Source organism: Rhinolophus ferrumequinum, chromosome 15, assembly GCF_004115265.2.
Source record: "Rhinolophus ferrumequinum isolate MPI-CBG mRhiFer1 chromosome 15, mRhiFer1_v1.p, whole genome shotgun sequence".
Lineage (NCBI taxonomy): Eukaryota > Metazoa > Chordata > Mammalia > Chiroptera > Rhinolophidae > Rhinolophus > Rhinolophus ferrumequinum.
The window spans coordinates 8,252,112-8,324,200 of NC_046298.1; the positions used below are offsets into that span (position 1 = coordinate 8,252,112).

General features: G+C 40.1%; 1 long non-coding RNA gene across 1 annotated transcript; it reads right to left on the bottom strand.

The window, feature by feature from the left end:
- Positions 1-46,555: 46,555 nt before the first annotated feature.
- On the bottom strand, positions 46,556-57,575 carry LOC117035473 (uncharacterized). The gene is made up of 3 exons (XR_004425197.1): positions 57,423-57,575; positions 48,427-48,681; positions 46,556-46,884 (listed from the first exon to the last, which is right to left on the bottom strand). It is a non-coding gene; the product is annotated as an uncharacterized LOC117035473 (long non-coding RNA).
- Positions 57,576-72,089: the final 14,514 nt, after the last annotated feature.

Here is a 72,089-nt window from a genome sequence, read left to right on the forward strand (position 1 = left end):
TAAACTACACTTCCTTCTAAAGGTTCAGGAAAACGAATTTTATATAAAAGCGAGCAATCGCTTTGTACCAAGGACAAATACCGTGTAAAGTTATTACAATAAAAAAAAGTACAGAGCAGCATTCCTGCAGACAACAAAAGCTTACCAGAAAAATATGTGTAAAAACTGACCAAAACGACAAACTTCTATTTTAAAATCAGCTAACAAACAATAAGAAAATATGCAGGACGCAAAAGAACAATATAAATCAGAATTTTAAAAACTTAGAGATGAAGCAATAAGAAGAATAGAAGCTAAAAAAATAATTTTTAGAAATAAAAATTAAACTAGAAGAAACACGAGCATGAATAAATATGACAGAATATGCCTTAAGATAAGTAGGAGCTCAAAACAAAATAATTAAAAATATACATGAAATTAAGAAAGAACCAAAAATGGTTTGAAATAAAGTGATAAATATTTAAGATAGACAAAGACTATCCAACATTGGCATAATAGGAATGCCTTTAAAAATAAAAGCCAAAACAAGGAAAGAGAACAAATACTAAACACTGTAATTCAGTAAATGTTTACCGGAGGAAAAAGATTTGAAACTATACATTGAAAGAGTACACTGTGTATCTGAGAATATTGATCTAAAGCTACCAACATTAAGACATACATGCTAGTAAAATGACTGAATGCAGAAAGAAAAAAGAAGGAAAGAAGGAAAAGAGGGAGGGAGAGAAGGAATGAGGGATGAAGACAGAGAAGAGAGGAAGGAAGGGAGGGAGGAAGGGAGGGAGGAAGAGAGGGAGGGAGAGAGGAAGGGAAAGAAGGAGGGAGGAAGGAAATCCTTTAGATAACTAGGAAAAAGAACAAGATTTATAAGGGAAGGAAAATCATACATCAGATATTTTCAAAGACCACACTTTATGTCTGAAGAAAATAAAATATTTAAGACATTCAAAGACAGAAAATGTGAGTCAAGAATTTTATATTTAATAAAACGAAAGTACAAAGGACAGAGACAAATGTTATCAACATACGTGAACTCAAGGAATATTGTTCCCATGAGCCCTTCTGAGGACGTTCCTAAAGCACAAGCTTCAGACAACCAACCCAAAGACTTGAAAGGCTTCAACAGTAGGAACGGTGGTCAGCTTCACACACAGTTACTTGTGGAGCTAAGACTGAAAGAGGGTGAAAAAGAAAAGAGGATAATGTGTAAGGGTTATGGGCACTGGGCGTTGTGGCTATAATGCAACCATAAAATCGGAGGGAGAATGAGGAGAGCACACACAAAGTTTTAAAAGACTTTTCTGGGTAATTCTGGGTGGTAGTCGTCCTAGTACTGTCCTGAAACTGTTGTGTAATTTGAGGTAAAGTAAATAAGTAACACGGGATGTTCTGATTTTTATCATTCCCTGTATCCTTGCGAACCAGGGTTCTCGGTGTGGGAAGAAGGAGATACAGACGTATTACAGGACAGGCTGAGTTTATTTCAAAAAACAAACAAACCAATAACCGTAGTCTTGAAGTTGAAGTGGAATCATATGAACTCATGAGGTTCACTGTGCAGTTCTAAAAATGACTGTCCCTAGCGTAAAGATTGTGATTTTCAAATACCATTTTCCACCAACAGAAGAAACTTTTCTTGTAGAAATGGCTGATTTTATGTCTGGGGCAGGAGTGTGAAAGATGAACCAGGGACGTCTTGTCCCAGCAGACATCCAGAAAACTTTCCAAGACTTGGGTCACGTGAGAAGAACTCAAGAGCCAACTCAGAAGAGGACAACCATGGGACAATTTCGGCTTCAAAAAATAAAATGTCAATTGGTTGACTCCCATCAAACAGGTTTAAACGATTGAGCTCGCAACGACGTTCTATAAGTAAACATTTCATTTTAGAATAATTTTATTTACAGGAAAATCGTGGCCATAGTGCAGTTCCCATATGCCTCTCATACCCACTTTCCCCTATTGCTCACATCTTATATTAGTATGACACATTTTTTACAATTGACCAATACTGATACATTATTTTAAAGTCCATTAACAGGAAATCTCTCTCCATTTACTTAGATCTTTTCTAATTTCTTTCATTAGTGCTTTGTAAAAGTTTTCCACGTAGGAATACTGCACATTTTATTAGATTTATACCTAAGTATTTCTTTTCTCTTTTCTTTCCTTTCATTTTCTTCCCCTTCCCTTCCTTTTCCTTCCTTCCTTCCTGTGCTCAATTTGTTTCTTTTCCTCTTTTATTGATGACAATCATAATGATAGTTTTAAAGACACCGATTGGTCACCTTTGGGATGATATGGAGCCAATTCATTCTCTTGAAAATTAGTAACTACAAGAAAAGAATTACACCTTTATCCAACCTTTGATGTATAAACAGTACCTCTGGACAACCAAATATAGATGAGAGCGTCTCTTTCTATATCCGTATTTCTATTAAATGAAAAAAAAACATACAGCAAAAATATTGCCATTTTACCAACTCAAACAAAAGGATGTAAGCATTGAATGCCTGCAACTGCTAATGTCACAAAAAAGATATACACACTCGTGTGCTTCCCAATGAAAAAACACACCTCCAACCATATGCTTCCTAAACAGATCAAATATGAGTCCAACCCAACCTCTGGGTCCCACTGCCGGAAAAAAGGCAGAGAGAGAACACTGAAGAGCAACCTGAATTTGCAATCAGTAAAATCCAGACTATGGGAAACTCTAGAGGTCTAAGTTCTAAGCTCTTCAACAGAAATAGTTAAGGAATAGAAAGAGACAGACAGCAAACCTATCGAGAGAAGTATTAAACACACAAAATGCCTTTAAAACGGGCAAGACTGTAGTGTCTAAGGATGCCCACTTAACTAATAAACCCATAAAGAAATGCAAGGAAGTGACACACAAATCAAGGTCATGGACAGGAAGGATGCCGTGACTGGCACAGGGCACATCAAAGGTATTCCGGGGTGACTAGCAGTCATATTTCTTGCTCTGGGTAGTGATTTGCAAGGATGTTTGTCTTACAGTGACTCTTTTAACTACACATTTTTGCGTGTGTGCTTTTTTCCTATCCTGCCTTATTTTATTTTAAAACAGTTAACCAAACATAAAGGAAGAAGAAAGAAAATGGAGCAGTCTCGTCCTCAAGAAAGCTCAAGTCAGTGATAAGTTACATACGCTTAGGAGTCACGAGTAGCTAGTTAAACATTTTCACTTCTCATAGGAGCCAACAATATTGGATGAGGCGTGTACAGCACTCTACAAAGTACACATATGCCATCGCTAGTCTGAGATCCTGAATGGACCCTTTGTTACACTTCATTGTAATAATTATTCAAAGAAATCAGCAAGTGGGGGGAAAAAGACAGAGAAAGAAATTAATGCAGAAAAATACCCCAAATTCAGCAGCCTTGCCTCCTGTTTTTGTCAAGATGACTGTGAGAGATTTTTCAAAAATCCGAGGAAATTGAAAGCGTCTCCAGAACAGATGATCAAAGCCCTTCCTATGGGATACCACTTCATAATTGAATCATGAAAACTGCTGGGAAGTTTATACCCAACCTACATTTTCTGTGATGTTAGCCTATTATCCCTGGCCCCCGTGTGTACTTATACTATTCTCAAAGATATCTGTAAATAGTCCCTTACCTTCCATCTTACCAAACAAACATGAACAGGAGAAGTTGAATGCATAAATAGTCTCTGCTCATATATTTGCAGTTCAAAAGACTGGCCCACAAAGGGGAAAAGGAGAGTTGAAATTTTCTCTTTAGAAGTGTTTAGACATTCACAGGAGCAGAGACAAAAACACTCATTGCTGAGGGAAGACATAGCAGCTTCACACATGCTATATGGGCAAAGACTACACTGTTGTTTTTTAAGGCTGGTCCTGTTTTATTAGATCTTACAGATGTAAGCTAGTTGGGATCTTTTCAGAGGTGGGAAAATTCATGTTCCAAATTCAGGTGTACGTTCATCTTCTGTTAAAGTGGATTAATCTCTTGGGTTTGGATTTAACCTAGAGCTTGCCCAATGCCTACCATTTTATAGATGGGGAAAACTGAGGCCTAGAAAAGTGAATAAATTCTCCCAAGGTCAAACAGCCAGACAGTCAGAATCAGGATTTGAATGCAGAGTTCTTGACTTGGCCTGTTTCTATAGCTTCTAAGCAAAGGTGAACTAAGAGACCTTTGTCAAGTTTCCTAGGACTGGGGCTAGGGGTGGTGAAACAGTTAAGGATTTTTCTAGCAGGGAGACATGGAAAACCCTGAGTATCAGAGACTGCAAAGAGGCAGCCTTGTAGGGCTCTCAGAAGGAGTGGGTGGGCTTAGGAAACACATGTGCAGAGGGATCCAAAGTCCACCTTCCAGGAATGGAGTCCCTTGGTAGTCGAGGACCACGGCTCCAATGGGAAACACAGACTCAGTGTAACCACGTGATGAAACAAGTAATGGCATGAAGACAGAGGAAGGAGCGGCTCTACCCTGGGTAAAAGTATAGTGCTGGGAGACGAATGGTGTCATAGCCAATTCCATTCTCAGGACCAGCCTGGGAAGAATTCTGATTTCCATAAGATCTTAGGTGGCTGTTGACAGAGCTTGGGGTCAGCCTGCTGCCAGCTGGAATTATCTGGATGACTAGAAGAGAGTATTTCACCAGTCTCCTCTGGTTGCTTAAGCAGTTTTTGGAAATATGTACTACATAATTATGACAGATTTCTGAGACCACGAACTAAAAAAATAATTCCACCTCTGTCAATATTGTATAATCTTCCTTCCAGTCCAGGATGTCCAGAAAGTAAAATGTTATCGGTGGGAAAATTGCACATATTAAAATCTTTCCAACTTTAATATTGTTCCAAAGGAAACGACATCATTTATTTCCCTGCACTTTGGAAGCAGCCAAAATCCCTGCAGGTCAGAACCAAACAGCTGCAATTAGCCAACTAAGTTGGACAAATGAGAGATGGTCTGTTTGCCCAAATTATCCACATAATTGGAACTTTGTAGACCTGGCCCCCCCAATGACATCGGCTCAAGTCTGAATCTTTGTGGTTATCCTACTAAAGGAAACAATATATTACACTATGTAATTTGGGGAGATGGCCTTTATTCTTATTTTTTGACATTGGATCGATCGGAAACCCGTGGCAGGAGAATTCCACATGGGTAAGGGAGAAAAAGATCCAATTAAGTAGGAAATGCTAACAAGCTGCCTGAGTGAGCTCTGAGGCATGCCGGGATATTACATGTCCATAAAGAAAATATTAATTTTAAGCTCAAAGAAAAAATAAAAATGGGAATTTAAGGGAGGGGAAGAATAAGAAAAAAGTGTCAGGATATTTATATAAACTGTCATTCCTGTGTTTTCATGAAGGCTCATGCCCTCTAAGCAGTCAATCAACACTCTCTCTGATCACAGACTTCGCTCTGATTGAGTGGGGAGATGTCAGCCAAGGAGAAAAACATGTGGAAAATCTGTTAACCATGTGTGTCATTCCTGATGTCAACATGTAAGGAAATATGGGAGCGGCCTCACATTTGTGCATTTCCACTCCAGCTCCAAGAATGGAAAAGAGCACTGTTGGCTTTTTAAAATATATAGTTTGTATAATTACCATTGTTGTTGATGACGACGACAGCGATGATGATGATGACGAAAATACACAGGATTTAGTGTTAGTCCAACACAAATACAACAAGACCAGCTGGGGCCTGAGGACAAATGTAACACCAGCAATGTGCGTGTAAATAACAGTTGGGGAGTTTAACTTGGTTTTTCTTGCCAATGGAGAGCTAAAGACAGGCTCTTTTCTGGAAACACTGGGAATTATTTTTTTCCTGGTCTTACCTTAAAACATCTTTCCTCACCGTGTATAGAATTTAAGACGGCTTCAGCCTAAGAAGTCAGTAAGAGTACCCATCGCAGTTCTGTTTAGGGGATCACGTGTTGGCAGGTGTGCTGGGGGTACCGGAGAGAACAGAGGGCTGGGCTCAGAGCTAAGGTCTGGTTGCAGCAGTATTACCATGTTTCCCTGAAAATAAGACCTAGCCAGACAATCAGCTCTAATGCATCTTTTGGAGCAAAAAAAAATATATAATTATATTATATTGTATTATATTATATTATGTTATATAAGTCTAATATAACATAATGTAATATAATATAATACTGGGTCTTAATTTTTGCTCCAAAAGCCGCATTAGAGCTGATTGTTCGGCTAGGTCTTATTTTGGGGAAATACGGTAGCCCTTAACCTTGGTGACATTGGAAAAGTCACTGGACTTCTTGGCCTTGGTTTTCCACAGAGTGAAAAGTTTGGCCTAGAACAGTACTTCTCTTACCATAATATGCATACAAATCACCCGGGGCTCTTGACAAAATGCAGATCTGTTTGGGGAGGTCTGCGAAGGGACCTGTGATTCTGCATTTCTAACAAGTTCCTGGGTGTGGCTGGTCCCTGGATCATTCTTTGAACAGAAAGGGCTAAGATGATGTTTACGGTGGACATCTGCTGCTTCTGCGTGCCCAGCATCCAAGGATTAGAGCACCTGTGTTTTCCAATAAGTCACCTGGTTTTCTTTTGGAGAATCACACTTCCTCCCTCTCGCTTAGGTCACTCAGGTGGGGCTGACGTTGACCCTAACCCCAAGCTCCAAGAATGGGCCTAACCAATTAGGGGGCTCCATCTCTGTGATTGGCTCATCCATGGAACCATGACCCATGGCAAGTTGATACAGCATGGGACTTTAGTAACTACTGTGAAAGTGACGCTCTCTGAGCTGGGGTTATTAAACTACAGACAGGATATTATTAGTCGGGGACTTTGAGAAGCCATTTTATCATATCATGGTAAACCCCGCCTGAAGATAATGGTGATAGAGAAGCAAAGATGAGAGATTCCACGACATCTTAGATAGCCACGCCTGAAGACGTATATTCCTGGCTTTTCTAGTAACACAAGCTAGTCAGTCACACATGCAGTGGCTACAGACTTGCTACACTTACAAATTGCAGCTGCATTATCAATAGTTTCCCCATACTTTTAAAATATAGACCAGAAAATGGCAACTTTTCTGTAAAGAGTCAGATAATAACTATTTCAGGCTTGCAGAACATACAGCCTCTTTAGGAACCACTGAATTCCGCTGCTGTAGCACAAAGCGGTCATAGATAATACGGTCATAGATAATACGTAAGCAAACGAGCATGGCTCTGTGCCAACAAACTTGATTTACTAAAGTAGGTACCCGGCCCATGGGCTGTAGTTGGCCACCCTTGGTCTAGACCAGGGGTGTCCAAACTGCGGCCTGCGGGCCAACTGCAGTCCTCAATCCATTGTTAATTGGCCCGCAGCAAATTCCAAAAATATATTTAGTTTACTTAAATAAACCAGGTGAGGCAATACGTACTTCACCTCGAGTGAGTGGCCCGGCTGTTTGTGTATTTTAGCGCATATGGCCCTTGGTGAAAACCGTTGAGAAAACTTTGGACACCCCTGGTCTAGACAATCCGCAAAGCACTGACCTGCAGTATTTGCCAATTCCTACAGTGTAGATACCTGCACCTTGGCTGACGCCCAGCTACCGATGCAATGTCTTGAGGGCAGAGCCGGGAAAACACAAGCACCGGGTCACCATCATAGCACTTTCGCATCGAGAAACAACAGAGGTAACCTCAACCACCTAGATGATGGTAAATGTAGTACAACACCTAGAAAGTGGTGACTTTTAAGCATCTCCTTTGTCTTGATATCATTTCTTTCATTGTAAATTGATAAAGTTTACTTTTGAATAACAGCAGCGCCGAAACCAGTTTAGAACATTTCTGAAAATTTAGCAGGCGGCTCTGTGAGGCCGCGCGAGCTGGGTCCAGTGCGCCATTGCGCCCTGTTACCATTTTCAAATAGTTCAAGAGGGAAACAGAGAAACCGGGATCCAAAGCTATCACCACAGTAGATCAAAGTTTGAAAAGGGATTAAGGGCATCTTCAGGAATTGCAGTTTAAAATTCCAATGTCTTAGACAAGTCCTTTTTGAAATGGTAATGCCTGGTACCTGAGTAGAAAAGACAATTAAGATAATGTGTTAATTTTCCCCTCGAATCTGACAGTAATATTTTGATCCTGTTAATTATCCGGGGAACAGAAGACGTATATACTGTGATAGCGCTGTGTGGAGCCGACATGCTCGCTGGCTGGTTAAGTAGGCACACTTATCCTATAATTAGCTGCTTGGAATGCAATTTCCATTCCTTCCTAAATACACCCACTAAAACATAAACCAACGCGGCGTTTCAGTGCTGCGCCAATCTGGTTTTCCCCCTGGGAGAGCAGCCAATGATTATTTACTAAAATTTAGCCTCCTTTCAAAACTAGCAGAAAATGGCGATCCCTTTGCTAAAGCTTTCTGGCAGGTGAGGGATAATCAATACCCTGAGAAGACAGGAAGGCCGATCAGGACAGACCCAGCACACTTGCCTTCTCCAAGGGATAAACTTATCGGTGTCACTAACTGAGCATTTTAATGAGAGTTCACTATAGAAAGGCGACCTTTTGGGTGGGTGAGCCAATCCACAAGGGGGAGAAATGTGGACCCCAAAATTATTTTCATAAACTGGCAAGCAGGGCTTTCTAGATAACATTATGAGGTTCAGATATCACTTTCTTCTTAATGAAAATTGTGGCTGGTTTAGTCATGCATTTTACATGTTTTATATTTACTCTTTTAAAACAACATACTCCAGAAAAGCTAGTGAAGGAGGCGGCTACTTTTGCTAGGATGATGGCATTAAGTCTGTTACCTAATCCTAATCTGTATCTACCCGTGGTATTTAATATGTTTTATAAAGCACGAAGTATTTCTAGCTTGTTTTATTTCTTTCGCATGTCTGCGTGTCTGATTGCCTCTGGTATCTTAAACAAGTGTGTTAGGGTAAAAATAACACTGCGCCTGTGATCAGAACATCCAGGTTGAGGTTCTTACGTTCTGTTTCTAATAGTGGGACTTTGAAAAAGGCTTGTCAGTTCTCTGGTCTTCAGGTGCCCGCATCTGTAAATAGGATCATTGGACCATCAAGGAGATACTTTCTACAACACTGTCCAAGAGGAAGGAATTCCTGTCTTTGCCTTTGGATCCCTCCATAGCGTGCCTCGTTAACAGATGCTCACAGATCTGCAGAATGAACGAAGGTATGAATGCGTGCATCCCTTCACTTACTAGTCCTCAGACTTCAGAAGAGGTTGTCTAGCACAGAACTTGAGCTCATGCACTCAGGGAAGCCTGGTGGCATGAGTTTGAATTCCAGTTCTGCTACTTACTTATTGGTGGTGTGATCTTGGGTGAAATTACTGAATCTATCGGTGCCTCAGTTCCTCGTCTGTAAAATGGGAGGGTGAGAGTTCCTCACTGGATTGTTATGAAGGTAAGATGAGTTGATATAAGTAAGTTTCTTGGAACAGGGCCGAGCACAGAGTTGGTGCTATGTAAGTATTAACTAGTATTACTTTCATGATGCTGCAGAATCTACCAAACAATATCCTACCTCCATGTTCCATATTCAGCTTTTAACATTTCACAGGCCTGTTTCTACCGGGAATTGCACTCATAAGAAAATGTAGTTTCTCCTTTGTTTTGATGGGAAGAAGCATCGTGCGTTGGAGAAACTGAAGGACAAAAACAGGAGTAGGGGGCGTGGGAGATGGGGCTGGAGAGGGTAGGGCCAAACCTTGCTGGTCATCTCAGGCCCCACTTAGGATGGGGGCTTCGTCCAAAGAGCCCTTGATAGGTGCACAGTCGGTCAAAGGAACATCAGAGGTCACTCTGGCTGCAGCAATTTCAAAAGCTCCGGGGTCAGTGAGGGGGCTTCTGCAGTGGTCCCGTCAATGACGACGAAGGTGCCTCTAGAGATAACGCCTGGCACATGGAGAGGCCTGAGGGAGGTGCGCTGTGGGCCTGTCACTGGGCTGCGCCTCCCGCTGGCAGCCTCTGCCCAGCTCAGTTACGCACCTTCCTGTCTTCTCGCACTGAAAGCAGGGACTGGGGCCTTTAAACCTAACAATGCTCCCTAGAGCCTGGTCCAGTGCCTGGCTTGGCCCTAAGGAGCTTCCCATCGAGAGGAGATAAAACACAGAAATGAAGCTGTTAGTGAAACTGCCCAAACAATGAATGAGACGATTGCTAGGTTAGTATAAATCTAAAGTGTGAGTGCTGAAAATCCATGGAGTAAAGACATGATTAAGAGGTGCTGGATTATTAACTGCAAACACAGGGACTTTTATAAGAGGCCATATAATCACCAGGAAGCAAACTGGTGTGTCCTAAGCCAGATGTGGCCCATAGGCTGTTTCGGTTAGGCCTGCATGGTGCTCACGAAAATAGTGATCTTTTTAAAATTTTAGAGTAGAATTAAATGCTAATTTTTTAAAAATAAAAATATTGAAAGATTTTGTATTAAAAATCTGCTTTTCCAAATTCTTTTGGGGTGGGGAGAACCAAGAGCTGTGCACCAGTATCTTACCCTAGCCCAGCGCGTGTTCTGTCCTTAGTGGAAAAATGAAAGCTAGACAGAGAGGGCAGTGTGTTCCAGCAAAACACAGAAGCAAGCAGGTTTCCATGGGAAAGTGAAGAGTATTTTTAAGTATTATTAATATGCAAGCAACATGTATCAGTCTTAGTTTTTTGGTTTCTGAACCCAGCATCTGGTTTTGGAGCTGCTGACTGAATCCAACGTATGGTGCTCACACGGTGCTCAGAGAGATGAAGCAACCTGCCAAAGGTCACACAGCGCTAGAAGGCAGGTAAGTGGAGGGTACAAATCAGCACATGGGAGGAGGATGGGGAAAAGGAAAATGACGGAGGTAGAAATAACAGAAGGAGCATCAAACAGAAGGGGATCAAGTGACTGAATTAGTGAGTAGGGGGACAGTAAAAGCTGGAAAGGAGAGATGAAAGTGAGGTTTCTCAAAAGCCTGGAATCCTAGGTTCTCTCTGGGGAAGTAAGACAATGGCCATGGAGAATGGTCAGTGTTACTTCGGCAGCAACGAGAGATCCAAGAGGCCTACCTCGGGTGCCGCTGCAGTAATCATGATACCAAACAGGGCGAACCTGCCTCCAGATGGCACTGACCAAAGCAGACCAGGGTAAGTAGACAGAGATGAGGAGAAAACTCCATACAGCCCAAGTCCAATGCACGTGGCATTGGAGGACCAGGCTCTGTGTCTTTTGCCTCTTTAAGGGTCAGCATTGGGACTTGAAGCCAATTAAGATTCCTCTATCTTTGTTTTGGTCAAGCAGGCTTCTAAGGAGTTCTTAAGAAATCTAAACACCAATGTTCCTTTTTAAAGAGCTACATGGTTGGAATAGCTTCCACGGTCATGCAAAATGTAACTTCCTTCTCTACCTGATTGATTTTTAAGAGGAGAGATGATCATAAGTTATTGCCTAATGGAAATAGGTGAATGTTTCTGCTGCTCCTAAGTTTTCCAGTTGAGTTATTACATTTAAAACTACAGAAAACTAAAACACAACTTAAGGGCAACAAACCAAAAGACTAATACATTGAAATCAGGGTCTTGAAAAGGTGTCTGCACCCCTATGTTCACAGCAGCATTATTCACAATAGCCAAGAAATGGAAGCAACCTAAGTGTCTATCTACAGGTGAATGCATAAAGAAAACGTGGTGTGCCACATACGACGGAATAGTTTTCAGCCTTGAGGAAGAAAGAAATCCTGCCATTTGCAATAACATGGATGAACCTGGACAACGCTATGCTGAGTGAAATAAGCCAGACACAGAAGGACAAATACTGCACAATATTACTTATATGAGGAATCTAAAATGGTCAAACTTATACAGACAGAGAGTGGAACGCTGGTTGCTAGGGGTAAGAGGGAGGCGTGAAGGGGGAAGTATTAGTCAAAGGGTACAAAGCTGTAGTCATACAAGATGAACAAGTCCAAGAGAGCTACTGGACAGCACAGCGCCTGTAGTTAACAATACTGTACTTTATATTTACAAATTCGCTAAGAGGATAGACCTTCTGTTAAGTGTTCCCATCAGTTATGACAGCAATAACAATTAATAATAACAAGAGGGCAGGAGGAAACTTTGGGAGGTAATGGATACGTTTACAGTATAGATTGCGGCGATGGTTTCATGGGCGTTTACTTATCTCCAAACTCATCAAGTTGTATACATTAAATACATCCAGCTTTTCGTGTGTCAATCATACTTCAATAAAGTGGTTTTTAAAAAAGCAAATGTTTCCATAAGTCTTGTCATAGTTAAAAGAAAGAACCCAGAAGACCAAGGGTGGGTGAGAGCAGTAGGAAATGGGAGCCCCTTCTTAGACCCTGCTGCTGAGAACGTAAACCAGGGTGGTCACTTTGGAGAGCCATCCAGTAGTCCCGAGGAAAGCTGATGCCTAGCAGGTCAGATGTGGGTGCCTGTCCCAGGGACACCCTTCACCCTGGGCACAAAGAGACATCATCCTGTGTCCACTGCAGCCTTGATTCCAACCGTGAAAAAGTAGAAACCATCTAAGTGTCTCCAAGTGGGAAGAGGGTGGTGTCCTGGCTGCTGTGGAGCCTGGAGGAGCCAGGTCAGCGTCATCAGGCCAGCGTGGGGACAGTGGTTGCCGCAGAGATGATGGCAAAGGTAGAGGCCAACTGAGAAGTCTTGTCCCTTTAGGGAGCATCAAGTAGGAGTGGGCACACCTCTGACAGAGAATGTGACCTCCCGTAACAGCTCGTCCCCCCTTCACTCATATTCATATTGCTGACGGCCAGTCACACTCCCCAAACACAACGTGGCATTCTCATCAGCTCATATCATCCTGCTTATATCTTAGCATCTAAGCAAGTGAAGTAATTTAGGGGTCACTGTTATTACAAAGTGGTATTTGTTTGGGAGCCCCAGAACCCAACGAGCATTTTCCCTGAGACTCTCACTAGTGCACGTCGTATATTATTAATGATTATAATCACAGCTCTGGGTTATGAAGAAATGGGAAAAACAAACAAACAAAAAGGGATGTGTAACTATCAAAAACTACTGAGGAAAAGATTTCCCAGCTCTTACACCTCTAAGGTTTAGTTATCTTGAAATTTTACTCATGTGAAACATCTTACTCCCATTGATACCAGATTAAGGAGGTCTTCTATACATTTTCTCAAATGAATAAAGCATTGTTTCATTGTTTCTCAAAGCACTTGTAAGAGCGTGGTGACAGAGGAAATGTATGAATTTGAAAGGAAGTCTTAAGGGGTTGTGAAGTCTCAGGAAGGTTCTTAAATGACCTAACCAGATGTTTTGAAGTCTGATACAGGCTTAACCCAAACTGAAATTCATAACAAAGTCAAAAGCAATAGAGTCAAATTGATTCCAAAATGCCTTTTCCAGAAAATCTGACTGTTTACACCAACTGGCTTTAATGGGGCCTAATTCCTACTTGGGAGAGTTATATGGCCACGCAAACAATGAGATGCACCATAAAGTCTGAAGATGAAATAAAACTTAAAATTCAGGCAAGACCTTAGTGCTGGCTAAATTAAGAACCCACATTTCTGAGTCTATACGAAATCATGGTTAAAAGGCTGGGCCTAAAGCCAGACGGCTGTATTAGAATCCTAGCTCTGCCACTTGCCAGCTGGGTGACCTTGAAAAAGTTGCTAGACCTCTCTGCCCTTTCAGTTTCCTCATATGTAATGGGGATAAAAATGGTGCACCCCTCATTGGGTCTTGTATAGATTAAATGCAATAGTACAGGGACTAAAACATAGTAAATGATCAGTACATTTTATTTACTGAAATTATTGTTTTAATGTTAGCCATATCATCTAGACAGTGAAATTATGGACAAATTTGGTTTTTATTTTTATACTTAAATGTAAGACATATTTAATTTTTAAAAAACGTTACTTAAAGGAGGAAATCCGGGGGGACATGTGGTTCCTTTAGTTGGTTTATTTATTTTATGGTTGGGGAAGTGTTTGCATTTGAATGGGTTCGGTTTGAGACATTAACCAAAAATACAGAGGGTGCCAAAAAAATGTATACACATTTTTAAAAAGGAAAAAAAACTGCATTAATATATACTGATAACAAAAGGTACACACAAATTGCGTTTGACTTCTACAATGACAAGAGTTGCTCAAAGTGGTTCCCATCAGCGTCCAGACACTTCTGATTATGGCGAAGTACTGCTTGAGCCACGCTGACCAAAGTGTTAACATCTCTTAAAATAAGTACGCATGTTTTTGGCACCCAGGTATATAGACAGAGTCAAACAAAATGGTACTGAGTTGTGTCGACTCCGGGTCTAGGCCTGGGCTAAAAGGATCAGGCAGAATCACAGAATACCAGGCTGGAGTCTGGAGACCTGATTTGCATCGTGGCTTTACCACTAACGAGACAGCTGACCCAGAGTGAGTCACTTACACTCTGCTCCTCAACCCCCTCGCCCACAAAATGAGTGGGTTGAACTAAATGGCCAATATGGTTTCTTCAGACCGGAGTCGCTTCTACGAAGCTTTGGGTGTGAGTGTTCCAGTGAGAGACCTGACTCCAGGCCTGAGCACTGGCAGCACCATGGTTCTGATCCAAAGCCAGCCCCATGCCAATCCACCCAATCCACGCCAGCTGCTTTCTGACTTCCTGCTGTTGGTCTCAAGGGAGCCAGGCATGAGGATGTGAGTGGATCGGATCAGCCCAAACCCACTGCCACTCTGGGCGAAGCAGCTCAAAGTACACGCTGTGCTGACTCCAGCTCAAGTCATGTCCCCCTCACACACAAACCCCCACTTATCCCACTGGAGAGGAGGGTGGAAACCTCTTTCCTTAAAGCAGAGCTGAAAAAATAAATATTCAAGAAGCAGTAGCTCATTATTTTTGAGGACTCTGGAATGCAAGTCCAAGGTAGGAAAACAACACAACAACCGCTAGCATTTTCATTCTGAATAGACAATATATGCCAGGAGCTCTGAAATAAAGATAGTGCGATTCGTTTATTATTCCTTCTCTTTAAAACCTGCATTAATTCTGATTTCTATTTAAATAAGAATGATTAAATTTTATCAGCTGAGATGAAAATATTGTGATAAACACTGGCTCGTGGCCAAACTAATCTCTCAAGCCCACAGCTTACGGCCATTGTCTTGTATAGATATTTGAATGGCAATGGGCTTTTATCAGTATTTCTAAAGGCACTCATTTAATTATGTGGTTGTAAGGATTTTCAAAACCCCAAAGAATACCATCAATACATATTCATTTCTTGGATTAATTCGACATTAACATCAGAAAATATTGTTATTTAAAGGATGCTTCTACTTGTTTTTGTTTTAGCAAAAAGAAAAAAAAAAGAGCCATCCAATTCTGGTTGCAATGGTGACTTTTAAGTGTTCTGTTTATCTGGAACTATGAAAATGCAATGCACGGTGAGAGAAGGCTGGAATTTAGAATTACAGGGATTAGAGGGAGAATTCAGAAAGTCCACAAGTCTTTAATAAATAAGTATACTTCACAGAGGCTGGACCACAACAAGGAAACAAAATCTCTAAACTAGGAAGTCTGTACACATGTGCAGGTCTTGTCAATCAAATATAATATATTTCAAAGCCTCCGGAAAAAGAAGTCCAAGGGCAGGGGCAGTCTAGGTACTTCCTGCACAAAATGTCCACACCCGGAAACCTGAGTGATCTAGATTTCATTACTATAGGGGATACTACGTTTCTTTCAGAACTAATAAAAGATACAAAAATACACCTGACACCTCTAACATCAACAATGTTTCCTCAAAAACAGTCCTTTATTTTTCGACATGATAATGAACCTGTGAAGCAAAGACTCACACTGGCACATTAAGCTTGGGATTTCTTCTATCAGGTTGGGATCACGTCATTCATTGAACTGAAACCCACATGATCTGTGTCTGCAAACTCAACTACTGCGATTTTATTTGGCTTTCCTTTCAATCTGACGCAACTACCACACAATTTTCCTGTGCTGATAATCTGAGGGGAGCGAGCAAGGATGGGAACGGCATAGGGAGGGAAAGAGAGAGAAGGGACTTGGAAGACGAGTAATTTGTCCATCTTGTTGGGACTGATTTATTTTTCAGGTGACCAGCGGTCCAGATTTGCCTGGAACTGTCAATTGACCTTGTTAATGTAGGGTGTGGGAGGGATGCTTAAGGAAGAATGAGCCGAGATAAAGAAAATGACTTGCTTATTGATTGGGCTTTTCACTTTTCAACAAATGGTTGTGCCATATTCAAAGGACAGACCATGTCTGTATCTCCACGACCCTGAAACCAACCACCGGTAAGCAGAGTGGCAACTGAACAAGCTGGGTGCAAACAGAATGCTGTTCTGGCATACAGGCCAGCCTCTCCCTCCACCCCAAAAGGGCTGACATTTCAGCCAACTTCACCACATTAGACACTGGACGGTCACCCCACAGATCTCAGCAAGAAGAGACTGAACTTCCCACTATCCAACTGGCTGAAGGGAGAAGGGAAAGCAGACTCTGCTGCCTAGAGACTCAGCCTGAACACGGGCAGCAGAATCTAACTCCAGAGTGAGGGCCCCGGGAGACTTCACCCAACTTTCAGTTCTCATAAGCAGAGGACCTCAAAGTTCCAACAGTCAAGGCCTGCATTCAAGCTCTAGCTCTGCTACCCGCTAGTTCATGCAACCTTTTCGGTCTCTTCACTATAAAATGGGGAATAGCAGTAACTATATCATAGTTAGGAACATTAAATGACAAAATTGGCGTTTAATTACATGCATATATTAAATGAGAAAATTGCATCTATTACTTTACACATAGGGAAGAGGTTGGCGGAGCTGAGATATGGTTTGGTTTTGTTTTAATTGTGGGAAGAACACTTGAGACGTACCCTCTAAGGTTTTTAAGCGCAGAATACAGTATCGGTGACCGACTCAGTTATGCTTTAACAACCAAACTTCCATCCTGTTTTCCTGCTTCCATATATTCTCATCACATGTTTGTTCAAACACTAAATGAGTTCCTACTAAGCACCAGCCTGGTGAAGCACTAGGAGGTGGTCAGTGACCAAGACACTGGCCCTTCCTCAAGGAACTCCTGGGGGATCTTAGGGAAGTCAACGCCAAGACCAACAACTGGGCCACAGCACGATGAGCGCCACATCAGCAGGGAGGAAGGCATCCCACACGGCTTCCGGCGGCGAGGGAGGGAGGATGTGGCGGGGAGGAGGCGCCCCGCTGCCCCCGGTGGCTCCGGCTGGCTCTCCTTCCAACGTCTGATGGTGCACACAGACCCCGTCTCTTCTCAACCGCCTGCTCTGGGAGGCCAACACCTCTTGCTCCCCATCTACGCTGCTGACCTCCAGATCTTCATTCCCAACCGGACGTTTCTCCCAAGCACCAGATTTGATGGCCTGAGTGTCAGCTGGGTTCTCCGGAAAGCAGAGACTAAAACTGAGTGAGGAGACTTATTGAGAGTCATGGTTGTGAAAGATAAAAGAGGATGTATTATGTAGCCATTGCTGTGTAAGCTCATTATTGCTTTTGTCGTTCTTATGTTTACCGAGTACTTACTATGCTAGCACTGTGCTAAGGACCAGGGTGCTGAGTGTGTGCTTTTCACTGTTTACGAGTTAAACAGGCGTTAAGAGGTAGAAGACTGGGGTTCTGTTCATGGGCTTGGCCATATCCATCCCAGTCTCTGGGCCTCACTGTCCTCACGTGACAATGACAGGGTAGACAACCTTGAACAGTCTTAACTAGATCTAAAGTTTTGTTATACAGGACAAAACGGGTTGAACCAAACCAACTCATCAGTTGTGTTGGTCCCATCCCATTCCTCTGATGTTAGATCCATACAGCTTGAGAAAAATGATCAATGATTCCTAGAAGGTATACTTTTAGCATTTCATCCTCAGCTTACACCACATGACATGGAAGTGTCTGCTAACAAAACCCCAAAGCATCATTATCTAATGAAGCCTTTGAAAATATTCTGACTACAACAGAGATGCTTCTGTAACAGAAGTTTACCCTCAGAATTCGTAAGGTTGTAAACGCAAACATCTTATACGATAATAACTAGCACTAATTGAGCTATGCAAAGGCCAGGCACTCTTTTAAACATTTGATAATGCATCATCTCATTTAACTCTGGCAACAACCCAACGAGGGTAGTCCCTATTTTATTGATAATGAAACTGGCAGAGAGGTTAAGCAAAAATCCTCCATGGCAGACTGGAGATGCGAGCCCAGAAAGTGGGCCCCCCAGAGCGGGCTCCCCGCCTGTCACGCTACCCAGCATCCTCCTGAAGCGTCATACCTGGGGTTCCCCTACGTGCTCTGTCAGGTTGTGGCTTCATTAGCACAACAACAACAATCTGCTTTATTACCTATAATCTCTTTCTGATGCTTCTAGCCAAGAAAATAAAGTTCAAACAGATACAGGAGATTCTTTTCAGAACTGGTCTCCAACAATCTAATGTTGATTCTCAACAATAAAGTGCATGAAGATATTTATGCTCTAAACTTGGGCCGGCACACTCGTCTGTGGAAAGCAGACGGTAAATATTTTAGACCTTGGAGACCATAAGGTCACCGTCAAAACTACTCAGATTTGCTATAGGAGAAAACAGCCAATAGTTAAACAAATGAGTGTGGCTGCATGTCAATAAAACTTTATTTATGGACACTAAAATTTGAATTTTACATAATTTTATGTGTCATGAAATATGACTCTTTTGATTTGTTTACAACCACTTAAAAATAGAAAACCATTTTTACCGTGGAGGATGAACAAAACAGGCAGTGGGCTGGATCCAGCCTGTGGACCATTGTTTGCCAATCCTGGCTCCAAACCGCTCACATATCTGAATCAGTCTTAGGGAACAGACAAGGTTTTTCCTTAAGAGAAAAATAAAAACACTATATATTCATTTTTCTGATTACTTCGTAATACGAATCTATATTTTCTTGGTCAAGCTATGCCATATTTTTCCTAAAGATTTAAAATTTTATGTCACTAAATATTTAACCATCAAGAAGGTTCAATTCCACTTCTACCTCGGCTGCCAATAAGCAGACGTCAGCACCGTTGTCTGTTCTTGTTTCAAAATTCAAGCCCAATTATCGCTTCTCAGCCTTTTGGCTAAGATCAAGTGTAAAATTCAAGCGCCAAGACAAAGTAAAATATATTCCCAAATATCTACAAATGCACACATGAAATATAGGTGTATTTTAAAGAATAACCTAACAGAAAGTACTTTAAATTTCACAGCCACTGCTAATGTAGGCAGCTAATCCTATTTACATTCATTTTAGCCTTGGTATCTTTTTCCCTAAGATTTACCTATTTGTATGCTTGCATGAGTTAAACTGCCTTTGCATGATATCAGTACTTTTGTAATTTAAATCTATAAAAGGCAATTTCTTTTAAATATACTTACTAACAGTGGGTGAAAGAAGCACCAAAGTTATTTGAGAGCTGTACACCTCAGTAAACATGTGCACTGAACTCCAGGCAACGTGCAGGATGTGGGGATTAATCTTAGACTGTAGGAATAGCACGGAAAATAAACTCGAGGCTGAGAAAGAAAGCGCCTTTGCAAAGGGCCAGCTTGAGCCGTTATCGAAGGAAATGGGGTGTTTTAGAATTGGTATTTAGACGAGTAAAACTTTCTCATCTTCTGAGAGCACTAAGGACTGCATGCTTTCCTCATTGTGATTTTTTACATCCCAAATACCTTTAGCCACAGGATAAGCAAGTGTGACAATTTAATGTTGGTGGTGGCTGATAAACAGAACATGGTTGACCATTTGGTGGCCAGGGCAAATTTTAAGGTGTCAATTACGACTTCCAGTGGGACATAGGAAGCAGTGTACGTGGGTATGTATTTGGGGGATACGGGTGAGGGTCTAAACAAGAGAACAAATTTTGTCCAGTTCGAGTTTTTCCTTCATGTAATTTCTAGGAAATGTTCACCTTCACCTTCTCCAGTTGACATGAGATGCAAATAGGTTAATGTCTAATCTTGCTCCAAAGAAGTAGCATCTTCCAGATATGTCGGGCACACAGCAACACACTTCTTTTCTATCCAGGGATGGGATTTTCCTATCAAAAAGCACTGGGGCGCGAAGCCAGAGGGGAGGGACTTCCAGATGCCTGCCCTGACTTGTGGCTACAAAGAGCATGTTCTCCCACGAGAACTGGCCCTCACGTTCACTTCCTCTGACTCAGGCCACGGCACATTGCCCAGAGTTCGCCAGGTCCTGGGCTTGAAGGAATTGATTTCCAACTTCAGTTTCATGCTGAAAGTAACCCCACAATGAAGTCGGGAAAATACTGCATCCCAAACTGGGCAGCCAGAGCAGTGGGACTGGTCATCTTGGGACCTGACACCAGGCAGTACTAGCCCGGTTTCAGGTGCAGGTGAGGAAGGGGAGTCCTTCCCTTTAAGCTCTTAACATTGACCTGTTCTGCCTCTGGGCAATACACCAAGTATCTGGATGGAAATGAGGCACTCCACTCACTACCAGATAATTCCACAAAGCTTCAGCCACTGGTTCAGGACTACTCAAGGCCAGGCATGTGCACGCATCCCTGCTGTACACACACACGCACACACACACACACACACCCAAAAATCCACCACCCTGAAAGGAGCCATTATAAATGTTTCATGTGGAACTTTCACAACCCATCAGACTTGCCAGAGTTTTCAAATTAACTCCCTTTCTGCCCAAGGGGATCTCTCTGAAAGAGATTTCTTCAGCCTCCAACCTCCACAGAAAATTCTGAATTTGAAACAGAATGCAAATAATGCGTTTTGACTCCCTAATCAACAAATGGGATCAACTTGAACTGATTAAGAACCTTTGAAATTAGCTGTCTTTAATTCTCTCCGTGGCCTGCTGCTGGTACTCTGAAGATAGGAGGTGGGTGGGTGGGTCAGCGTATGTGTGTGTGTGTGTGTGTGTGTGTGTGTGTGTGTGTGTAGAGGCGGGGGGGGCAGGGTAGAGTTTGGGAAGTTTTATTTCTTTTTTTTTTTTCAGAGTTCATATGATCATCTTTTTTTCCAAAAACTTTTTTTTTTATTTTAATGGTGACACAACTCTAAGAAAGAAAGCATTCACCTGGTACAATTATATGGCTTTTCATGAAGTACATTTCCAATAGTTACTTGGCTGTATGAAACCTGCACAACTTTAGTGAAAAAAAAAATACAATCTGAAATGAATGCATAAATAATATGCAACTGTCTAGACAGTATAGGTCACTCGCAAAGAAAGCAGGTCGGGGGAAAAATTGTCCATCAGTCAGACAACCATAACTGATTCTGATGCTAAATAATGGTGGAGATATTCAGCATTCTCTATGCGAAAGGCTTCGCTGAGCATTCGCTCTTCCCAAGTCAGTGGTCTTCTACTTATCGAGTGCTTTATGCAGTCTTTGGAAAATGCACTTGCTATTTAAACATTAAAATTAATGCCCAAAGGATAGTGGGTGAGCAAGGGGGTGCCACTGACCTGTGTGATTGGCTTTTGGTAAAGCAAAAATAACCCTCCTCGGTCAACAGTATGAGCTTTCCATCCCCACAGAATCTTAAATAGATGTAGTTATGGAAACTTTAGGGGAGCAAAAGACACATACACACACACTTCATGGAATACTTTTGCTCGCTAGTAATAATGTTAGATGACAGGTTCAGGTAATCAAATCTTGTACTATTGTTTAAATAATAATAATTTGTGTACATAGTGGGGGGAAAAAGGCTTGAAAACTAAACCAAATGTGTTAAATATGTATTCCCGCCTTTTAGCACCAAGGACTATAATGATCCTCTCTCCATCAGAGCAGGTGTCGCTGGTGTCCCTGCCCTCCCAAACTATGGGCGTGAATGAGGTTCATGAGCTTGTGCCCAGGGAGGGGGATGGCCGCTAGCTGGCTGTCAGCCTGACAGTCCCTCGTGCTCTTTGAGAGAGGAAGGAACCCAAAGCCATACCACCATGAATTAGGCTCCATGCCCACAGGAGGAAACACCCCTGCTCGCCTTGTTGGGAGTACAATGATAATAAAATAACAAGAGTAACAGACACCTTTTCTCCAGTGCTTACTAAGGGTCAGGTGCGGAGCTAAATAACATCTGAATATCGCGGCCCGGTCTCATTTAACACTCACAAAAATCCTGCCGCTGTAGTGATTTATTTTCCCCCTTTTCCATTTGAGAAACGTGAGGCTCAGAAAGGTTAAAAAACTTGCCTGAAGCCAAACAGCCAGTAAATGGCTAAGAGCACATTTGATTCGAGGCTCCTTTAAAGCTAAGCTCATACTCTTAACCTCTGTGACCTTTTGCGGCTCCTGTCTGCTCAACCCCCGACACAGGGCAGACTTCTCTGTGAGATGCAGTGGGTACAGGGCTTAGGGCCCAAGACACCTGAATAGTTTGCTTCTTGCAATAAGCAAGATACATATATCAACTGTTGGTATAAGGATGACTATGATCCAGACTTGATTATATTTCTATTCTACCAAAGCAGTAGTAAAATATAATTTTAATTTTTTTAATGGAGGAGAGGGTCCATGAAGACAAAAATGCTTAACAGCCATAGAGATTCCTAAAGCAACCCTGTACCCCCTAGACCCTCGAGATCTTTTGGAGTCTATGTTCTCACTTGACCTAGAAGGAAACTGAGGCCTGGAGAGGGTCAGGGATGCGTCCTTGATCATCCAGCAAGTGAGTGATTACACCTGCACCCTTGTTCCTCCCAGCTGACTGACTTACTTCCATATCAAACCCATGAGTCAGAAACCAAAAGCTGCTTCTTTTTGTTCCTTCTTGTAGTTTTCCACTATAAGTAGGGTGTCTACCTAAAATGGCATTTAATCGGCTTTTTCATTTTGCTATTGAGTATCTCACCAGTTGATGTCTTCGTGACTTTTGAAATATTGTAAATAGAAAAAGGCAAAGTGAGAAATACAATGATTCTAGGTGGCGCTTCCCGTGAGTTGCCACTTTTTATATTACATAGAATCCTGTACGTGAAAGGGTTCTGAGAAGGTTAAAAAGTGCTTAGAGAGCTGAAAGAGATTATTATGAGAAAGCATTTATTAGGCTGAATGTTTAGAACTCAAAAATGAAAACACTTTCCTTTAAAAACTGCCAGTGGACATTCTGGAACACCTATCTCAGCGATCTAGCTTTTGGTTTTAAATTTGTCAGAGGCACGCTTGCTCAGGTCCTCTCACCAGGAGCGGGGTGGTAGCTGGCCCCGGTGACCCAAGGCCACCCTCTGCCACCTCTCCCTTCCGACAGGCAGAGATTTCCACCAGGTCAGCCTCATGACTGGGACCATTTCATCCTCCCGTCCCTTCCTTTTGGGCTGCCAATGTTATTTATTTTTAATGCCTTTGATTCATTTCCTTGTTGTTTTGACCAGGCAGCCAGCACACATCTGCTGCCACCAGGAGGTGTCAATAGTTCATACTGCTCAATTTGTCTGCCCCAAACCCACCGTAGGGCTGATTTTGCAATGCCTGCCTCTCAAGTTTCAATTTCAAAGTATTATGCTGCATTCTTAGCATTAAAGATTCATAGGTTGAATTAAAGATTTATTTTTAGGGGGTGCATTATTATAAGGCAAATCACGTTCTTTTCATTTTAGACATATTGGCTATTACGATTTCATCTTTTTTGCTAAAAGCTCAATTACATCAATATCACTCGAGACCCTCCAAACACTAAGCTAAAAGCCGGGCTTCTCAGCAGCCAAATGCCTATTGCCCTTTAAGGATTAACTTTTCTAAGAATGAATCCTATCCCTCCGATGCAGAGTTATCTCCCTAATAAAAAAACTGATGGAGATACACCTCTGCTTAAAACCTCTGCTGGTTTCCTGTTGCTCCCAGAATGCATTTTAAACGCTTTCTTCTGTCTTACAAAGTCTTCCACGGGCTGCACCCTGACCGCCTTTCACAACTCCCACGGCATCTCCTGCTCTCCTTCCCACCAGAGGAGACCAGGCCCTGCCAAAACTGCCCACCTTCTACGCAGGCAGATGCCTCACCCTGCACCTTTCATTCATGACCTAAGTTAAATGTCCCTCATCCGAAGGCAGAGCGTTCACACAAGCCTCTATAATTCATCTTACCTGGCCATATTTTAAAATATCTGTATGTCTATCCCTCCCCCAGACTGACTTCCCAAAGATAGGAATGGAAAATTATTCCTATTTGTAACCCCAGGGTTTAGCACAGTGCCAAGCACACTCCATAAACATTAGTAATAAAGAAATGAATGAGTGAATAAATGAATCCACCTGCCCAAGAACTCACACGCATCATGGTCAACAGAACATGACAACAAAATCAACATCAACATTTCGATTCTTATAGTAAAAACTGAGTATATACAGGAAATAGTAAAATTCCCTAGGGGGCTTCTAATACAGGCTGTGACTACAGTAAGCGCTCTACATAATCCAAATGATCCAAATCTTTGGTCGGGACCAGAGCTTCTGAGATGTGTGTGCTGGGTGGAGGGACGGTGTTTGGGACAGCATGATAGAGGCCATTCTAGAAAGAAAAGGTCACAGACTTTCAGTTCTTAAGAATGAAAAAAGTCACAAGAACAAGGACCCTTGGGGAAGGGGTAGGTATGATGGAACAGGGAATTTCTAGAAAAAGTAAAATATGGTTCTCCTGACTCAGAAGCTACTGAGAAGGGCTGAGAGTGGCTCCTTTGCAAGGGATGAAGGTGTTTTTATTTGGGGACTCAGTTCCTGAACAAAGTGTTCAAAGTGCTATTTTGAACAGTGAGACAGAAAGGGCAAGGATAAAATACGCTGACAGGGGACAGCTATTCCCATGCCCTCGTGTTTCTGGGAGAGACCTCCCACCCCATAACTCTGCTTTCCCTCTCTCCCCCTTCACTTGCTGGACACAAAAGAGAAGGGACCAGCCTGGTTAGTGGACCTCAGGGCGGGTCTGAGTGTGGCTTGGCCATCCCTGGCTCTCCCAGGTCTGTCTACTTCTAGAGGATGTCTCCTCTGGCTCCTGCATCCACAGGAAAAGCACACCTGCCTTGGGCCTGGCGACTCCTTTCTGGAGTCAGATTGGAAGTCCATTTCTATTGGTCCAAACTAAGGAGGTTTTTCAAATGGGCAGCACTGATCCCATTTGCAGGTGACCAAGCAAGCGTCTGCTTTATACAAAGGGGCCAGCCTGGAGAGGTCCAACACGGCAGCTGTGCAGGACACTAAACTCGCCCCTCCTGTAAGCAGAATCAAATATACACGCACATGGGTAACAATGACGCCTGCGAGGCAACTGAGAGCTGCATGAACAGCTTCCGGCAATAAAAAAGAGAGAGAGACTGAACAGAGAAGACTGGAGGCCGCAGAGCCCCCCAGGAGCTGAGGGAACTGTCAGGGGCCGGAGGCGATGCATGTCCCCTCCACCTCCATACCGAGGGCGGGAGGCCTACCTGGTAGGTCCCGGCAGCATTCCCAGCTACACCGCCTGGAGCCTTCTTCCAAGGAAGCAAGAGAGAACAACAGGGCGTCACAACAACGACCTGCGCTCCCTGCCCAGAGCTGCCCAGAGCTGCCCGGAGCCCCGGAAGCCGGAAGTGACTGCCATATTAGGTACCGGAAGTGACTCCTTGGTGCCTGCTGGATGGGGGAGGGGGACACCCAAGCACCGGAAGTGGCTGCTGGTGTTAGGCCACAAAAGTGACTCCTTGTGTTAGGTACTGGTAGTACCTGTGTGGTTCCAAACAGCTTCCCAAACTATCCCACACCTAGTGTCTGCACAGAGGTCACTTCTACACACTATCACTTTCTACAACTAACAAGAGAGAGACTATAGAGAAGGCTAGGAAGCTGAGGGAGCTCTCCGCGATCTGTGGGGATTCTCCGGTTAAAGGGCCAGTCCGTTCCATTTTTTACATTCCCCCCACCTCCACTGGGTGGGCAGTGGTTCTATGCAGGTGCTTTTGCCTGCCTGCGAGGTTGCTGCAGTGTGTTTCCAGCCCATTTAGGCCCTAACAAAGGGAGCAAGCAGGATCAACAGGGCATTGCTACATGCACCTGGCCTCCGCACCTGGAGCTGCTTTGGCTTGGTAGGCCAGTGCCTCCTTAGGCACCCACTGAGGTCCTACTGGCCTGCCAAAACCAGGTGCACCCGGTGCATACAGTCTACACAGAGCCCGCTTCTACACAAGGCCACTTTTCCAAGACTGGAAGAGACAGCTATTCTGCCTAATTCTATCAATAAACATAGAAAGCCAAACAAAATGGAAAAAAAATAAAAGAATGTCTCTCAAATGAAGGAACAAGAAAAATCCCCAGGAGGGAAAAAAAACTCTAAGGAAATGAAGTAAGTAATATGTCTGATAAAGAATTCAAAGAACCTGTCATAAGGATGCTCGCCAAACTTGAGAGTGGGATAGAGGAACTTAGGGGAAACTTCAACAAAGAATTAGAAAGTATAAGAAAGAACCAAGCATACCTGAAGAATAAAATAACTGAAATGATAAACACATTAGAAGGGATCCACAGCACATTAGTGAACGCAGAAAAACAGATCAGGGACCTGGAAGACAGACTAGTGGAAATCAACCAATCAGAACAGCAGGGGGGCAAAAAAAAGACTTAAAAAAAAAAAAACAAGGCCTCTAGGATAACATCAAGTGTTCAAAGAATCATATTATAGAGATCCCAGAAGGAGAAGAAAAAGAGAAACGAATAGAAATTTTATTTAAAGAAATAATGGCTGAAAACTTTCCTAAGCAGGGAAAGGAAAGAGACATCCAGGCCTTGGAAGCACAGAAATTTCTAAACAAGATGAACCCAAAGAGACACACACCAAGACATATTGTAGTTAAAATGGCAAATGTTAAAGATAAAGACACAATCTTGAATGAAGCAAGAGAAAAACAAGTTACATACAAAGGAAACCCTATACGGCTATCAGCTGATTTCTAAGCAGCAACTGTACAGCCAGAGGGAGTGGCAGGACATCTTTAAAGTGCTGAAAGAAAGGAACCTAGAATAATTTACCCAGCAAAGTTATCATTCAGAATTGAGGGAGAGATAGTTTCCCAGACAAGCAAAAAACTAAAGGAGTTCATCATCATTAAACCAGCTTTACAAGAAATGTTAAAGAGTCTTCTTTAAGTAGAAGAGGTAAGTTCATAACCAGAAATAAGAAAATATAAGAGAGGGAAAAACCTCACAGAAAAGCTAAGTATTCAGCAAATACAACAAATCAGACATTTAAGAAGTTACTATGAAGGTTAAAAGAAAAAAGTATCACATTCAATTCAAAGTATAGTAAGTAGTTAGGAGACATACAAAAGATCTAAAATATGACATCAATAAAATAAAGCATGAAGGGGGTAGTAAAAATTAGTACTAATAGAATATATTCAAATTTAAATTCCCATCAGCTTAAAATAGACTGCTATAGATTTAAAAATGATATACATAAACCTCATGGTAACCACAAACCAAAGACCTACAAAATATATACAAAGAACAAAGAAAAAGGAACATAAATAAAACATTAAAGAAAAACAGCAAACCACAAGGGAAGAGATCAAGAGAAGAAGAAAGGAACAAAGGACAACTGGAGAAACAACCTAAAAACAATTAACAAAATGGCAATAAGTACATACTTATCAATAATTACTTGAAATGTAAATAGTTTAAATGCTCCAATAAAAAGATATAGGATGGCTGAATGGATTAAAAAAACATGAGCCATCTACATATAAGAGATTCACATGCTTATAAGAGATTCACTTCAAATCGAAAGACACATACAGACTAAAATTGAAGGGATGGGGGCCGGCCCGGTGGCTCAGGCGGTTAGAGCTCCATGCTCCTAACTCCGAAGGCTGCCAGTTCGATTCCCACATAGGCTCTCAACCACAAGGTTACCAGTTCAATTCCTCGACTCCCGCAAGGGATGGTGGGCTCCGCCCCCTGCAACTAAGATTGAACACAGCACCTTGAACTAAGCTGCCTCCCGGATGGCTCAGTTGGTTGGAGCGTGGGCTCTCAACCACAAGGTTGCCAGTTCAATTCCTCGACTCTGGCAATGGATGGTGGGCAGCGCCCCCTGCAACTAAAATTGATCACGGCACCTTGAGCTGAGCTGCCACTGAGCTCCCGGATGGCTCAGTTGGTTGGAGCGCATCCTCTCAACTACAAAGTTGCTGGTTTCCGCAAGGAATGATGGGCTGTGCCCCCTGCAACTAGCAAAGGCAAAGTACACACTGTTCCCCAATAAAGTCCTGTTCCCCTTCCCCAATAATATCTTTAAAAAAAAAAATTGAAGGGATGGAAAAAGATATTCCATGCAAATAGAAATGAAAAGAAAGCTGAAGTAGCAATACTTCAGACAAAATGAACTTTAAAAAATGTAAAAAAAAAAAAAAAAAGACAAAGAAGGACATAATTATAAAAGGGTCAAATCAAGAAGTGGCTACAACAATTATAAATATCTATGCACCTAACATAAGAGCACCTAAATATATAAAGAAATTATTAAGAGACATAAAGGGAGAAGTCATTGGTAATATAATAATAGTAGGATATTTTAATACCCCACACACATCATTGGATAGATCATCCAGAGAGAAAAATATTAATGAAATATTGGCCTTAAATGTCACATTAGAGGAGACTGACTTAATAGACATTTTTAGAACATTTCATTCAAAAACACAGAATAGACATTTTTCAAGTGCACGTGGAACATTCTCCAAGATGGATCACTTATTAAACCACAACACAAGCCTCAATAAATTCAAGAAGATTGAAATCCTATCAAGCATCTCCTCTGACACTACAATGGTGTGAAACTAAAAATCAACTACAAGAAGAAAACTGGAAAAAACACAACTATGTGGAGACTAAACAACATACTACTTAGCAATGAATGGATCAAAGAGGAAATCAAGCAAGAAATCAAAACCTATCTTGAAACAAATGAAAGTAAAAATTTTCAAAATTTATAGGATGCAGTAAAAGCAGTTCTATGAAGGAAGTTCATAGCTATGCAGGCCTACTTTAAGAAACAAGAAAAATCCCAAGTAAACAACCCAACTCTACACCTAAAAGAACTAGAAAAAGAACAAACAAAACCCTAAGTAAACAGAAGGAAGGAAATGGTTACTATCAGAGCAGCAATAAATGAAATAGAAATTTAAAAAATAAAATAGAAAAGATCAATAAAACTAACAGTTGGTTCTTTGAACGATAAATAAAATAGACAAACCTTTAGCCAAACTCATCACAAAAAAAGGAGAGAGAGCCCAAATAAATAAAATTATAAATGATAGATGAGAAGTTACAACTGACACCACAGAAATATAAAGAATCATTAGAGAATACTATGAACAATTATATGCCAACAAATTCAACAATCTAAAATAAATGGATAAATTTCTAGAAGTATATAACCTCCCAAGACTGAACCAGGAAGAAATACAAAATCTAAACAGACCAATTAATGGCAATGAAATTGAAGCAGTGATCAAAAACTCCCAACAAAGAAAAGTCCAGGACCAGATGGCTTCACAGGTGAATTCTACCAAACATGCAAAGAATTGATACATAACCTTCCACAAAAGACCTTAAATAGCCAAAGTAATTGAGAAAGAACAAAGTGAGAAGTATCACGGACCCTGATATCAAACTATACTATAAAGCTACAATAGTCAAAACAGTATGGAACTGGCATAAAAACAGATATATAGATCAATGGTCTAGAATAGAGAGCCCAGAAATAAATACCCCACTTAGATGGTCAATTAATCTATGATAAAGGAGGCAAGGGTATACAATAGGATAAAGACAGTCTCTTCAATAAGTAGTATTGGCAAAACTGGACAGATACATACAAAAAAAGAAAAAAGAAAAGAAAAGAAATTGGACCACTTTCTTACACTATATACAAAAATAAACTTAAAATGGATTAAAGACTTAAAAATGTTAGACCTGAAACCATAAAACTCCTAGAAGAAAACATAGATAGTAAACTCTTTTATATTGCTCTCGCAATATCTTTTTTGATATATTTCCTTGAGCAAGGGAAAGAAAAGAAAAAAATAAACCAATGAGACTGCATCAAACTAAAAAGGTTTTGTACAGTGAGAGAAAACATCAACAAAATCAAAAGACAACCTACTGAATGGGAGAAGATATTTGCAAATGATACACTCGATAAGAGGTTAATATCCAAAATATATAAAGAACACATACAACTTAACAACAACAAAAAAAGAAACAATGTGATTTAAAAATGGGCAGAGGACCTGGATAGACATTTCTCCCAGAGAAATACAGATGACCAATAGATAGACATATGAAAAGATGCTCAACATCACTAATCATCAGGTAAATGCAAATCGAAACCAAAAGAGATATCACCTCACATTTATCAGAATGGTGATCATCAATAAATCAACAAACAACAAGTGTTGGCAAGCACATGGAGAAAAGGGAACACTTGTGCACTCTTGGTGGGATTGTAAATTACTGCAGCCACTATGGAATACAGTATAGAGATTCCTCAAAAAATTAAAAACAGAGATGCCATGAAATCCAACAATCTCACTTCAGAGTATTTATCCAAACAAAACAAAAACACTAATTCAAAAAGATATGTGCACTCCTATGTTCATTGCAGCATTACTAGTAACAGCCAAGATATGGAAGCAACTTAGACATCCATCAACAGATGAATGGATAATGAAGATGTGAGATATATACATATGTAATGGAATATTATTCAACAATAAAAATGAATGAAATCTTACCATTTGCAACAACATGGATGGACCTAGAGTGTATTATGCTTATTGAAATAAGTCAGAGAAAGACAAATGTCATATGACCTCACTTATATGTGGAATCCATAAAAAAAAACAAAACAAATGAATAAACCAAAAAAATGGAAACAGACTCATAGATACAGAGAATAAGCTGATGGTTGCCCAAGGAGTGGGGGTAGAGGGATTGGAATTAAAAAAAAAAGTACACATTCAATAAAAAGTAACTAGAACAAAAAAAATGAGTACTATATATATCCCATTCATTCAATAAACATTTATTTTAAATTGGGGGGCAGCCTAATACCTTATTTTGGAGGAGGGTGTGAGAAGCAAGATATGGAAGCCCAATTACTGGGCCACAAATTCCAGCCACATTGTCTAGGTGAGTGACGCCTGCATTACGATGATGCTCTCATCTTCATTGACCGGATTCTTGCAGTTATGTCTTGATTAATTTGGAACTTGGAGGTCAATGGGTTTCAATTAGCCTCTTCTAAAAGTCCGCCAGGTTGCCTGCTTTCTTTTAGCTCTGAGTTGAATAATGGCCCTTGGACCACTGCAGAACCCATGGACAGATCTCTTTCCTCAACTGACATTTCTGATTTAGGAGTCTGCTCCACTTGATCTCATTTGAGGTCTCCATTTATTGATCCAGAAGAGAACCCTGAGTCCCACACCAGTCCTGGAGGCCTGAACGAAACCCACGTGTGAACGACAATCGCAACAGCATGAACAACTCGGTGAATATCAAACTGAATCCAACTGTTCATTGGACTCAACATGAAATAAACAAAGTTTCACTAAAGACAAATAGAACTGAAGGATCATTCAAATAGGACTGAACCTAGATGTTAAAAACAAACAAACAAAAAACACCCTCACCTACTGCATCAAAATAAATCAAATCTTCAAAATGTTTTCTGAATCGAACTGATATGTTACTCTGTTCAAGTATCAAATACACATCAGGTGATACTTTTTTCCAGGCACAGAAAAATATTCAGCTAATTTAACAGCATTTACTGCTTCCCTCTCATCCTTTTAATTCCTCTAAATTAAATCACATTCTTTTTTGGTCACCACCTTTCGATTCTGTTTCATCTTTAATAGTATATATGCATGAATGACCAACAAAAGTAACGACAAGATTTTATCTTAGTAAAATATTTCATGTTTTCTCAAAGGAGAAAATTTGAAATTCATGGCTGAAGCACATATGATGATGGAATTTCCTCTTCTTAAGAAGCTTGAAAGAATTTTTGAAGGATGATCTTTTCATAGATTTGAAGTAAATGAAACGCGTCTCATTGCCATCCAGGTAGTTAGCCTGTGGGGCTTCTAGTTCTGACTTGCACGCTGCTCAAACCAGACAGCAGAGTAATATTTAAATAAGAGGTTTCTTTATTTTCTCATTTGTTCATTTATTCATTCAACAAATATTCAGTGAATGCCTCTGTGATAGGCCCATAGTGAATCCAGGGGAATTAAGAGTAAATAAATCATAGCCCTCCTTGGAGTTCACCGATTAGTAGAGGAAACAGAAATATCAGTGGATAAATCACCATAGAATAAGGGCTACGGAGAAGTAACAAGGAACTCTGAGAACCCTTTATGTTTCTGATTAATGGTAGTGACCATTTATCCATAGATAAAACACCTATTTCCAAAGAATTCAAGTTCAAGGAAATAAGCTTATCCAATTCTATTTAACTGCATTCTGTCATGCAGGAGGTACTTAACCTCACAGAGCCCGCGGACAACGTCGGCTACACAGCAGTCGGCAGGCTGGGCTATGGCTAGACATGATGCGAAGGAACGGGTGCAGCCAACGGACTATGCACTTCCTTTGGGCCAGCACTGCTCAAAGCACTTTAATTCACTGCACCCTCAACACCACCCTGTAAGGTAGGTACTATTGTAATCCCTATTAATAAAAGATGAACCTGAGAAACTGTGAAGAGGAATAACTCCTCCCAGCACACAGTGTGTACATGGTAAAGCTTAGACTTTTATTTATTCAGTGGAATGCAGCCGAGTGGGGTTCTCTTGTGCTAACTTCCTGCGATAGGTGTTCTCTCTCTCTCTCATAAAAATAAGGTGCAATATTTACAAAAGCAACTTAATTGTCCTTCGTGGGTTTGGGCATTCTGAGTTAATAAGAATGTTCTGTTTTCTCAAAAATTTAACTTTTTATCTTTTATGAATCCTCTCATATAGGTCTAACACATACGGCTTATATTTTTTAAAAGCAGTAACATGAAGATAACAGGTAAAGATGTGTAATCATAAAAATGTATGTAAAAATATATACAAGTAATCATCTATTTTTTCTTTCAATGAGACAAACCAAAATCAGTAAAGTTCAGGTCCCTAAATACATTTAAGAAACATGCACATAAAATCACTAAAAAATTATAGGTTATTTAAGAAAAACCGTAAGAACAAGGCCCTCCCTTACTTTTCAAAGATGAAAGAAGGAAGATTTATTGAACTCTCGTGAAATAAAGATTTGAGCATTCATTCTGCCTGAGGGGCTGAATCTTAGTCATTATGCCTCAAGTTCTCACAACCAGACAGCACTTTGAATTAAAACATTATCATCAGAAAGTCTCCATATTCTGTATGTTACTTCAGAGGAGAGGAAGCTCCTTATAACATATTAGCATCTTCTGATAAATTATTACAGCTTAATTTTTCGAACTAGCCAACTACAACCTGGGAAGGCATTCAGCAGAAATATAAAAGAATAGAACCCAGGAAAAGTAAATTATAATTAAGAATTAATCTTCATCGCTTTTTCTGTTCCTTTGAGAATCTTATCATTTTGTGAGAACTCTTTACATACGTTAGTGAAAATCTAATGTTTTTGCCTCTTAGCCTTCCTTTCCCTTCTTCTGGTAACAGAATCACTCTGTATGATGAAAAATGCATCCTAGGTATTTTGTATGGCATGGACCTACCCTTTTCCCTGCCACAAGGACAGCACATGATCCATGCCTGGCTAGAAACATCAGTGGTTAACCTACTAGAATGTAGGAACAAAAGAGAAACAGAAACAAAAGAGAAAGAAACACTCCAGATACAAGGATTATTCAATGATAGACCTGTGACCCAAACTGGTCCCAAATCCTTCCAAAAACTTCTCTGCTGGAGCCATCAGAGAAGCAGCACTCTTTTCTGGGGGACTAAGTTGCTAGGACAGGAGAGACTGGGCTACAAGCAACCAACATGGCTTTCTCATGAAGAGAGTGGCAGGCAAGTCCCAACATTATTTGGTGAACAACCCAGTTTTTTTCTACTTATTTCAATGTTACCTTTACTTTGTCCCAATTCATATTCATGCTTGGGTTTCTGTCTTGGTTCTCTGTGTTCCATCGAGGGCCCCCTCTTCCTGCACCAGTTCTGCATCAGCTTTAATTAATGAATTCTTACACTTGGCAGATGAAAGTTCACCCTCATTCTTCTTTCTCTGGCTGTTCTTGCACATTTATACTTTAGATTCATTTTAGACTCATTTTTTGTTTGTTTGTTTGTTTCACAAACACATTGCTAGGATTTTGTGGGGACTGGATATGTATATGATTTTGGAGAGAAGTGGTATCTTATAATATTGAGTCCACCCATGCAAAGATGAGATGTACTCTTGAATTATTAAAGTTCCTTTTGTGTCCCTCAGTAGAGTTTAGTAACTTTCTTTACGTTAGTCCTGGGTATTTTGTGTTTTTGCTAATTTTTAAAAATGAGATTGTTTTAACCATTCTATTTTCTAAATAGTGTTTACTATTATATTGGAAAGCTATTGGTTTTACCATTAGGATAGTAAACCCTCTTGGTTCTAACAATTTCTCAGTAATTTTTTAGTATTTCAAGTGGGCAATTTTAATAACTGTAAAAAACAATATTTTGCCACCTCCTTTCTAGTAGAGAAACTTCATTTCCTATTTTCATTAATTACATCGACTAGCACTTGCAGAACCTTGTTAAAATGTATCAAATCTAACAGGGCATGTCGATCTCATTTCCAAGTATAAAATTATTCTAGTGGCTTAAGTAGTAAGCAAGATATTGACTATTGGTTTGAGATTATATATATGATAAAACTGTCACACCTCGATTAAAGAAGTATTTAATCTTCAACTATTTTTGCCTTTTATTTGTTGTTGCTGAGGCAAAAACTTACCTGTGAAATGCACAGATTTTACTTGTTATAGTTGGATGAGTTTTGAAAAGTGCATACAGTTGTATAACGTATACCCCTAACAAAATCTGGAACATTTCCATCATCCCAGAAAGTGCCTTCCTACCTTTTCCATTGATCCCCATCCACACCCCAGCTGATGCTTCTGTGACCAGAAATGTGCCCTAGGAATTTAACTCTTATTTATATCAATTAGCCTATAGTAAAACTGATTTCATTATGAGTCATTTTGCTTCAAGTTGCAGTTTCTAAGAACTATCGACGACGTTACATGAGGACTTACTGTATTCACAAAGTTTTGCAATCATCATCACTATCTAAGTCCAGAATATTTTCATCACCCCCAAAAGAAGCTGCATCCCCATTAGCAGTCACTCCTCAGCAGGGTCCCATACATGGTGTCATTTAAGAACACATGACTTCGAGTTTGGGAAAAGTCCTGTGGACCTCTGGACGTGTCTTGTCCAGCCCATGAGGGTTTAATGGCGTGCTCATGAAGGAGCTCAGGGCATTACCAGCAAGGGAAGAGGTGTTCCTGATATGAAACAGGTGAGGCAGGAAAGGAGGCTGGTCTTAAACTGGAGGGGAGATTTCTCCCTCTCTCTCAGGTAACCAGAGGAAATAGCATGATTGGAGATGACAGGATGGGGACCAAGCAGATTATCTAAAGTGAGATAGGCCAATGGCAAACAGGAGGTCCTAACTGAGGTACCTGTGGTATCAGCAGTGTGAACCACTTGTCCAGGTCTTCCCCTGCCTGTCCCCGTTCCTGGGAACTCCTTTTGTCCTGGGCGAATTGGGACAGCTGGTCAACCTCGCTGTTAGTCGTGTTACTCTTTGTGTTGTCCTGCTCAGACCGCCAAGACTTCTCAGCCCTGTCTTAGCTGTGCTTTGGGGAATCGAGGGAGAGGCGTACAGCCATGTATGAGGAGAAAGCTGGGGCAACCTGCCCCAAAAGTGACTTTCATAACCTGGTGAGAGGCAACCAGCAGAGACTATGAGTATTAACAGGACTGGTTAGAGGAACACACTAAAGGGTCTTCAAAGATCCCCAGAGAAAGACAGGAAAGATCACAGGGACGGGGAAGCGTGAACTTCCCATAGGAGCTTAAAGTACTATTTCCATGTTAAAGAGAAATCCTGACCTTGAAACAGGTGAACTTGGGGACATCTGGGTTACATATATTTCTAGACAATCTTACTATATTGTGTGGAAAAACACATGGCAACCTCAGAATTGATTTTCCGTTCATTTCTTCGGTAACAAATATACAAGTGACATTTTCCATTCCAGAGCCAGGTGTTCCAATGTTGAATTGCCTATACATTAAGCTCTTCTTCAGTGGAAGGAGCCAGACAATAGTCCTAAGAGTCTTCATAGCCTACCACTTCCTAGTTGTAGGACCTTAGGAAAATTTCTTAAGTCTCTGAAGCATCATTTCCCCCATGACTTCAGTCTTTTAGAATTACTCAAGAGAATTAAATGAGATAATTTATATCAACCATATTATGACATCTGTGGGCCCTTGGCGTTTTGTCTCCATGGGCCCCTTTTCCCATACAAAAACGATTAAAGTACAAATATAATCCAGATTGGATTCCTTTTATTATATTAATTTTTAATGTTATGAATTGATTAATATGTTAATATAGTAACATTACATTCATTGTTTACTTCTAGTTTTAAAAGAAATTAAAATTAAAACATTCCCATGGGCTCTAGGTTACTTTGCCCCCTAAGTCGGCCCTCACATGTGCCTGACAGTATAAGCACACAGTGGGTGCACTGTAGTTTTCATCCCCTATTTCTTCCATTGCACATCGAATGAAAAGTTTTCAAAAACTTCAAGTGGCAAATTAACATTCAAGAAATAAAGTAAAAAGAAAATGTTCCCCAAGCCAGTGGATATCTGTAACAGCAGGTTTCACTTATAGTGAATATCACTTTACTGCTTTTAACAAACTTCAAAGCCAATGTTGTAAGGCCATTCATTCTACATGTCTGTTTCACATCAGTCACAATTATATCCCAGCTTCACTTCTCTCCCCTTGTTATACCTCATAAATTGTGTAACGAGAATGTATGTGTAGTATATGGATTACATTAGGAATTGTCAGAAGTAGCCTGATAGTAAGCATTTGCAGTCACCTCCCTTCTGGCGTATCGGAACTGCTCTGAAGGTATGTGAATGGGGGACAAAAACACCGCTCAGGGAAAGAGACTCTACGTTCTTACCAGTCCCTCTAGAGAACTGAAATTGCCATCATCACATTTAAACAATGGTGCTACAGTTCTAAGACAAATAAGTTCATTTCCCTGTTGAATGATCATATGAAAAATAGAAACAAAAATCAAATTTTCAGTGAGAATGAAACCTTGATTCTGGTATGTGGGGGGAATGGGGGTTTCCCGAGCAAACTAGGTGAGCCCCAGAGATGTCATTCTGGCAGTGAGGAGAGGAAAATGCTGTTATCCTATAAGAAGTGCTCTCTGCCAAATGCCTAGAAATGGAGGCAACGTCTCTGGAGTTCCACACGTCATTGTCCTCTGCTCTTTCACTCGCAGGGAAGACCCTGGGTGTCAGCAGCCATCCTTCACATAAGGAAACAACTACATGAAATGGCAACCTGGGGCCCCTCTGGCAACCATTTGGACAGCAGCAGAGCACTCTACCTTCCCATCCCCCGTCCCCCCACCACCACCTTTGGTCCTTTCTCTTCACATTGTAAAGAACCAAGGAAGTGACTCATCAATGGCAAGCAAATTTTTCTGTTTGAAGGATACAGAAAGAAAAAAAAAAGCTATATGGTCAAAGAATACAGATTCCTTGTTCTAAACGAAAGAGCTTTAATAGATTTATATTTATCACTCATGTTGCATTCATAAGATCATTGAAATTCAAGACTGTCTCATTTATCTAGCAATGTGAGAGAAAGAGCTGCTTCCCACATGTGGCTTTTCCTGATAACCCACACTTTATATCCTTTGAAGCACCAGCACTTGCTAAAATTGAATCTTTTTTTTTTTTGATAGAAAAATTTCCAAAATATCACACATGTTTCCCAGCCTTTTTAAACAGACTTTCCTGAAACATAGTTTAGCTTTTCTTGAGGGTCATCCTATGGCATTCTGCTAATGCACGAGAGGTATGGTGGTGAAAGGACTCTGAAATGAGACAGACTGGGTTCACACAAAACCCTGACGGTGCTGTATTGACCATGAAACCCTGGCAGGTTACAAATTTCTGAGAGTGGCTATCTTCCCAGCCAGAGAAATGGGATAAAACTTGCTGCCTCTGAGAAATGCTGGAGGGGGTGACCTAAGTAGAGGGTTACCTGCTACTTATTTAAAAGGTTCAGCATGACATTAAGCATTAAAAAAAAAAAAAAGTGTAGTAAAAAATAAATGTATAACAAATAAAAATAATAAGCAAAATTAAAATGTACTAAAACCATAATAAACCAAAAGAACATTGCTGTAATACAGAGATATCTTCAAAGGCTTTTAAATGAGCATCATTAATTCCACCCACCATGAATGGCCACAGATCATAATGCTTCATGAGTTCCTTATCGTCTTTTCATAGTTTTCCTAACTTTTCTTTTTATAATCCAGCAGTTTTCCCTTCTCACAGGGGTCAGTCAGTGCCTACCTCTGGTGGCATCTCCTCAAGTATTTTGCTTCTAACATGCTGGGAGATTGGAAACTACATAAGCAAGTTGGACAGAAGTATTTTTAAATAAGAGCAAGTGAGTTCTAAGGCATGGCTATAGGTAGACTTTCCTGTGAGGAAAAAAAAAATGACTTTTAGTGCATTATGTTAGTGAGGATGGGTTAGGTTGTGCTGCAGGAACAGCCAACTGGGAAGTCTGAGGGAGCTTAACAGAGCAAAATCTTGTTTCTCATTTATTTTGTGTGTCCACTTGGGATACAGGAGGGCTCTACTCAAAATGGTCATTTAGAAACAAATAAGGCTCCCTCTCAACTCATGTTTCTGCAGTCCTCATATAGGGGACTGCAAAGTGGTGAATTGCTCAGTAGGTCTTACAAATTCTGTAGGAAAATACATATGTTGTTATGCTTACATTTTATTGGTGAATACAAGTAACATGGCCACACTTCTCTTCTAGAGGGCAGATAAATGCAATGCTATCTGGGCAGGCAATGGGGATGGAAGAGAACTAGGTTATCTCATGCCTGGCTTTGGGTTTATATATTTTAGCTAATCATAACCCTCGCTTGTATTTATTGAATGCTTTTATCATGTGCTACGTGCTGTACTGGATGTTTCACATGTAATGTTTATTTTCCCTTTTTTAAAAATGAAGTAATTTTCATGTACTACTTGCCAAAATAGTCTTTTGATGTCTCAAATTGACTTTATTTTACTTTCACCCTGGAATTGACTTTATTTTACTTTCACACTTTTTCTCTCAGAAATTTAAAAGGATTATTCCTGTGCATTTATAACTACATTTATAACATAATAGCTGTATTTTGCCAGCTATTATTGCTTTTGAGAAGTATGCTTCTCAGTCTAATTGTCATCTATTTGTAGGTAATTTGTTTTTTCTCTCTGGTAGTTTTTGAAGTTGATACTAAGAAGTTGAACTACTGTGTTCAAAAGTGGGTTTGTTTTTAATTGAACAACATCGAACCTGGTGTGTTTCTTTAATTTGAAGTCTCATGTCTTAAATAATAAAAATTATTGACTATTATCTCTTTGTCTCTTTATTCTTTCCATTTGGAACTCTTAATAAACATGTATAGGACCTTCTCATTGGATCAACTTTTACATTTTCCATCTCTTTAATCTTTGGTGTTATAATCTGGGTGATTTCCTCAGATCTCTCTTCCAATTCACTTATTCTCTCACCAGCTGTATCTATTTTACAGCCCAACTGGTCTATTTAATTTTCATTTCAATTACTATATTTTTCATTCTTAGAATTTTCCCCAAATCTGCATATTTTCAAATACTTGTATTCTTCCTTTGTGATGACTGTTCCTTTCTCCATGTTCTTGAAATGTTTTAAAATATTTATTTTAAAGTCTTTTAAAGATTGTTCTATTATTTCCCATTCTGAAGATGCAAATTGTCCCATTTGTTTCACCTATTGGCTCCTTCTGTTTTTGCTTTCTTTCCTTTTCTTTGTCTCTTTTTCCTTCTGTAAACTCTTCTTTCTGAAGACGAGAGAGGAAGGGGAGTCCACAGAAGTTTCATGTGCTCTAGAGCATCCCTGTGGCAGTATTTTTACATTTACCAATTCTGGACAAGATTTTAGGATAATTTCTTAATTTTGGGTCCCTGTAACACATGAGTAAGAGGAATTCATGAGTAATAGGAATTCAGCCTTATACCATTTGTGGCACAGATATTCTTTGTGTGTGTGTGTGTGTGTGTGTGTGTGTGTGTGTGTGTGTGTGTGTGTGTATAATTCCTATTACTCTTGTGGTACAGGAAAATTACAAGTTTCTTTGCTAGTCCCCTAGCTAGTGGATGGTTTCTGTAGTCCCTGACTCAGTGGATACGAGATAAGCTCTTCAGGACCCCTGGCTTAATGCAGGTAGCCTGGTTCTTACTCCTGGCACTTGTGAGTCCCAGGCCTGCATAATCCTGCTCATAGAGCTTCAAAACTTCAGCTGCTACAGCCTCTCTCTCCTGCTGACTCACATGCGAGCATTTTCATTTCACCTCCCTCTTATCACTGTAACAATGAGTATTCTCTTTGTTTCTGACACTTGAGGACTTTCTTTTCTTGTTTTGAGTTAAAAACTGTGTTGAAAATCGACAAGGCGGGTATGTATGTTTTCACTAATATTTATATGTGTTTGAAGTGAGAGGTTTGTTGTTTTGTTTCTGTTTTTGTTTTTCATTAGTTCAGGTTGGTGCTATTGAACTGCTGCCATGGCGTGGGGGTGGGGAGTAATGCACAGGGCTTGGCAAATGATTACATGGAATTGACCTAGTTTTCATCCCCCTTTCCCCAAAAAAAGGAGATTTTGAGACAAGGGCTTAAGAGCAACTGGTTAATATCAGAGGTTAAAGAAACACCAACAGGGAAGTGAAGAAGTTAGACAGGAAAGTGCAAGTGGACAGTAAAGGGTGTTATCAATCCAGTTACTCTTCTGGGAAACTGGAACTTTATCACCCTGGGGAAACTCTAGGAATTCAGATATCCTACCCGAGGGGTGAGGAAGCTGTGGTATTTATACAGCTACTGCATGTCATTGGTTAAGAGATGTTTCCAAGAGGTAATCCGCCAACATTTCCAGCCTGCCACATTGGTGAGTTTATTTATATATTGATGTGCAATAAATTATCTCCAAACTTAGTGGCTTAATACAATATGTATTATCTCATATTGTTTGTAAAGGTCAGGAATTTTGGAATAGCTTAACTGGTTGGTTCTGGCTTAGGGTTCCTCATGAGATTGCAGTTAAAAATTGGCACGGCTTTAGTTATGTGAAGACTTAACTGACGCTGGAGGATCTACTTCTAAGGTGACTCACTCACATGGCTGGCTAGTCGGTTCTAGCTTTTGGCAGGAGGTCTCAATTTATTACCAGGTAAACCTCTCCATTTGACCACTTGAGTGTCCCCAGGATGAGGCATATGGCTTACCTCAAAAGTAAGTGACTTTACACAGGATGTGGTGTACAGCATAAGGAATAGAGTCAGTGGAAGTGTAACCGCCATATACGATGTCAGAGGGGTAGCAGATTGGGGGAGAGGTTATCACTTTGTGAGGGGTATAAATGTCTAACTATTACATTGCTTTGTACACCTGAAACTAATTTTTTTTAAAAGACAAAGAATTTTTTAAAAAAAGGAAGTGACTTGAGCGACAGCAAGGCCACAGTACCTTTTATGACCTAGTCTTGAAAGTCACACTGCCATTTCTACCACATTCCATTTGGCAGAAGCAAGTCAAGTCATGAAGTCTGGCTTACATTCAAGAGGACGGGAGGGAGGAGTGTCAAAGTATCTGTGAACATATTTTTAAGCCATCACAGCAGGCAAAACAGGCTTTGGCAGCCACAGACAGCCCTTAGGCAAAGAAATGCAGGTGCATCTGGAAGTCAGGCGGGCTGCAGTAGTAACAGCAAAAGACAATGGGTGGGGCAGTCATGGATCCTCTACAGGAAGAAATAAAGATAAGGCTATTTTCAAGGTAAGGAGAAATAGGCTGGACCATTTGATAGGAGGAGTTGCAAAGCGACATTGCAAAGGGCACGGAGACAGAGAGGGGTGAAGATTTGGGACATTTTAAGGATCAATCTGCTGTAACCACTAAGAAAGAAAAATACTGCCAATTAGATTATGGTACCCCATCAATTACAAAATGTATCACAGTATGATAGCTAGGAATACAAGAAAAAAGTACATCTTAGAATCAACAAATAGAGTTGAACAAAGACTGTCAGAGCTTCACATACACAACTGTTGCAAAAACAAACACTTCTAAATTCACCTTTCACCTTATATAGATGCCATTTAAAATTAAGCAAAGGTAGTAGTACAATAAGGAATTTCAGGTTTTAGTCTTTACCAGGCAATGTCCCAGAATATTTCATCTCCCTGAGCCTCAATTTTCACATCTAAAATGTAGATAAGGTACTGCTTTGACTGTTCTCTAGATCAATTAAAAATGAATTCAAAATAGTTTTAAAGTCAAAATGTTATTGAGATGTAAGGTGCTGTGGATGTGCAGAAGCAGCTATAAAACTCAGAGGCAGCATGAAAGAAAATGAAGTTTTCTCCTTGGAAGCTCAAGAAAAACAAAGCCACCAATTCCCCATGCTGTTAGTCAAATTGGAATGATTCCTGCATTTTCAAGGAATGTCACTGCTTAAAGACAAAATGGGGAAAAAATGGGGAGGGGGAGGCCCGTGAGTATAGTCCTACAGAAGCAGATCCTGCACATAAATGAAGGAAAAACCTAGTTGGTCATTTTCTAGCCAGTTCAATAAACCCAGGCATAGGCGATCCACATACCTCATTGGCTGGAGCTCGCAAACCTGGTTATTGTTCACACATGGCCTTTTCCTAACACTGTCTACGCAAGCCAAAACAGAGACAGAACTTGGGGCTTTCAGCCAGAAAAACCCAGGCTGCCACTTGGGGAGTTGAAAGCTCCCAGTATAAAGAAATGACACACACCTGAGCAGGTCTGATATATATTCCTCTCTGCAGAGGGCAGTGGAATACATTCCTGGGCCATTCATCATGCTGCTAAAATTAGATCCTGCTTAGAAGGAATGATATATTACTGATTACATAATAAAGATAGCTATATTTCTCATGAGAAACAGAAGGGAGAGATATATTTAGGCATAGGGCAAATATATCCTTGATATGAAAAATGGATTCATTAAGTATTTAATCTTTATACCATTCCTGTGAAATAAATGCACACATACATCACACGTGTTTTAAAGTGACTTGATAATTAATATTGTTACACTTGAGAAAACTCCTGGCTCTCCAGCGAGAAGTCATGTCAGGAGTCAGAGAATGCAGGTGGAGGCATGCCCTCGACCAAACTCTGAATGGAGCAACTTGGCTGCACTCAAATAGCCAAGCAAATCATCCCAGGAGCACAGAGAGGGTGAGTCGTGGAGTTGCATTGTGATTTCACCTTATTTTGGTGAGGCCCAGTGGGAGTTACTGGGGCTTCCCTAAAGTCGACGTGCTGTACGTTTCAAAGGGTCGCGGAGATGGCAGCTGAAAAGATCCTATGAACCAAAGGGCCTCTGTTACTTGAGCACAGCCTTCATTCTCCCTCTTCACAAATAAACCTGCTCCTTCTACATCTCACTCTATTTCCTTCCCACAAAGGCAAATCTCACATTTTTAAAAACCTGTAGCCACAGAGGAGGCATTTCTAGATCCTTAGTGATGATATCCTGACTTAAAACAAACATGAGTGTGTTTGGTTGGAGTTTAAACAAACACAGATTTGTAGCACCTCAGGTGTCAAAGATCAGTAAAAACAAATAGGGGTGAAATGAAAGATAATAAGTCTAAGAATAATAGCTTGAATAGTAAATCAATCTAAAGCTTATTTGAAAGAGATCATAGTTAAGAGTTAAATACCAACAGGCTACAAGGGGTTAAAAGCTCATCACTTGTATGTTTATACTACAGGGAAAAAAAACATAGGTTTTGAAGTCAGATGAACTTGAGTTGTTGTTCCAGCTCTGACATCTACGAGGCAAGGAATTAAACCTCTTCTGAGCTTTTCTTCCTCACCAAAACCCTCCAAGCATACTGCATGATGGTATGCATAGCATCTAGCACAGTGCCTGGTCTAGAGTAGGAAGTCAACACACACGAGTTCTTTTTTATCCGCCTCCATCCCCTTGAGGCCTAACTTAGATGAGCATGGATAGGTAATGCCAGAAACTTTTTGTGATGAAAAATTTGCTTCCCTCTATTCACCAGGCTACAGGTAAATTAAAATTCTAGAGTTAACAGGAGCACATTCATGGGAAAGTCCCTCAGATAGCCAGGACAGGCCAGGTTCTGCTGCAACAAGAAATAACCCCCAATGCTCCATGGCTTAAACACAATACTGGTTCATGTCTCTTCAGGCCATCTGTCCAGGGTGGGTCAGCAGGTGGCTATGCTCAAGTTAGTCACGTGGGGACCCAAGGCTCCACCATCTTTTGATGCTACCATCTTAACACAAGGTTGATGGCTCATTGTCAGAGGGAAAGAGAACGACATAAACAGAGCAGTGGCTCTTAACTGCTTCCACAAGGAAGTGACAGATGACCCTTTCACTCATATTTCAAAGGGCAGGGAAGTACGATCTGCCAGGTTCGGAGAGTGGAAGCCCCTATGCCAGAAGCAGAGGGATGAACTGAGCACGCCTAGCACAGTCAAGTCCATAGGGGCTTCTGATAACCCCAACTGCAGTGGCTGTAGCCACGGCATCCTGCTTCCTTTCCGGGGAGACGGCAACTTGGCAATGTGGGCTCATCTCATCCGTCTTTGCCAGGATCCAATCCAAGCCCGCTCTCTGCCCTGAGCGGCACTCTGAAGTTTCCATTATTAACCTATCTAAATAATCCGTGCACATTTCTCGAGTCACAAAAAGTAGAAACTTTTAGGCGCTTCATGGTAATGTGATCCCAACTGCTATTTTGTCATCGGGCACACCTTACTTTCACCTAAGATCAAATTGAACTCCCTGCATAGCTGATGTTCATACAATCTTTGCTTCTTTCCCAGAAATGCTCCATCAATATCTCCTTTAGTTGCTTCCCATCTGTCGTTGACTGATTGCATTAATGGTTCCCATTTTTCACCCCGCCCCTGGATTCAGGCCCCTTGCCAAGTGACTTTGAATGGCCTCTTGCTAACGAGGTGGAGTTTATTTCTCCATGAATCCGAAGGCCTTGTTTTCGATTGAGGAAAGTCTGCTGTGAGGGCACCGCTAGGCTCGTTGGACACTGTGATAGAGATAGCAAGACTAGTTCCAGAAACGACGGACAGGTAGGAAGTGGGATCCTCAACTTTTCCCAGGTTTGGACAGATCCTCTGGCTCACAACAGCTACCCTGCTCCCTCACTTTTCTCAAGAGTGGACCCCAGGCACTGTGCCCTTTGAAATATGAGTGAAAGGATCGTCTGTCACTTCCTTATGGGAGCAGTTAAGAGCCACTGCTCTATTTGTGTTGTTCTCTTTCCCTCTGACAACGAACCATCAACCTCGTGTTAAGGTGGTGGCATCAAAAGATGGTGGAGTCTTGGGTCCCCGCGTGACTAACTTGAGCACAGCCACCTGCCGACCCACAGAGGACAGATGCCACATATACACATTTGTGTTCACAAACTCACTTCACTTCCCTCCATTTCCCTCTCTGTCTTTTCTCCCAGCCCAATTCCCCTCCTTCCCCCTTTCCCTCCCTTCCCCACTTACCCCTCTCTTCCTCACCTCTCTCTCCCCCATCCCTCTTACTATTTCTGTCTCAAGCTTTATCTCTCAGGGTCTCTTCCAATCTCCCACCTCCACTCTCCCTTCCTTCCTCCCTCTCCTGATGTCTACTCTCCCTCCTGCCCTCTCTCTACAGCCCTCCTTCTGCCCTCCAACATACATGCACACACATACATTTTATCTGTTATACCATATTTTTACTGTGCCTTTTCTATGTTTAGATACACAAATACTTACCGTTGTGTTACAATTGCCTACAGTATTCAGTACAGTAACGTGCTGTACAGGCTTGTAGCCTGGGAGCCATAGGCTATGCCATAGAGCCTCGGTGTGTAGTGGGCTCTACCGGCTAGCTTTGTGTAAGCGTACTCTATGACGTTTGCACAACGACGAAATCACCCAAAGACGCGTTTCTCAGAATGTATCTGTGTGGTTAGCGGCTGCGTGACTATATACAAAGATGGGAAAACTTTTCTTTTTTTTTTCAGAATAACTTTTTAATCTACTGAATACACACACAAGTTGTTTGGAAACTGTAAGGTGGCCAGATATAGGCATTTGCCCCTAGCCCAATTTTCGCATGCCCTCTACAGTAATGACTTGATTCCTTAAAAAAACGGGGAGTGTATTATAAGCCTTCAGAGTACTTTACACTAGATTCCTTAATTAATTTTACAGCAGATCACAGCAGCATAACAATGAGAAAACATTAGCTTATCGATATGTTTGAAAAATTTGTTCTCGCCAAACCCTTGAACTTCATGCTTCTTACCAGAGTATTTACATGCTAAGGAGAAAATGAAAGGGAAAGCCGGGACACACCACTGACTGGGGCTTCTTTGGATCTGCGCTCAGGGCAGGCTTCCTGGAGAAGGTGCCACCTGATTCCGGCCGGACCTGAATAAAGAGAAGGCGGCTGTTATGTGACCATCTGGAGAGGAAGATTTCCAGACAAAGGGAGTGGTCCGCAAGAAAGCTCTGCAGAGGAGTCTTATTTGATCAATAAGGGAACGAAGTCGTGCAGCAGCTTCAGGTGATGCTCCCTGCAGTTCCTTATCCAGAACCATGGGCCCCCAACCCCCTGAATACCACGAAATAAATGAGGAATAGGAGCTAAAGTAGTTTTAAAGAACCATGAACAAGCAGCTGGTATTACAGACAGTATTCTGGGGATGATATTAGGCTCTTTTGCATAACATTCATAAAGAGCGGAGACTGGCATGGCCCTAGTCAGCTTTCCCTATGAGTTGATACACAATAATCTTTTATTAATCCTATTTTAAATTTGTTACCATTGTACGTGATCTCAGGAGACCAAGTGGAAAGCATACTATATAACTCAAAGGCATAAATGGATATGAAAGAAAAGACAATTATATGCCCAAATGAAAGTTTCTGCCTATTCTGTATTTTATAAATGTCAATATTATACACAAATGTTAAATAAGTATGTGAATATTATCTTCCTCTGGGTTTATAAAAATAAGAATCTCAGGAGGCAGAGTTATAATTTCATATTTAAGCGTTCTTCCCAGCCCACATTTTCCAGATCTAACAGCTACAACGGGGAAGCCATGATTTTGGTAGAGACAAGGGAGGTGATGGTTGAGAGCATTGGGTTGGGGGCAGACAACTCGGTTCAAGTCCCTACTTTGCCATTTAATAGCGGTGTGACCTTGGACAAGGTACCTAATCTATTCAAGCCCTTGTTTCAAAATGTGTAAAACGTGATAATTCTTTCAATTTCAAATTGTTGTTGGAACAAAAATGACATTCCTTAGAGAATGTAGCACAGGGGCCGTGACACTGTCATGGGCATCAGCACCGTCGTGATCTCCTCAGAGGGCCTGGGCGTGTGTGAGGATCACACACTTGAATACTCTGAAATGCACAACAAGGCAGGTTCAGGGTAAGAATGAGACTGTGGCACAGCGGCTGCCCTCACCCCAGAAGACTCGGAAGGGAGAGCAGTCCTCTGCAGCTTTCTCAATCAATCCTCTCTGACAATTCAGAATCCAGGAAGGACGAGATCTGCCTGTTGCCAGCTGGCTGGCTGTGCATTTAGCCTGGCCAGTCTGGCTTCTAATTCTTCATTACGGAATTTGATAGTCATCTTAAAAATGGTTTCTGGAGAGAATCCTTCCTGAAACAGATTGCCACCTTGAAACTCATAAAGGATAACACCAATCCATAGAAATAGGAAGTCAACTCTACAATAATCACTCTGGAGAATCGTAAAGATTAATGTTGTTCATGATGGAGAAAGATATTCCACTTTCGGCAGATTTCTTATGCTGCTATCGGGGTTTCAACATATCCCCCCCCCCTTTTCCATTGGAAAGAAAGACAATGAGTGCATTAATCAGAAATAAGAGGATTTCTTGCAGGTAACAACTTGAAATATAAACTGAGAGATGAAAAGGATTCAATGATCAATACCTCATCTGCTGGTGAGGCTGCATCTTCTGGAATTCCACTGCTGTCTGTACCGAGATTCACTCTGCTTAGCAGCTTTGGACACTTCGTGGAGTGACTGATTGAAATACGCACAACCTCATGCTTCCCCAGAAGAACCGCGGCCCTGTCTGGACGACCAGTGGTCTTGGAAGACTCAGTCTTTTAGCCAAAGGGCGTGAACGTTGCCTTATTGACATCGTTGAAGATTTGGTGTATCAGGATAACAAACTTTGTTCCCTGTTGGACCAAAAAGAGACACAAGGTGTAAAAAACAGGCTGTTTTCTTTTAGCTGCTGCTATCAATGAGTAAAAGATCTTATAAACACAAATTCTTAAGAGTGTAGCATGTGTGCAAGCACACTTAATAATCAAAACAGATGGATTATGTAGAACAAAAAGGCTGCTTAGTTTCGTGGAAAGAAATAATGAACCGAGAGTGAGGACCTGGGTTCAAGTCTGAAGTCAATTCCCGTAGCTGAGTGACCTTTGACATGGTCATTTCACATCTCAGAGTGGTGTTTTTTCTTCATCTATAAAATGGGAATGGTAGTATTTACTTCAGGTTCTTCGTACCATTGTGGTGGAAATTAAAACAGATAGCGTGTGTGGAAGTGCTAAGAAACTGTGAGAGGAACTGCTGCGTAAATGGTATTATTGCCTATTTCAAAGAATTATTGAACACCATATCCTTAGACCATATCAGCAAGCTGACACCTGACAAATGAGAACTCATTACTGTGTCATATCCCATTGTTGCTGGCTGCTTTCATCCTCAGCCCATAGGGTGGGCTTCTGGTTCCCTGTTAACATAAATCCTTGGGAGAGGTCATTTCTCCAAAAGTACGAAGGATTTCTAGCCCCAATCCCATCCCATCTCTTTCCACCTACCCTTATAACCAAACAAATGTCACTCAAAATTCCTAAAGCAAGAAAAGAGAAACAAAGGAAGCATGTAGATACCCCTGTTTTAGGTTTCCCCAACTTTTGTCAAGATTCTGTATAGATCTAAATGGCCACAGCCTCAACTCCTGAAATCCCTGTATAAAATAACGATTTAGTTACCATTTGTTGAGCACTTACTGTAGGGGTGGCATGACAAGCTCTTGATGTGGAACATCTTATTTAATCCTTGCAATAAACATGTGAAATACTGTTACTGCTCCTACTTGAAAGACTAGGAAATTGACACTCGGAGGTGCCACATAACTTCCCCGAGGTTTCAAAGCTAGCTAGCAAGTGTCAGAGATGGGACTAGATCCCAGGGCTGCATGGCTCCAAAGCACATGGTCAGACCACTAGCACATTAGGCTTTTCCTGAAAAATTGTTCCACTGTTACTGTTAGTTTTGTTTATAATCTAATCTTTGGATGGGTTAAGTAGCATAAAGACTTCCTTCAGCATCAAACTACATACTGTCAAATGATTGCTTTTTCCATCCAACAATTATTTACTGAGTGCTTACTCTCTGTCAGATACTGCACTGGGTACGGGGTGGTCGTATGCTATGAATGAATCCAGTCCCTCAATCCTACAGAGCTTCTAGGTAAGGATAATGAATCAAATACAACTTTCTCTCTAAGGCATGTTGATGTGCATTGCATTAGGAAAGTTGCTTGAAATTAAAATATAAAGACTCTGTTTATTGTTTATAAAAAGATTCACCTTAGGAATCCTTTATTTCAATTCATTCAATCAGTGAAACTATTAATATTTGTTAGGTGCCTATTAGGAGTCAGATACTGTGCTAGTCAATCTAAAAATAATATTGCATGTATAAACCCTTTGTTTACTCACAGCTATTCCAGAAACACTAGAGAACACCTAAAGTTAATATATGTTAATTCCCAGTGATCCATCCTGATGGGGAGAGAAGGTGGTTGGGGTAAAAGTATATATGTACCTCAAGAATTTGAGACTCTGCCCAATTTAAACTTTTACAAAGATCTTTTGAGCTTGTAAACAATCCTCTTATTTTTGCTCTGTGGAAGACATATTTATAAGCATTACAATAGCTAAGAACTAGCATGCAAAAAAGAGGTAAAGGGAGAAGTGAAAAGCAGCCTGGGTAATCCAGAAGCTAAGCAAACTCTTGAATAACATTATTGTTCTTAATGTGTGTTCCACGGTTTCTGAGCACCCAGATCAAATCAAACTTTCCTTTATCTGAATGGTGATACCATTCGGTATCATAAAGATTTGTGGGGGCCTTCTCTTTGGAAGAGAAGGAAACAGCCTTGCCATCTCTCTTTATACCTTCAACAGTAAACAAAATAATTTTGGGCATATAACAGGCACTAAATATGTACTTGCTGATTAATAGATTAAGATTCTTGGAGAGGTAACAGTAATATATGAAAGACTGCAGAGAACAAAAGCAAAGATATTACATAAAAGCCATTATCTTCCCATTTGTTGAAAGAAGTTCGAATATAGTGGTTAAGAAGCCAACTTCTGTCATTTTCTATTTCTGCATTTTTGGACAAATTACTTAATTTTCTGTGCCACAGTTTACCCTCATCTGTAAAAATGAAGATAAGAGTTTCTATATTGTAAAGTGATTGTGAGAATTAAATTAGTTAATATAAGAGCAGCATTTACAACACTGGCACACAATACGTATATAATAAATGTTAGCTATTATTATTTGTGATTTTCTCTTATTTTTGAGAATTTAAAAGTCCATTAAAATGAGAAAATAAGAGATAATAGATTAATTCATTTCAAAGGTAATAGAAAATTTAGCCTTTGTCACCACTTAATTTAGTCCTTTTCACCACGTAAGCTTTACTTAAATAATGAAATTTAAACTTGACTTTCAGGTAAAGATGGCAGGTTGCACACATGCATCTACTTTCACTCCCTTCCAAGACCACTAAAATGGCAGAAGACAACCTTTTAAAGGAATAAACCCACAAGGAGTTGGAGAATAAAGGAGGAGACAATGGCAACAAAATTTCTTCAGTTAGACCCTCACATACATGGCAACTGCATTTATAACAGTTGTGGCATTGATTATAGAACACTGGGAAAAGATGGAGTATGGAAGGAAAAACACAACAGAGCATCCAAGAGATATAGGACAAAACCCAAAAATCTAACCTATGTGTAATTGGCATCCCAGAAAGAAAAGATAAGAAGAAATAATACATAGAATGTTCTTAAATGAAGTGACAGATAGCAAACAGTTCCAAGACCCTCAAAGAACACCAAGCAGAATAAATACTCCCTCCCAAAAGGACCCTCAACACCATAAGCATATCACATTCAAACTACTGAAAACCAGAGACAAAGAGAAAATTATGAAGGCTGTAGGAAAAGACATATTCCGTATAGAGGAACAAAAATTAGAACGAGAATTACAGAAGACTTCTCATCAGAAACTATGCAAGATAGAAGATAATGGAATGATATCTCTTGCTTCACAACAATAAAAGCTTATCAAGTCAGAATATATACCTAGCAAAGATATCTTTCAAAAAGGAAGGAGAAAGAAAGACTTTCCTGATCCCCAAACCAAAACCAAAACCAAATCTGAGTGAATTCATTGCCAGTAGACCCACACTTTAGGTAATGTTAAAGAAAGTTCTTCAGGCAGAAGGAATATAATAGCAGACAGAAATTTGAATCTACACAAAGAAAGTAAGAGCACTAGAAAGGGAATAACCAAACAAAATTCAAAATTCATTTTTTTCTTTTAATTGTTCTGAAAGATAACTATCTAAAGCAAAAATAGGAGTATTGTGTATTTATAGCATATGTAAGAATAATATGTGGCAAAAACAGAACAAGAATGGGAGAGAGGAATTGGCCATGTATTATTTTCCTTAGACATGAAATAGAATATTATTTAAAAGAAGACTTTGATTAAATAAAATATATGCGATAAATCTTAAGGTAACTACTACATTTTTTTTTCAAAAGAGTTATGCATGATAATCCAGTAGTGAAAATAACATTAAATCATAAAATATTTTCAGTTGAAAAGGAGGCAAAAGCATAAATGGAACAAATAGAAAACAGCTGGTTAGATGGTAGATTTTAATTCAACCATGTCAATAATCACATTAAATATAAACCACACTAATTCAAAGATAGATTGTTAGATTGGATAAAAAGCAAGACCTAACTATATGCTGCCTACAAAAATACCACTTTAAATATAAAGATATAGATTGGTTAAAAGTAAAAGGATGAAAAAAGATATGCCATACAGACACTACTCAAAAGAAAGCTGAAGTAGCTTTATTAAAATTAAAGTTGGCTTCAGACAAGATATATTACCAATGATAAAAAGGGTTATTACATAATGAAAAGTGATTCAATTTCCCAAGAAGACAAAAACATTAATGATTTTTATGCCTATAAATTCAACAGCTTAGAGCAAATGGACAAATTCCTTGAAAAGCACATCTTACCAAAATTACACAGGAAGAAATAGAAAAATGCAAATAGCTTTTTATGCATTTTCAAAATTGAATTCATAATTATAAACCTCATAGCAAAGAAAACCCCAGGCCCAGATGGCTTTACTCATAAATTCTATCAAAGGTTTAAGGAAAAACTAGAACCAGCATTACACAAACTCTTTGAGAAAATAGGAGGAAATACTTTTCAGTTGTTTTATGAGGCCAGCATAACCTTGATACCAGCATAAACCTGACAAAGACATTACAAGAAAAGAAAATTATTGACTGATTCTTGCATGAATAAATACACCAAGTCCTCAAAACTTATTTAAAAATCTCAACTTCAGTATTATATGAAAAGGATAAATATTATTAATAAATGGAGCTCATGTCAGGTTTGCAAGATGGGTTTCACATTATAAAATCAATACTTGTAATTCATTACATTAACAGAATCAAAGAGAACAAAAAATTTCATCTCTATTGATGCAAAAACATTTTTGACAACATTTTACACCCATTCATACAAAAAATTCTGATAAAAGAAGAAAAAGAAAGGAATTTCATAAACCTCATAATGAGCATATATATAAATCAACAGTCAATGTCATGGTTAACAATAAAATATTAATGCTTCTGAGTTCACGAGTAAGCCACTCTCTCCACATCTATTCAACAATATACTAGAGATTCTATCTAGTATAACAATGTAAGAAATAAAAAAGTATAACATTTTAAAAAAGAAGCAAAAATGCCTTTTTTGCAGATGACATATTTAAAACATCTTAAGACATCTACACCTGCCCCAAATAACTACACGAACTGAAAAGTGAATTCAGCAAAGTCACAGGAATCAAGGTCAATATACAAAATTTAACTACATTTCAATTTTTACCAGCAAACAATTAGAAAGTAAAATTAAAAAGCAATTCATTTATAATCTCAGGAAAAAACAAAAACTATTCAAAAATAAATTTAAGAAAAGATATGTAAAACCTGCATTCTGAAAACTGCTACATTTTGCAGAAAGATATTAAATAAGAAACTTAAAACATATTATGTACATATGGTTTGGAAAAACCATAATAGTATCAACTCTCCCCAAATTGATCTAAAGATTCAGTGTAATCTCAATCAAAAATCTAGAAGGCTTTTAGTAGAAATTAACAAGCTGATTGTAAAATGTATATGAAAATGCAAAATATAAAGAGTAGTCAAAATAACCTTATAAAGCAGAACAAATTTGGAAGACTTATACTACCTGCTTTCAAGACTTGCTGTAAAATCACAATAAGACACTGTTTTGCATAAAGATAGACAAACAAGTCAATGAAACAGAATAAAATCCTGAAATAGATCCTCATCTATGGTCAATTGATTTTGAACAAAGGCACACACATGCGCACACACACTCAGTGGGGAGAGAAAGTTTTTGCAGCAAACGATGCTAGAACAATTTGACATTCATATTTACTAAAAAGAACCTCAGCCTCTATCGCACACCAGACACAAAAATTAGATTGAGACAGAAGGACTAATGTAAAATCTGAAGTTATGAAGCTTCAGTGTTTTCTCAAAGAAAACATAGGAGAATATCTGCATAATCTTGAGGTTGGCAAAGATTTCTTTGACAGGATACAAAAAGCACTAATCATAAAAAATCATACATTGGACATAATCAAAGTTAAATTTTTCTGCTTATCCAACGACACCATCAAGAAAATGAAAAGCCAAACCACAGACTGGGGGATGTATTTGCAAAGCCTATTTCTGACAAAGAACTTGTTATCTAGAATAGACAAGAACTTCTACAAATCAATAATAAAAAGACAATTGAATAGCCAAAAACTGGAAACAGCTGGAACGACAACCAAGGGAATTTATAAACCAACGGCAGTGTACTCATACAAAGAAATACTGTTTGTAGTTAAAAGGAATACATTTTGGCATGATTCTCAAAGACATTGTTTTGAGCAAAAGAAGCCAGACACAAAAGAGTACCTACTATATGATACCATATAGGAAGTTCGAGAGCAGGTAAATCTAATCTATAACGAGAGAATATGATGATGAAAATAATGAGAAATAAGCAATTGCCTCGTAGAAGGGGTTGAACTGCAAAGGTGTTCGAGGGAATTTTCTGGGAAGATGAAAATGTTCCATAGTTTGATAGAACCCACTGAACTGTGCATTTAAGAATGTGCATTTCTTTCTTTTGTCTTTCTTTCCTTCTTTCCTTCTTTCCTTCTTCCTTCCTTCCTTCCTTCCTTCCTTCCTTCCTTCCTTCCTTCCTTCCTTCCTTCCTTCCTTCCTTCCTTTCAAATAAATTTTATTGGGGAATATTGGGGAACAGTGTGTTTCTCCAGGGCCCTCACCTCCAAGTGTTGTCCTTCAATCTAGTTGTGGAGGGCGCAGCTCAGCTCTAAGTCCAGTTGCCGGTTTTCAATCTTCAGTTGCAGGGGGCGCAGCCCACCATCCCATGCGGGAATTGAACCAGCAACCTTGTTGTTGAGAGCTTGTGCTCTAACCAACTGAGCCATCCGGCTACCCCTAAAAATGTGCATTTCATTATACGTAAGTTACACCTTCATTTTTTTAAAAAAGTAGTTTTAAAAATACCTTAATGGTTAAGTGAAAAGAGCAAGTCACAACAATATGCTTCCATTTGTATAACATTCAGAAATAGGCAAAGCAAAATAACCTATTTCTGGACTGTGAAATTATTTACTAAGGAAACTGCCACAAGAGCTGAAAGTAGTTGCCTCTGGGGAGACTACTATTTTTCTCACACAACTAGGGAAGATCTGACACTAAAATCCATGCATATATAACTTCCGTAAAAATAAAGACCACACACCAAAAAAATCACACCCATTTGCAGGTTGGTGGTATTAGCTTCAATAGAGAATTGTTGACATTCATTTCAAATAAGAAATTATTTCTGATGGGTGAATCTGGCAGAAACTTCAGGCCCTAAGTCTAGGAGACTGAGTCCATTTGCTGTTGGTTATATGATACGGGCCACCTTGTTACTAGCCAAGCATAAAAGACAGTGGGGGATCTCAGCACATCAAGTGTGACAACACACTGGAAAAGTGTGCATTAAATTAGCGAGTAAAATGGTGACAGAAACCCAATCTGTACTCCCTAATTACAAAGTCTCACTTTCACCAAACGGACACAAATTCTAGGTCAAATTAAATATTGCCTAATTAACCAGCATACACAAGACTTGAAAACCAGGGACTCGGTGTTATTCGGTCAAATAAATGAAACACAAGGACTTGCAAATTCTCAGCCAACCTAGACCTGCCATCTCAGCCAACTGCTACAAGGTTAGGCCATTTTGTTTTCACACATCTCTCCTTTCAGGACTCTGCTTGTAATATTTACAGAAAAAGGCAATGCTGGTAAACAGTTTCACACAATGAGGTGTGAGAGTTGATAGGGTCCTATTCAAGCTCTGAACTCCCCTGATGAGCTGCCAAAAGTTGTTATGAATGGCCCAGTTGACAGGGTGATGACTGATAAAGGAAAAACAAACAGCTCGGGTAATTCATGAAAACACACAGCACCAAGACAACTCAAAGTGTCGAGTGACAGTTAAGATAATGGAATTTTGGAAGCTTTTCTTAAGGGGTCTTCTCTATACAATTATTCTGTTAATAGATTCTCCCTTAACCTAGCTGGATCTTCAACTTTTTCCACTGAATAACACTTATTATGATTGCTGGCAGAGAGGTGCTGGCCTTGACTTTTATACAATGGTCAGTTTTTCATACAATTTCCTTTTCCCAGAGCAGGATGAATTTTAGTTGAGGCCTGTGTCTGCCATTTAAAGAAATAAAATACCCTATTTCCATTTCTATTACTAGAAACATTCCAAAGCATTCTTCTTTCATTTCTCAACCATTTGCTGCAGACCTTTGATTAGAAAATAAATATTGGTTTACACACTCAGCTGCTAATATTTTAAAGGAGAACAATTTAAATGTGCTTGAAGTCAATTTCCAATTCACACAGCCTATTTTGGGTTCATTTCCTTAAATCAGGCGTGACCAAGCAAGAAAGTATCAATTTGTCAATGTTTTGCTTTTGTACTCAATGGTTTTTTCATGAAGTTCACTGTGGTTTCTGTAACAATGGTCTATTTCTCAATTATGTTTTAGGAAGCAGAAATATAAAGACATATATAAAGCGTGTGAATACGCACACATAAGTACTATCAGATCATGTGCCCAGAGAAAGAGAAGGAAAGGAGGAGAAACAGGCGTAGGGGAAACTGTTCAGGAGCTGTGTATTTTAAAGCCTGGCTACCCTGTGATCTGGGGACCAGCAGCTTGTTAGGAATGCAGAAGCTCAGTCTTGCCCTAGCCCCCAACTGAATCAAAATTTGCATTCTAACAAGATTCCCCAGGTGAACACAAGCACATCAAGGTTTTGAGAAGCTCTGTAATTTAGATGACTGAGTTTTCCTTAATAGTTTCAGTTTTAATAGCTGTTAAAGCTTACAAGGTTGTTGATCCATGTTTTACAAACTTTAAAACTACATTATAAATTATTTAAACCTACCTCAAAGTAGTTCAATGTCTTCATTCAAATTTCTTATTTTCTTCTCCTCTCCCTGAAGTCGGAGAGTATCCTTGAGCTCACCAAGCCTTCCAGGGAGGTTTGTCCCTTCACCAATCACTTTTCTTTTACCCAAATATTCATAGACTCATCCCGCACATTTTTCAGTGGTAGGCATGGTGCTCGAGACTGGATTTAAAAAATTCGGTCACTGTAGTAGACCAGATGACTTCTATAACAGTAATAAAGACATTTTTTAAAATCCTATTTTGATTGTAATACCAACTGTCGGGCGGAAACAATAGAGAGTAGATTATTTTACAGGAGAGATGAGAAAATCATTAGAAAAGCCCAGCCAGCAGAGGTGGCCTTCACTCACCCACCAAAGTCAGCAAAAATCCACCACTGAACGTGCATCCCTTTAGGTTTTGTGGCTGTTAATATTTATACAGTCTTCTTTAGACTTGAAGAGATCTTGAGATCTAGCCCAACTCTCAACAAATTTCCTGGATGTTGATAAAATAAAGTACATATTAATGTAAAAACTCAACATGGCCCAAAATACTGTAAACAAAGACAAAAGGCAAAAGTTACAAAAGGCAAAAGGTAAGTTGGAGGAAATATCTGAAGCATATATTATAAGGGCTCACCTCCTTAACGGCCAAAGGGTTTATATAATTCAGTTGGAAAAGACATACGCCGTGGGAAAAATGGACAAAAGACATGAATAGGTAAGTCACACACAGAAGGAAAAAATACCAACAGTGAATAAATGTATGAAATGGCGCTCTGTCTGACTCATAACTAAAGACACGCAAATCAAAGCAGCAATGAAAGAATGGTTCTAATCAACCATGTTGGCAGAGATTTCAGTGCTTGATAACACCAATAGTAGCAGAACCAGACACGCTCATCCACTGGACATGCGATTGTATTTGTTCAACTGTTTTGAAGGGCAGTTTGGTAATATCTATCAAAATTGTGAACGAAAATACCCTCTACCCCAACAACTCCACTGCTAGGAATTTAATGTAAGAAAATACTTGCAAAAAGTACCTCAAACCAGATGGAGGAGGATATGCAGAGTAACACCATTTGCAATACTGGGCGTTTGAACATGATTTCAAGGAGCACCACGTGGGGTGTGTGTGGGGGGCACCCATGACAGTGCAACCCAACAAGGGAAGACCATGGCAGCCACAGAGAGAATTAGCTAGACCAGCGCGAGCTGATACAGAATGATCTCTGAAAACCCCAGCTATTGAGAGGTACAGAGAAGAAAAATAAGGGACAGAGGGCAGTGTGTACAACTTCATCCTGTAAGATGAAATAAAAATACATATATATTGGTATGTAATTTATAGTTTTTTTCCCCTGGAAACACAAGAACCAGCTAATAGTGTTTACCTTGGCGGTGAGGGTGAGGGGTGCGAGAAAGCCTTTTAATTTTAGTTATACATTTATCTCTATCTTTTGAATTTCCTAGAAATGTTAGTGTGTGTGAGCGCACGCATGTGTGTATGGTACGTATGGAAGCAAGCAACACAACACGCTGGTGTTGAGATGATAAGCCATTGTGTTTCATGAAGTTCCAGATGTAAGAATATTGGGAAAAACTCTTTGGAGTGAAATTATTCTCCACGAGCTCATCATCTCTACCATCAAATTTCCACAGGCAGGCAGATTTCTTCACCACAAAGTAGCTGGACTTCCCAAAGAACTGCTGAGTTCTCTGGAGCTATGGTGATACGTTTGGAGGCCATGGAAAACTGAGAATCTGGTAAAAGTATGATCAGAAAAGTTTAGCTGAACACAGAATTCTGGGTCCATCTCAGGGGGTTGACAGAATCTCTGAGACCTATCTATGGATTGTGTGGACTCAAGGCCCTGAGATTAGCTGCCCTAGAGAATCTCAAGGTCAGAATGACACTGACTTTGTAATTCCATTCTTTTTGGAAGTAGCTGGGCTTCGAGACCCTGTCCAGGAGCTGCTCCTATGGAAAAACCTTCCTGATCCCCATACCCAACCCAGCTGAATCAGGGCGCCTGCTTTGGCAATTCTGTGGAGCTCCATGCTTGCCTCTATAAAGTGTAGTATCTATCATGCTGTGTTATAATTGTTTACTTTTCTGATTCAGCATCAAGATGGTTAGCCCCTGCAGAACAGGGGCACTGGTTTTGTTGGTCTTTCTTTTTCAACATCTGGAAATATTAAAAATGACAATGAGTGAACACATGAATGAATGTCCAGTATAAATCATCAAATCTTTTGCAAATTACCACTTATAAACCTGGTATAACCCATTCTGAGCAGCACAGCCAACTTTCTGGCCCCGCCACACAATCAGTGTGACACTCTGGAGTCCTATAGAAGCTCCAGCGTGGTTACAATGTTATAAGCCCAGACCCACATGGACCTTCTATGTGAGTCCTCTAAGCCACGGCTCTGACTCCTTCCTTTACCCTACTCAGCCCTCTGCTGATGTCCCTGGTCATAAGATGGATCCAGCCTGTGAGTACAGATGGGTGGTTCCAGTCAAACCGTCTGGGGTGAGGGGAATAAATACCATTTGGACATCCATTAACCCAGCCACTAACTTGTTTCCTCTCACCATCACTTGCAGGCTGGTGAGGAGTAAGAAGACAAAGAAAATTACACTGTAACGTCCCATACCAGCATACTCTAGGGGTATTAAAACATCACAGTCTGGACTTCGGCTCTCCTCCCTGCCCTAATCAAAGAGATAATATTAGAAAGGCTAACGGGGGCTTTGTAGCCATCGATCTGAGTGGGAGGTTTTAATCAGCACCCATGAAATCATGACTAGGTAACTTATTTTCTCTGGGACTTGATGTATTAGGATAGGCTGGACTATGCTTCAGTAACAAATAAGCCTCAAAACATCAGTGGTTAAATACAGGTTTGTTTTCCTGACACAAATTCCCCTGTGAGTTGGGCGATTTCAGGGTTGCCATTTTCCATGTGATGCAGCAATCCAGCCTCGAGGTGGTGACACTGCCAGCTCAACACATGGCTCCCAGGTTGCCATGACGGGAAGAGAGCGTATGGAAGACTCACCCCCACTCCTCTGTGCTCCTTCTGGAGGTAACACACGCCATTTCCATTTACCACTGGCCAGACCTAGTCCACAGAAAATTGTTCAGCTGCTACAACAGCTCAGCATGTCACCTAACTCCAAGAAAACCCCACTGGTATGTCCAACATGCGTTAAAAGCAGGTCGTGTTGGTCCGATTATCAGTGCCCTGTCATATTTATGACACACAGCCAACGAATTAAATCACTTTGACATATTACAACAGCTTCTGACATGTTGCAACGTAAAATGACACAACACACTGACATGGTATTTAAAACTGTGATAACATATAGATCCAAATAAGCAGCATATAATAATCAAATGTTACAATGGACTAATAATCACTTTGTCCCATTATAAAACGCATCCTTTTCAGAATTATAATCCTATATGATCATAGCTGTGGATATAATCACTGCGATGTGTAGACTGTTGGCTTTGGGACTTTCTGTAAATTATGTCACATCCTCCTCACAATAGCCCCTCTCAGGTGGACACTATTCATATTCCCATTTCATAGATGAGAAAAACCGAGGGACAGAGAGGTGACGTAACCAGCTCCAGGCCACATAGCTGGTAAGTAGCAGAAGCTTCATTAACAACCTTGCTACATACACCTCCTTTGAAAGGAATCTAGAAATTTCAATGGGCCTTTTAAAGCTCATTTCATAAACTTAATGATATCTCTGACACGCCCAGCTCTGTAAGAAATACAGAGCATATAAACAGTATGCTAGGCTTGCTGTGGGAATGTCATCAGGCAAATGACTCGGCTTCTGTGAACCTGTTTTTTGATCTCTAAAACGGAAATAATTATGATATCTTTATTTCAAAAATTTTGCGGCTTCCACACTGTTAAGAGCTGAATTGTGTTGCCCCCGAAGTTTGTATGTTGAAGCGCTAATCCCCAGTACCTTAGAGCGGGGCTGTCTAGAGAGAGAGGACTTTGAAGAGGTGACAAAGTTAAAATGAGGCATTAGGGTGGCCCTAACCAATCTGACAGGTGTCCTGTCAGAGAGACCAGGGATACACATACACAGAGGAAAGACCGGCTGCATGAAGACAGCGGGAGCAGGTGGTCATTTACAGGCCAAGGAGAGAGGACTCACGAGAACCAAAACCTGACAATACTTTGATCTTGGACTTTTAGCTTCCAGAGGTGTGAAAAAATAAATTTCTGTTGTTTAAGCCACGCATTTTACGGTGTTTTGTTATGGCAGCCCTAGGAAACTAACACAGATATGTTTAAAATAATTAGCATAGTACCTGGCAACTAGTAATCTCAATAAATGGTTTTACTATTAGTTAAGTTGTGAACACACACACACACACACACACACACACACACACACACACACAGAGAGACTTTATTTTGGCTTAAAGGACATGTATCCTAAGATATTCAAACATAATCTGAAAAATACTTCTTTTCTAATCAATAGACCTTTTATGAAACTTTAAAAGACTGAATATGTTTCACTTTTCAAACTGATAAACACTAGTTACAAGTCAGTTACTATTATACTGCATCACAATGTAATGTTAAACTGTGTGTGACTTTGCAAAGCTCCTTTCCTTCCCGGTAGCTATCAGAACACATGTAATAAGTCTAGGTTGGAAATTGACACCATTTTGACAGTAGTACACAGAAGTCATACAGAAAGAGAGTGGGAATATCCAAACATGAACCAGTACAGAGCAAAAAACATAGTACACTGAAATGTCACTGAATGAAGCTACCTAGATCAGAGCTGGCATATAAATGTCACCTCAAGAGCCAATTCCAATCATTTGACTTGAACTCTTATGTTGAAGAAGATTCTGATAACACATCTGGGCTCAGAAAACAGTGCCCAAGTGGGTTAGAAAACGCTGTTTGAACTTGTGGGGAGAAGGATAGGAGTCAATGTGCTACGTAGTTACTATTCTGGATCTGGAAATCGGCTAATGGGCCCCTCTGACCCTCATCTTTGAAGTTTAAGGCCTACCGAAGACTCAGGCTACTGTGCATACAGTATTTTGCTACTGAGAAGTATGTGTTTTTCTTTATACATATATTTCTTCTGACATTTAGCTTTTTTATTTAAGAGCATAAAGAAAACATTCTGTTGCGCTAACAAAGGGTATCAGCTGAATCAGTTTTCAGGTTGCTCTAAAATTTGAGGTGACTAACCGAGAAAATCACCGATTTTCAGAGGAAGACAAGGTTTTCCTCAAGAAGTCACCATGGTAGTCTTTCGGTTGCCACTAGAAAATAGGTGTGTGGTTCAGACATTTGTATCCATGGCTTCTCAACCTCTAGGTACTATGTAACCACTGATAGTGGCACCGTATTGTGGAGTAGGCTAGGTAGGGGGTGTGTTGCCCCCTGAGATGTCCCCTGCAATGTGAGAGGGAACATACTGGCCCCATAACGCCCAAACTGCTTCAACACTGAGGACCAAAGCTCACATTTGGGTGAGTCAGTGCTGACGCAGTAGCCGCTGAGCCAGTCCCCTCTATGGCCCCACTGGAGAAAGCCCTTCCTAATGATTAACAATTAGCGTTTGCATCCAAAGTGCCAAGCCCAGTTGTCTAAAGAAAGGTGCTAAGAAGTCTAAGAACCTGGATTGAAGCCCCAAATGGCTCAGTGAGCTTCACACAGAGAAAACTCCCTGCTCAACTCCAACCACAGCCCACCCCATGGCTTAGAAAGGGGAGAGAGACAGAAACACAGGGTGATACAGAGACTGACTCAAGTCAAGCTCAGTACCCTGTGGAACAACTCCAAGCACCGCGAGGGCCCCACCCCCTTCTTTCCCAAGGTAATCATAAGCCAGTGGTCGTCAGACTCAGTACGCATCGCCGCAGAGGGGAAAGTGAAGAGCAGCCTCGATGACTTTAGTTAGTCATTTCATCTAAACACATGAGGCCTACAGTATCTGCACACAGTGCTACACACACCGTGATGTGCAGTCAATGTTGGCTGACTGGTCACATTTTACACCAAAAATCAACCTATTACTGTTCATTTAATCTAACAAATTATGCTAACATCTCTGTTAAATTGGTGGGGGTAAGTGGGCTCATATAGCAGTAACCTATTGTACTGTGCTAAAAATTCTGTCAAAAGTTTGCAAATTAAAAAAAAATAGATTATTAGATTACTTTAAATTTTTATTCAAAATATAAAAGTAGAACAAAATGAGGACTATGTTGGTTTATTTTCTACATAGAAAACTATTTAGAAGACTTTAAAGAACTCTTCGAGCTCTGAGAAAGTCCAATAGGCAAAAGAAAAAAAAAATCAAACTCGACAGACTAGCCACCATTAAGGCTTTCCCAGATCAGGGGTGTCCGGCTAGCTTATATTTATTCCAGCCTCATTCATGCTTTCCAGCTATGCACAGTGAGGGTTTGTAAATGGCACATTTCATTTGCCATTCTGTATGCAGTGCCTTCTCAGGCTGGCTTTCCCTGCCACCAGCAGAATTGTCGTACTGTGCAATACATGCCAAGTTACTGCTTTTTTTCCTAAGAAATGCAGAGATGAGCTTTTATATATAACAAGGATTTCCTTAACTGATTCAGCATACCTTGCACATCTGATCAATGGACCTTCCCAATTGAAATTACATTTAGTTATGCTTTAAAAAATATTGCTGCTAGGATAATGCAAGTTCTCATGTAAATATCAGGGTTTCCTAGCACCTTTACTGAAGGAAACCCTCACATTTGTCTGTACTTTCAGCTCCTGCATGGCTCTAATAACTAGAAAGCGCAGAGATGGAAAATGAATTCAGGCAGCCTGAGTGGTAACTCTTTCCCAGGTTTCCTCCCTGCAACCCATGGAATGCTTTTTGAAGTCAGAAGGAGCTCCCTGGGAGGTGAGGGCTAACTTTGGCAGCCAGCAAGCAGAAATGTTCAGCTACTTAACACTTGGCCACATGTGGCAGCTACAGAAACATCACCAGGATGTGAAATCTACTACTTACTTCAATGGTATTCCCCTTGACCACAAATCTGTTCAAACCTAAGGAACTATGGCAGTCGATGAACTTGGTAGGGGCGGCAGGGAGAACTGTCCTGTGATTTTAGTCCAAAATTTGTATTGTATGGTAAACCTTGGAACAGTGTCCTTCCATTTTTATTCCACATTGTCCCATGAGTCTGTAATTTCGGGTTGCGAGAGTGTTGCATTGAACACAAAGCCCAGCGGCACAGGGGACTCGGAAAGCTAGCCACTAAAATATTAGGTGTTTTATACTAATTATAAGTCAAAAGGAAATATATGTCAGAAGGGGTCTCCGAAGTGTCTTTCTCAGGCTAAGCACTGTCCTTAATGTTACTCCCTAGGACAGGTTCCTTTATCCCGCGGACCAAGGGCTGTGTGCATTTGCCACAGGTGGACTGGGGCCAGCTTTTGTGCTCCCCTTTGCCAGGGTGAGCTGCCGATTCGAGTCCTACTGCTTCGTGTGAGGAACCAATGGCAAAATGGCAGCGCCCACTCGGCAGATGGTCAGTGGTTGGAAAGGGCAGACTTTGGGATTCTCCTCAGGGCCAATAGAATTGAAGCGGGTAGATGACCTCTATGGTCTTTTCTTCCTCTGAGACTCCAGCCAGCAACTCCGTGATGCGGAAGGGAGAGGGAGGAAACACCACAGAAAGCAGTAGAGGAGGACGACACCAGCTGAAGCTTTGGCATCAGACAGACTGGGGCCCAAGTCCTACTTCTCTCTCGCATGAATCCCATGAACTTCTTTTCTCTGAGCCTCAGTTTCCTCCCTTGTAAAAACAGGAATGGTGGGGATAATCTATCCCCTCATGGGAATTGAGTGAGATCATGCATGTCACACATGTAGCACGGCGCCTGGCACATAGTCAATGCTCAGTAAACATGAGCTCTCATTATGAACATTACCGACTTCCAACCACAGAGAACTGATCTGCATGCTTTTCTCCACAAGGGACACAGTTTTAGTCATCACAGCTAGAACACAGAGAGGAGGGGAGTGAGGCGTGGACAGAATTTTCCTCTGCACAGGGATCCCCACCACACTCCTTCATGAAGCAGTATGGACCTGGCCCATTGCAGGGCAACACAGGGGTTCTGATGGCAGCTTCCTCCACGTTAGACAGAAGGAAAATGTCACACTTCCTCCAGTCTAGAATAATCTAGGCCTACTTTGGTTCGCCTCGTTTCTCCATTCAACAAATATGTATCAAAAAGGTTTCAGACTGTGAGTAAAGAGTGCTAAAAGACAAAGCTTGCAGCCTGGAGAGGAGAGGCAATGCATGATAGAGAAAATGGAGAACCAGGGCCTCTCTGAAGAGGTGATAGTTAAGCTAAGGCCTGAAGGAAGAGAAAGCGTTCCAGGCAAAGAGAACATAAGGCCTAGAGGTTGGAAAGGGAATTAGGAAGATCAGGAAGCATCGATTGAGCAACAGCAAAGCATCGGGGGATGGCTCACGAGTCACTGGTAATCCGGAATGCCGCCTTTCCAAAGCTTTCATGCAGGGATCATTATCTTGCCTGTCTACAGAGCTCTGACAACATAAGCACCCAGCAACTTTCAGGACCTTCTCAGCTATTTACTAGTGTAATACAGAAAATGTCTGTGATAAAACTGACGTAGATCAGACCCAAATCTTAAGAAGTTTTCACAACTGGAAAATTACCACTACATCAACCCTGCATCAACTCGGAAAAGGGGGAAGAGTTGTGGGGCTCTCTGTGTGTGGGGCTCCATACACCTTTTTACTTGTTTTGTCCACAGCCAGTCTCTATATAGCTCCTTTCCTTGGAATTCAAGTTATTAATAGATGCAGAAATTCTATGGTACACTAATTACAGTTAGGCAATTACAAAATCTGAACTAGTCTTCTTTTCCCTGGACACATTCATTCTTCTCCCACTTCTCACCCAACACCACTTCCTCTGAGAGGCTTCAGCTGTAAGAATTGCGTGGCCCTGATGACAAATATTAAAGACCCAGAGTGGGGGATGGGCAATCTTTTAAGATCACTGAAAGGCCTACCTGGAGAAGAACGGACTCTGTTAGCAGGGCTGGGACTAGGGTGATGCAGGTGAGGCACCTAGAGTACAATATGCAGGAAGGCACTCATTCTCGGGGTACTGTAAGAGAGTGCCTCAGTGTTGCGCCCTCCGGGGCTGCCTCTGCTCAGCCCAGAACCCCGCCTGTTTGTTAGATCCCACTCTCACCCACAGCTGGGTGGGTTGCAGCTACAGTGTTTGCCCCTGCAAATTGCTTGCCAAACAAAAGAAGACGTGTACCTGAGGAAGGCTCAACAATTGAGGGCTGGAGCAGAGGGAGAAGCAAAACAAAACAAAACCCAAACCAAACAACAACAAAAACTGTGAAATAACACCAGACTAAAATTGTTAAGTAAAAAAATTCATAAGATTTCTTTTTTCCTTTCTTCCTTTTTTCCTTCCTTCCTTCCTTTCGTTCCTGTATTCTAAACATTAGTACAAATAAATATTTTTACACAGAAAACAGAAAAGAAAATCAAATGTTTACTCCAATACAGTGTGCAAGCAGAAATACCTTGTCTTTTTCTTGTAATTTTCCTTTCCTTTTTAGTGAGTTTGAAAAAACAAAGCATCAAAATATATAAACGAATTATTGAAAAAAACAGTAGAACTTCTGAAAATCAGAGCTCTCAGAGGTGAGGTATATGGAGCATAAGAATTTAGAGTATTTGAATACACAATTAGCAACCTTGATTTAATAACCAGACTTAAGATATTTTTCCTAAGAAGGGAATACACTTTCTTTTTAAACATGCATGGAATATTTACAAAAATTAAGTATTTGACTAACAAAGGAAATTTCAACATATTATCCAAGGTGGAAATTATACAGGCCCCATTCTTTAGCTATATATAAAACAAACAAATAAGAAATAAACAATAAATGGATAATTCTCCCCTCTTTATCTGCAACCGCCCTCCAAAATACTGCTCTAACCACTTCTTTTTTAAGTGCTCTCTTCAAAATAGCTCCTTAGTTAGAAAACAATAAAAATGTCAAATTATGGACTATTCAGCAATAAAATACAATGAAAGCAATATATATATAACTACTTGACACAGCCAGAACAAAACTTAGAGGATAATTTATAGCCTAAAAAATACTTACTAAAAATCAAGAGAGATAATAAAAATAAACAAACTAGGCATTTAGCTATAAGATCCAACAAAAAGTCAATCATATAAACTAAAACAAAGTAAGAAGGAGAATTAAGATGAAATGAAAATCAAATAATTTAAAAAAGAATGTATCAATAAAAGCAAAATCATTTTTTATGACAAGATCAATAAAATAAAACTCTGGCAAGTCTGACAAAGAAAAAAGTGGAGAAATCAAAGTAAACCACATCTGGATTAAGAAAGTGGACATAATTATAGATATGGGGAAGATTTTTAAATGAAAATAGTATGTAGGACTTAATAATGATAAATTGCAAATCTAAGTGAAATGGATCATTTTAAGAAAATACAAAATATTTAGAAAATAATCAAATATTTACTCCCTTCTCTTCTCCAAAAACAAAGCAAAGTACATATTCATTCATTCAACAAATCTTTATCAGCTATTATTGTGAGAATAATATCAGCTATTATCAGCTATTATTCATAGGAAGATTAGAAAGATATTCATCCCCTCATAAATTAATCTATAAATTTGATATATTCCCAATCAAAATCTCAAAGGAATTTTAAAATGGAATTTGCAAACGGAGTGAAATGTTCATCTGAAAAAGCAAATGTGTAAGAAAAAAAGAGAGACTTGCCTTAACAAATATCGAAACATACTATAAAAATTTCTGCAGACTCACAATTCTACAGAGGGCCTCTTTTCCCCCCACACTTACTCCCTCCCCTCCAAAAAAAAAAAAAAAATCTGTTCTGAGTCATAATCTGTCCAGACTGGACCTACAGGGTGGGGGTCTAGAGAGGGCAGTAAATGGAGAATTTTTATTTTTTCCCTTTGTATTAGTTTTCTATTGTTGCCATAATAAATTACCACAAACATGTCAATTTAAACAACACAAGTGTATTATCTTACAGTTCTGGAGGTCAGAAGTCCAAACTGGGTCTCACTGGGCAAACATCAAGGTGTTGGCAGAGCTTTGTTTTCTCCTGGGGGCGCCAGAGGAGAATCTGTTTCTTGCCTTGGCTGGTGTCTGGTGCTGGCCCGCCATCTTTGGCTCCTGTTGCAAAGCCAGCAAACAGCAGTGCTCAGTTGACTCTTCCTCATGGGGCATCACTCTGAAACTGACTCTTCTGTCTCCTTCTTGGACATTTAAACACTCTTGTGATTACACTGGGCCCACTTGGATAATCCAGGATAACCTCCCCATTTTAAGGTCAGCTGATTAATGACTTTAATTCCATCCCCAACCCTAATTTCTCTTTGCTCTGTAATGGGGCAGAGTCACAGGTACTGGGGATTAGGACACCGCTCCTTTCCACAACTTTATACCCTTGTAAACTACTCGTATGTGTTAACACAAATAGGCATTACTTTTATAATGTAAGATTAAGAGTAATTGATAGATATTTTTTTAAATGTTAAAGATTTAAACTTACATTTATGTTATGGTGATAAAAAGTGTAAAGTTGCAGGATTAGACAAATGGAAGATTCTGAAAAACTGGTGCTCCAAAAACCTGTATCAGTGGGATATAGCATCGGTGGGATATAAGACAAAGGTCTCATTTCAAACCATGGAGAGAAAAAAAATGGACAATTTACAAAAGGAACCTGTGGACATTTGGAATGAAAAGGTTTGACCTTTTTCTCACACCACACACCGAAATAAATTACACACGCATTAAAGATTAAAACTTAAAAAAAAATTAATAGAAGAAAATGTAGGAAAACATACTTGGAATATTGGGGTGATGAAAGGCTTCCTTACACTTCAACCCATAAAGCAAAATTTGAATATATTAAAATAAAGCAAGTGAAACTTGAATATATTAAAATAAAACAAAGTAAAAAGATAAGCAACAGAAAAAATATTTGATAAAGTATAGAAGAGACAAGAGAGATAAGAGAGATCTTTTGTAATTTGATAAGAAGACAATGCTACAGGGAAATGAGCAAAAGACACGAACAGGCCACTGCTCAGAAGAAGAAACGTAATGGCAATAAATATATGAAACCACATTCAAACTCACTAACTAGGAAAGGAAAATTACAAGAAAAAGACAAGGTATTTCTGCTTGCACATCGTATTGGTTAAGAAGTCAGAGTCTGGCATGTCAAACATCCTGGATTTGAAGCCAGGTTCTGCTGATTACTTACCTGTGGCCTTGGGCAAGTTACTTAACCTCTCTGTGCCTCAACTTCCCTATATATAAAATAGGGCTTATAATACATCCTAATTCTCTACTGCAAAGGTGGGATGATTTAATATATGTAGAGTGCTTTGAATAATGCCTGGCATAGAGTAATCATTCAATAAATGTTAGTCCCATATGTTGTTATGATGTGCATACATACGTGTCACAAACATACACTTAGGCACACTCAGAAGTTCCTTGTAACACTATTTGCCACAACAAAAACTGGAGATGATTTTAAATCACATCAGTAGGCAATAGATAAATTAATTTTCTACCTCCAAAATTTGGAATGACAATTAACTTTTTAAAAGAATGAGGAAGATCTGGGTTCCAATATAGGAAGATGTCTATAATAAATTAAGTGGGGGAAAAAAGCAACTCACTGACTTCTACAGAATGATCCAAAGTATGTTCTTTAAATATGGTATATGTAAATATGGTATATACACATAAATATTAGGTCGGTGGAAAAGTAATTGCAGTTTAAAAGGTTAAAAATAATTGCAAAAACCAGAATTACTTTTGCACCAACCTTATATATACCTGTGTGTCCATGGGTATAATATGCACTGAAAATGTTATGAATGTTCGATATATTATCAAATTGTTAGCACAGGTGACCAATGGGGAGGGAAGTGAGATGGGGTAGAGGGTAAAATAGAGATCTTATCAAATAAATATTAACAGTTTTCTTTTCTTTTAACATAAACATGTATTGTTCTAAAAATTACCACAAAAAAAAAGAGAAGGAGAAGAAATCTTATTAGTTAGAATACATTCCCCCAAAACTGACACAGAGACGATGGTAAGCAAAAGAAAATTATGAAGTCAATTTGTTCTGCAGCTATTTTTTTCAAGGGAAGATAGAATGATGGATAAAGGAATTAATCTAATTATGCTTTGAAGAATGTTACTTTAGCTATGATTTTTCAAATACTTTGAATGTGGGCTAAAAGTGTCAAAGACATACATCTTTTTAAGACAAAGATTCTACGGTTGATAGCCTCCATTAATTGTTTCCATTGTCCATGATATTTTTTAACTTTCACATCCCCAGAAAATGTTTTCAAAATGCAAATCATCGACCTCCAATATTACTTAGATGACATAAACAAATTAAAATAAGGCCAACCTAAGCCAGTTGTGTTGATCAACGTGGTCCCCTCTGAAAATGAGAAATGAAGTCAAATGCCCTTTAATACTATTTATTAGTGGAGTAATATAATACATTTTGACAAGCTGAACAGTTGTAACAGGCGGCTGTTAAAGTCTCTACAGGGCTGTTTAGAATGAAAACAGGAGTGAGAGACAGCTCTATAACTGGGTTTTAAGAACAGCTCAGCCATCAACTATATCCTAACCAAGTACTTTTATCCAGTTAATTTACGAAGGGAATCCCTTAGGGTCTCCAGCCGTCTACCACTGCAGCTCATTAGAGCCCAATATCCAACTTTTCTCATTGTAACACTGAAAGCATTTATGCTTAAAATGTAATTAAACTTAAAACAAACAAGATCTTTATTCCCTGACAGTCCCGCTATTTTTAAATTGACAAAGGCATGAACTTATATAGGATTATTTAGAAAGCACTATACATTTCAGCTACTTACGGCAAGACATTTACCCAACTGTTCATCCTGCATGCAATTAGAAATCTAAATACTTGGGTAACGGGTTTCTATTGGGAATTAAACTTGCAGATCTCTTACAAACGAGTAATGTGGTAAGACTTGCTGTCCAATGAGGTGTCTTATTGAAATATCCCAGGCCGTTTCACTTGTCACAGCTGTCGTTTCAGCCGCTTGCACTCACAGTGTATAGCTTTCATTACGAAAATAGAAATTTGTGTCCTAAGTGCTGTTACATTACTAATGCTAAATATTTAATTCCCTGGGGTTCCAATTATGGTTGAGCACTGGCAACACTGATTCTACTTTTTAATAACAACTGTAAAAGCAATTTGAGCATTTTTCAATTAATTAAATACATAGTGAACGAGTAACCTCTTGTCATTTTGCCCTCCAGGATCTGAGCTAATTGGTGTAGAATAAAATGTTTTGAAAATTAACTGATATTCCGGTCTGCACACTGTTATACCATTAAATTACAGTTTGTGAAATGAAGTTTGTCTTCTAACAGTTACCCTCAATATAGTCTGCAGTTGTGAGAAAGTACCTGTGTTTTATGTACTGAATGGTGCCTCTAATTAGAGCA